A 72,089-nucleotide genomic window follows, 5' to 3' on the forward strand; every position below is an offset into this window, starting at 1 on the left:
ATTACTCATATTTAGCTTGCTACTCAGTAAATTGGTCTGAGATCTTCACACAGAAAAGCACTATGCAAGTCCTCATTCTAATAGATACAGTGGTTCTGATTGTTACTTTAGTTGATTGGTATTGTCTCTTTATCTGCAGCATCGACCAGGAAACGAGCAGAGGATGAAGATGAAATGAAGAAACTGGCTGCCTGGGCTTCATAAGAGCATGGTCTTTTTAAAACTCCAAACATTATAGTGCAGAATGTAAAGAGCTGTACTGCTGTTTTATAATCTCACTGATTTAGTGTGGTTGCATTTCATACAGGCTGGTTTTTTATGACATGTCTTGCTGAGACTGGTGTTACTGCCATATTACGAAACTAGCTTAAAAACCAGCAAACAAAATAATTAAGTAGTTGCCTAAACCTTCAGGCATATATTTTTTTTCAGCCTTGTCAAGAGATTTGTTTTATTATTAGTATCAGTTTTTAATAGGTACTATCTTACCACATCTGTTGGTTTGTAAAACCTGTGTGCCTCACTAATGCTCAAAGCTGGATTCGTTTTTGAAATGCGGAAGCTAAGTAAGTTGTCAGGGCCCTATAACTAGAGGGTTATTTGGTTCAGACTATTTTAATATTAGCAAAACAACTTAATACATGTCCTCACTTGCAAGTTCTTTGAGCCCAGGAATTACTAACAATTCATTTGGACATGAAGATTCAAACAGTCTGCCGGGAGCAACTTACGGTGTCCTAGATATTAAGAGGAAGCTCTTCTGTAGGCTTATTGAAGTGGGATGTGTTACTTGTTTTGTTTTAACTGGCCACAATGTCTGATGCACTTCTCTAAGTCAACTTAAATTGTATTTTAGACTATTTCTGACTAGGTTACAGAATTATAGTGATTGAGGAAAGCAAAACATCTAGGTTCTTACAGATTCTTGCCAAACACTACTGATTTTCATTAACCCTGTCAAAAGTCCAGAAGAGATTTGACCTTCCTGTACTCTTATCCTCTTCCTTGTCTTTCTAGGATGAGTCTTTACTTAGTATGATAATACTCATCCTCACAGAAGGAATTAGCAATACATTTTTAATTATACAATTTCAAAATAATTTTAATTTCTGAGCATCTGGTTCTTTTCTCTTACTCAGCTTGTAAATGGTAATAGTACCAGTGCATTGCATTTGCAGTTGCCTTTTTAAACCCTTAAAAGCTGATTCTGGGTTACTTGTGAAGTTGGTGTGTTACTGTCCAACTGACAGCGTTTTAGCCTGAGGAACACGTGCCACTCTTGAGTGCTAAACTATTACGTATATGGAGAAATTGCTGTTCAAATGCAACCCAAAAATTAAATAGGCTGCTTTGTACTAACAAAGTATTAAACAACTCTTAAGCTCTATGCTAGTAGCCTACTGTCAGTCACAAGGAAATAGTAAAACACTGTGGAGTTCTTCGGGATGTAGGAAGCAGAGTCCTTGATCTAGGCTTCTTGTTTTCAAATGAATTTAAATTTAGTGGTGCCTGAACCACCTGGGGAATAGTGGTGGACTTGGTTTCTGTAGGTCTTCAGCAATAGAAGACTGACCCCTTCTCTTGCAGGCTTTAGCCTGTGATTTGCTGGGTGTTCAGCTTCAATAGGTTTCAGTAGCCTTCAGCTTAGTGGATTTTAGGTTAAGTATAAGCAAATATGTATTTCTAGATGTGGCCTGCTCAGAGCCTCTCAAGTTGAACCCCATGGATAAAACCCAACATGTATAAACCCTGTGGAGAGATTGACTTTTTCAGAACTTTCATTCTCTGTGGAGGAATTGCTTTTGGATTGTATCTGTATGACAGCTGAATCAAGTCTTGCCACTTCAGTTAATTTGCTTGCTGGAAAAAACTGTGTGTATTAATTCTGTCCTAAAATTTGGAGGTACCAAGAAAATCGTCCCTTTTTGTTGAGAGTAGAGAAAGTGTGGAATTATTTTTGTTTTAAATACAAAATAAAACAGAAAAAGAAAGAACAGAATTGCCTTAAATTTAAAAATACATTTTGAACTCTGTAGGAGTAGGAAACCAAATACTAACAAAATGCTACTTGGTTTTAGTGCTTGCTGAAATTCAGCATGAGATGTTAGCTGAAAGCAAGAACATTTAGGAAAATAGAAAATATTCTAAATTATTTCAAACCCATTTGCTAACCCTTCTTGAACACAGGCTTGAATCCTGTGTTCAAAGTGTGTAGTTTATGTAGGTCTCTGAATTGGATACGAAACATATTAGCACAGACTGGGTGCAGGATCATGTGAGGCTGGCAGTGCTTCTGGACACTTCTGGTATTTCTAAATATGAAGCCATGCCTACATAATCCCATGGTTAGTTTGGAAGAGCTGGCTTCCAGGCTCTGTTCTTGGTTGAATTAGTAGTTTAGCAGTGCTTGGCTCTTATGCAGCCCTTGGCATTATTTGGAGTCCTCTATAACCTAATGGATCTCTAAACTTCCAATTTGAAACTAAAGTGACTTTAAGTCTACTTTGGAAAATGTGGGCCTGCTGTTTTTGAATAAGAATTTTCCATGTGAACACCCCTCACTGGAGACAAAAAAATCCTGTAGAGATCTTCTTTGCTAACCAGTGTTTGACTTCCAGCAATGTTTTGGCCAAGTGTTGATTCTGAAGGAGCTTCAGGTGTGTTCAGTTTATTAATCTCAGACCAAGCACTTTCTAACATTTTGTTTTTAAAGGTGAAGAAGTGAAACTCCATGTTCAGGTGAGCTGCTCTGTAGGCTTATGTATAGTGGCTGGTGATCCTGAAAGACAGACTTATGTACCAGTTCATAGGCCAGGATGTGAGGTTGGTGAAATTGTACTCAGAAACACTGTAGTGATGTACAGAAACCAAAATACACCATATGGACCTCCATAACTGCAGTGTTTGTTGCCATATTTTTTTGGGACACCCATTTTCTCCAAGGACAAAGGGGCTGCAGGGATTTAACTCAGCTGAAGGAGTGGCGCTTTCCTGTGTAAATTCAGATAACAGTGGGACAAATGGCTCTTTCTTCTTTGAACATATGCCTTTCTTCACGCCAGGATGGTATTTGTTTAGTATGTAAGCAGTCGAGAGTGAATAATGTCAATGTGTTATTGTAAATGTACCCTATTAACTGGAACATATTTTACAGGAGGACTATGGTAGCAGATGGTGTACTGTAACTGACTTCCTTCTTGTTGCTTATTTATTCTGAGATTGTTTTTTCTCCTAACAGGCTTAGAAATTTTTAACCTGGATAACTTTGAAAAGGGGAAATATATTAATAAAAAGTGAAACTAATTCATATATTTATATATATATATATGTATACACACTGTAAATAAATATTTTGGTGTCATGTTTGTGTTACATGATTTTGTTAAATTTCTTTTCCTATCAAGCAAAATTGTAAGTACTGTCCTTACACTGTCATTAGGATATAGTGCTCCTTCAAAGGATATTTTGAAACATTTTTTGATGTATTAATCTTTCAGCAGCCAGTTAGCATTCAAGAATTCTTTTAAGTTGATTTGCTTTAAAAAACAACCAACAAAAAACCACACCCCAGTGTAAGTTGTGGTGTTTGGGCTGCATTCCTTCACACTTAACCATTGTGTAGCAAGAAATTATTTTAATTTAATATATCAGAAATACCTCCCTCTCCTCCCCTCTGACACAAAGATGTTATCATTGCTTCAGTGATACGTGTTTTTCACTTTCCAGGCCTTGAAAGGAAGCATGATCTGATCTTTTAAAAAGGAAAAAGAAAAAAAAAATATAATAGGCAAGGATGAAGTGAGATAAATACAAAATGCATTTTTTCATTCATCTTATTAAATTTCTTTAAAGTCTGTGTGTGTGTATAGTGTTGCACCTTTTATGTACATGCACATATATTTATATGTATGTATGAAATGCTGGAGAAGAGATTTAGGACCACTGTTCATTATCTGGTAGGGAAAGGCTTCAATTGCTTGGGCAGCTTCTGTTTTCCTCTTTGTAAATCCTAAGGGTTATGTCACAAAATGCCAAAGACCTGCTGTGGTACGAATACTGCTGTCTGTGTCTACAGCTCTGGGGGGTGGAAGAACAGGATGAGAGTGCAGGGGGAATATTTAGAAAATCTCACCATCTTTCATGATGTAGACCTTATATTTTTTTAATTATGTCATTTTTTTAGAAACATAAGGAGAAAAATTTAGTCTCAAAAATTATTTAGCAGCACATTTTAAGAACTACAAGTAGTATAATCTCAGATAGCTCTCATATTTTCTCACATCTGTCCCCATTGCAGAGACTGTGGCAAGATCCACCTTCATAGCACTGTTGATCCAGGTGTATATTGTAGGAAAAGTATAGCTAGTTTATGTGACTTTGATCATAGTTTAAATGGTCTGTTGTGTTATCAGCATGTAATTGCCTGTCACCACTGAACTATACTCTTAGGATCAATATCTGCAGATAAAACTAGATAATATAGTTATGAAATGCTAATATGTGCCTAGAAATTTCTGAACAGCCTGTATACATACCTAAGATGAGTGTGTCTGGCAGGGTCACACGTGCCCCCCTGCTTCCCTCCTCTCCTGCACACTACCCTTGTGTTTTCATGTTTTGCTTGTATGTATGCTAGCTGACTTTTCCTCCTGCAACTAGAAGTCTTCTGATGATTCCCTGGTTGCTATTTGCTACAGTTATTTGTCAAATTCCTTATTACCAAGACAAACTTTGGGCAAATGCCATCTTGGGGAGTGTGGGCTTGACGCTCACCCAGGCCCTTACAGCCTGTGCTGTCTCAGCAGCCACTACTACTCAGGCTGTTTTTGGAGCAGCAGGGCAGTGTAGGTACCCCTCAGCTGGCTTTCAGCAGGGCTGGCATCCAGTTCTCCCTAAGACTGAAGGCAAGCTGAGGATCTGTGATTTGAGCTAAATTTAATCAAATAAGTGTTAGGGTAGTTGTCTGAGCTGCTGGTCTGCTGCCATGGAGCTGGTAAGTGTCAATACCTCTCATTCCCACTGCTGTGACATCAGCATTCACCAAGTCTTATGGGGCAAGGAGTGTTCAGTGGTTTCAAACAGGATTAACATGGACACCCCAACTCTACCCTGAGCTTAGCACTCCTTTCTCAAAAAATTAAACTTACACTTTAGGAGTAATGTGAGTGTTCAGATATGTTTAATTTATGAATATATCCAGATGTCTTAGCTTTACTTTTGTACTCAGCTTTAGTAAGCTGATGAACAAACTAAACTCAGCTGGGACTGTGATGTACAGGCGTGTGTAGGGTTGTTGTATTACCAACTGTCTGTGTGTATATGGGGTTTTGGAGTGCCTGGTGCAGCCGCTTTGCTGCCCAGCAGCAGTGGTGAGCTCCATCAGCAGCAGGACTCTGCAGACCTCCAGGAGGAGCTCTGGATTCAGCATACAGCAAGAAACTCCACAGGATGCAGTTTTCTTACAGGACCTGATTTTAGTCTTACTGCTCGTGCTGGAGGAAAAGGCCCGTCTGGAAGTGCTGTTCAAAAACCAGGGGTGAAACCCTCCCACTCCTCCCACAAATTTCATCTTGTTAAGAGGTAAAATGCTCTTTTAAATACTAACCCACCTTCTCAGCTGCTTCTCTGGCTTCTCTTTTCTTCCCTTCCCCTGTCTATGGCCACCTTGGCACCCAGCTTTGTTCCCTGCTCTGGACTGATGCAGGAGCTCAGAAGCAAATCTTCATGCAGCAGTTTACCAGCACCCTCTCTACACACTCAGGCCAAGGCAAAGAGCTAATACCAAACTCAAAGCTTAAAATCTGTTAAAAATACTAATTTTTAAGAATTTTTCAGTGATTTGTGCCTTGCAGTGACCAGCTGCAAGCTGGATGTCATTGGAACACACTGAGGACACTGAATTGCAAGAGGGGTTTCTCGGTCAAGGCTGTCTCAGATGCTGTGAGGGTTCAGAGCATGTCAGTCATTGTAATGAGATAATGTCAGTGCTACTTTGGGTTAGGTGGGAGCATCTGGGACATGCCTATAGTGAGGTATTGTAGCTGCTGGTTGAGGTTGGCTGTAAATGTTCATATGTAAAACGAATCACTTTGATTTATCGAGGATTTGGATCTTAAACGGTAACTTTACCGAGGAGAGGGTTTATTTGATACAGGAAATTCCATCTGAACAGACACCTTCTTACAGCTGTAACACAGTTTCAGAAGTTCACAGATAAACATAGATTGGAGATACCACCTTTCACTTTCCAGGCTAAAACCTTCAGTTCCCAATGCTTTGCAAGCTGTTAGCAAAATATTTTAGTCAATTTAGTTTACTGAGCTAGGGAAAAAAAATCCTCCTGTGTGAACCAAGTAGTTCTGGAAAAAGTTTGTAACAGCACTGACCTGAGAACAGATCTTATCTGTATTGTAGCAGACAGTTGTGGTTGAACACAAAGGATTTAATTTTATAAAGAAGACAATAAGAGAGAAAAAATGATGGAGGAAAATGATAACAAGTTGAGACACTAATTTATGTAGCCTGAAAATCTGTCTAGAGCACATATTGTGTCTGAATAAACTGAAATCTGAGTCAACAGCTGCTTCACCAGAGCAGAACACAGAAGCCTCTTTGTTAAGACAAGAGATCTTGTCCTGTGACCTTTGGATAATCATGAGTCTTGTGTAACTCATGTCATTTGAAAAGTGAAAGATGTTGGTCTTTCCATAGTTTTTTAGATTCAGATGTGAAACTTGTCTCACAGAGGATGCCAGTAGTGAACTACAGCATGCTGGCAGCAAAAATAGATGAAAGTAATTACTTGCATGCGTTCTGTTTCTCATGCATCTCACAGCAAAGTTAAGCTGAATTTTTGATTGTTTAATGCACTTTCATCATACATTACTTTGCACATTAATTTTGTTGCATTCTTAAATTATTTTTAATTGCCCATTTAGGTAGTAACAACTGAGTCAGATCTGACTGGTGTTCTCTGCAGTTTTCTCTATGAGAAACCATTTTTTGGGCTGCTTTTGTACACCTAAGCAGGAGCAATGTCTCTATAGGCATACAAACACCTCACTGAATCTTAATTTTTTTGCAAAAAATTACACAGAGTGAGACAGTTTTCTCACCTGTTTTTTCCAATGCAAGTTATTATCCCCTTGCCAAATTAAAATGTAAGAGGAAGCTCCTGATGTTTTTGTTAGGTTTACAATTATCCTACAAGCTGTGCTGCAGGACTTCTAAATTCACACTGCACATTCACACACAAAAAATAAACTCAGGGCAAGACTTCTAAGTGTACAAAGCAGTTGCCCTAACAGGGTAGAGCTCTTTTTGCCTCTGTTTGTCTCTGTAACAGGTGTATTTATCCTGTAGAATTAGGGGGAAATGGACACTCCATCACACCCATAACCTGGTTACCAGAAATGCCTAGAAACAAGCCACAGGAAATCTGGGGAGAGACTCTGTTGTTTTGCCACGTTGCAGCTGCTTCCTAAGCTATCTATGGTATCTATCTATCTGTCTATCTATCTATATCTATTTATCTATCTATATCTATCTATCTATCTATATCTATCTATATCTATCTATATCTATCTATCTAATCTATCCTCTCATCTATCATCTCATCTGTCTGTCTGTCTTCCTTTCTATCTTTCTTTCTGTTTTTCAGACAATGCAAGGCAATAATGAGATCTTGAAAGGTCAATGTGCAACCTTCTCATAGTAGGTGCTTGCCAGATGAACAATGCTTGACAAACCTACATTAAGTGCCAAACAAACAACCAAGGAGCATTTCATAGTCATCCTCAGCATCCTAATAAAACAGCTGTGGCAGCTGTGGTTTCTTCAATGAAAAGAATTAATCCACATGGGATTGAGAACACAGTGGCCTGTTTTTCCACCACATGCAAGCATCCTAGTGTGTTCGATTTGAACTGGTAGAAGAACGGAAAGTTATAAATCTAGAAGCAGTGAGTAATTTTTAAGTAAGGACATTTAAACCTACTTGAAATCCAGTTATCTCAAGACCAAGTTCCTGTATTGTACAGGCAGAAGTCTCACTGGATCAGCAAATCATCTAATTTTAACCTGCTGACAAATCAGCAGTAACCCTAGGACTACACCAACTGACTTAGTGTGCAATTAGGGTGAATCATGTAATTGCTTTCTTCCTCAGGTTCCTTGTTTGCACAGCAGAGGGAAATACAAAACCTATCTCTCAGATACAAAGTGGGCACAAACTTTGTTTGGTGAGCACTATGGTGATCCTCAAGTCAATGAAGCGCTGAGTATGAATCAGCAAGCCTTTAGAATCTCAGTGAAGAGCTTAAAAGGGCTAAAAAGGGGAAGGGTCTCCATGAAGATTGTGTTGGAAACCAGGAAAACATAGGTTGGAGCACTGCTTTTGAAGGGTCAGCAAAGGGTTAAGTTGCAGAACCTTGTAACTTCCCTTAAAAGAGATGAGACTTGGCCATTGCTGATCCCAGAATCACATTTATTAGCCCAGTGCTTTAATTAGCCTCTGCTAGAAGGAAGACCCATGCTAAGGGTTTCTGCACTGTGGGGAGTGATCTCTTCTCTGACAGGTGATGGATGTCCCTGTCTCCCAAAGCCAAAGGGTTCAGCTCTGGCTAGCGGTGACTTCTGAGGACTGAAATTATCACTCCAAGTTCAGCACTCCCACATCCACACCTCCTCTTTCTCCAGAGCCATGCTGCTCAGCTTTGCAGTTTACGATATTTACAAGCCATACCAAAATTCCAGCCTGGGCTGGATGCTCTGATACCCTTAATGAGACAGAAAAGACACAAGTCATACAAAGAGAGGCAGGAAAACTGTGAGGATCTGGGTTATACACCAGAGAAATGCACTGAAGACCGTTTTTATCAATGTCTGGTGGATGTTAAAGGTATAAAAGGACAAAGAAGCTTTGCCAGTTGAGTTAGAACATCACTAGATTTCGTAAATTTTGATTTCAGTGTCAGGTGCTGTTCTGTAAGACTTCATGTAAAAAATTCTCTTTCTCTTAAGTAAGAACAGCCTACACATCAGGCTTTCTGATTTATCCAGCTAAGCAGAATTACATTTGAGAACTCAGCCAATTACAGAGCTCCTTCAGCCTTCCTGTTACATTACAGTGAAAAATGCTTGTCTTGGAAACATCCTGCTTGTGCACATCCTGTGCTCTGGGCAGCATCAGTGTAACTCTGCCTGACCCTTGTTAAATAGGATTCTCCAATCCTAGTGTTATCCAGCATCATCATCACTTTGTTTCGATGATGCTGGATAAACCTGAAATTTGGGGCTTTTAAAATATGGCCACTAGAAGAAAAAAGATGCTTTGTATGTGACATGGGGTTATGCTTAGACATGTCTCATGACAGCCTTTTCCTGACTCTAGAACAAACATCACAATGGTTCTGAACTCATCAAGCCAAGGAGAAATTTCAAGAGAAACTTTTTTATTCCAGTGTAACACTCAAGCTGTCCAGCTGGAAAATAATCTGTAAACTGACCAACAGTCACTATTACTCCGAGGATGACATGTTTGTCAGTTTTATCTAATAGAAAATAAGGATATCTATAGATACATTAATCTTTTATTCTTTAGAATAAAGCACGTTTATGCTAAATGTTTAACATTTTCCCTGTTTTTCCCCTCTTCTAAATTCGCATAGTTTCATCAGAAACAAAAGGTAAATAAAATCTTGTCAGATCAAAAAGACTGAATAAAAGCCCTGGGCTCAGTGTTTTGTTTGCAATGCACAACCTGAGAAGGACCAAACACAAAAGGTTGTGCTCTGAGACAAGACTGGGATAAAGGTTAGTGCAGCGAGGCTGGCAAAGAAACACCAGTAGTATGGGAGAAGGCCTTCCTGAATGGGTTACAATTAACACAGAACCCAAAACACAACACAGAAACTAACACGTAGTGGAGAAGCAATTCTTTTCCCCTTTTGAAGGGGAAAAATGCCGAAGTGTAAACTGTGGACAAGGCAATCCCCTCTTTCCCTTCTACCTTCACTGTTCTCTCTCATCTTTCCTCTAAGAGGTTAAGATCCTTTGCATTAACAATGTGTTGCAGATCTTAAAGATGTTGAACAACGAACTCCACTGGTCACAACATTGACTGCTCAGCCAGAGCACAAACTCTTAGAAGAGACATCTTTCAGAGACGGCTGCATTATCAGTTCCTAGATTCCTTATTAGATTCAAACATGGATGTGAGGATACAGTTCAGTTACCCAAGCATCCCTCAAAACAAGTTCTCTATTTTGTAGGAAAAATATGTATCTAGTATGGAGTGTTGGACCTGTGTAATAACCTGAATGTTCTGATCTCTTCCAGAAAGACTTAATTGAAACATAGAAGGGAACGACAGGAAGAAAAGACCCCTAAGACCTGGCATTCCAGAGTGTTTCCTATAGGATTCTTCCTTTCCTTGGTGATTTGTGACCTTGGTCTATTTATTTGTGTTATCTGACATTTCTAGAAAAAAACCCCTGATTGTAGCAGCAACTTCAGAACATAACTTTTTGGAATTCCACACCACTCACCCAACACGTATCAGAGCCTGCCATATCTAGTACAGGGAAAACTCCTCCACAAACAAAACACATGAAATTTCCTACACAAAGTTCTATTCAAAATCTTTTTTTTTTTTCTAGTAGAATAAATGGTGCTCCTTCATAGCTACATTTAAGAAAAGGAATAGAAACCACAGAGAAAAACATCAAATTACTTAGTGTTCTAATGAGCTGCAGAGAGTAAAAACCACGTGGGGCAGACATACCATCTAGAACAGGAGCTTTCCTGGTCCCTTTTCACTTCAACTGTAAGATCCCAACCCATTCCCCTGAAAACAAAGATGCTTACACAAAGAGGAGAGCACAAAAGCTCATTGGAAAGTGCACCATGGAAGCTACTCTTTCCTACCACTGTCAGGTGCTGTTTGGTGAATTCTCTCTCCTCCCTGACCTTGTTCAATTGGGACTATTGTACTCACTGCTAATGTTGTGTTGAGTGTTCTACACCCAACTAAAGGTTGTTGGTGGGAAAGGTATGGAGTGGGAGTTTATAGGGACTCATTCTTGATTCAGTACTAGTCAGCATTTTAATTGATTTAGCAGTACACAAATCAAAAGCAGAGAATTGGTGTGGGCAGACTGCATGTTCTTTGGAGGATAAAAAATCCTGCAGGATTAAAAGATGTAGTATTCAGGAAAAGCAAACCCTCAGTAAGATTAAACTATGCACTATGTATTACAATCGAAAACTAAGGGGAAAAACCCTGTTGTAAATCAGTGGCTGAACTATTAAGACCATCACCTAAAGCAGAAAAAACAATGTGTTACTGGTTGTTATTCTTGTAACTAGCTCACTCTGCTGCAATTCCAGTCTGAATATTCCTCTGTGTTTTCAGCAGGGCACAGAACTCCACTGTCAATTCTTACAAATAAAATATCGGAAACTTGGCTTCTCCTGTGCTAAAATTGTAGCAGTGAATGAAAAAAGAAGGAAACACATGGAAAATAGTTCCAGAATGGATGCAAGTCCACCAGAAAAAAAATTCAGTACGGGACTGACTTGCAGTAAACCTTGATCAAGATATTCAAGGCCACAATGGGCTGTCGCCCTCAAATTCTGCATGTGCTTTAGGGAGGATAACCATTCATTAACCAGTAACACAGCTGAAGTGATACCACACTGCTGCTGAACAAATTCACCTTCTCCAGCTCAGTTTAGCTAAAACAAAGCCCCCCTGAACAAAAATGTCTATTCATAGTATACTAAATACTTTGGGTTAGCAAAATATCTTTTAAATCTTGAAGTTTTCATTCATTTGCCCTCTCATGACTAAACTGCAAATTATATTAATGCTTTGTTTAGTGTCTAGATTTGCAGATTTACCTACTGTACTCTGGAAATCCTAGGCATGTATGACCCAAGCACCTTTTCAATATTTTCAGAATCTTTATAGTTGTAAAGCTAACAAGATTTTAATAGACAAAGTTTAATCTTTTCAAATAGGTAAGTGACATCTGACACAAGATTTCATGTATTTTCAATAGTGTGCCAAAACTTTATTGAGTTCACTCAGCATCTGAGGATTTCTGTAGGATATTAAAAAACAAAACAAAACAAAAAGAAAACCAGTTCCCTTTTTACTTTTACCTTCAACAGAAGTACAGTAAGGTTTCTGGTGTCACAGCATTCTCATTCATTTTCATGCAGACAATTTTTGGTACAAATAAGACTCAGACCAAGGCTGAGTAAGTGCAGAAATTCTCCAAGGTAAGAAATGTCTCATTCTAGCAGTATTTTATCCTTTTACTAGACAAGGCATTAAATGTTTGTTTTTCTTCTACAATGCAAAAAGAAGACAGGTGTTTTGTCCATAGTTTTATTTCACTAGGAAGGTTTATACAGTTCTGCATCAAGGTCATTGTATGCATAGCCTGAAGTACAAAGCTCCCTTTGAAAACTCCAGCACAAAGACACTGCATATTGACAACATTAAACAACGATGTGGGTGGAATAGGGCAAAAAAATTAAAACTAAACAGCATTCTTCTTATTGGAAAAGCATAATAAAACAAGGCACTTTCAGTAAATAAGTGAAGAACAGAAAAATGCTGTATCAAAGATCCCACAGAACTGACCCAGAGCACTGTAACAAAATTCTGCAGTAATGAACAAGTAAAATACAAAAAGGCACTACATAATCCTCTCCCTGCAACTCCCATTTCTCAACCAATTAGCCAACTGAACTTGGCACAATGGAGTCGTAATTATAAAGTGCATCTCCTGTTTTAATACATTTTGAAAAATAGGCTATACAACATAGGTACCAACATCCCCATGTGTACAATATATTGAAACAAAAATACACTGCAACTAGATTCAATCTAGTTATGAACTGTGCAGGAAAAAATATGGCTTCTTTACAAGTCTTTCAATAACCTCCATATAATCTGGAACATTTTTAAACGAACATGAATGCATTAGCAAGGTGGTAAGAGGTAGTGTTCTGAGTAAAAGGCAAACTTACAGATCTTTTTGTTACACGGGTATATAACAAAGGTATCCCAGATTTTCAAAGCAGCATTACTGAACAAAAACTATTACAGCATGCTATCTTGGGATGAAAATACACAGTGTTTTGGGGGTCTCAGATCAGTTCTTTCAGCAAAAATGACCATTTGACAATATCCAACTATGATCCCATTTTGTAACTCCTTTTCTCTTGGTACTGGAAGTTTTCCTATTGCATTGCATAAAATTTCCAGAGAAACTTTCTTCAACTTTAGAATTTAAAACCAACACATTCTCCATTCCTAAACACAAATGAGTCCATTTTTACTTCAGCAAGCGTTATTTTATGGCTATAAGAAAATACAAATACCAAACAGATGAACACATCAAATGTGTCACAACAGTGGCAATATATGACATATGAGTTAGATGTGTTCCATGATTTAATGTGAAACTTTTGTCATTCTACTAAGAAAGTCAGCCAAATTCTGTATGTACACTATCTAAACTTTAGCTGATTTTAGCCCTTATTAGACTTCAATATATTAAATATGTAAGGGCTAGATAAAAACTGAAATCAAAGCAGCACTGGGTATATTTCTTACATTAAAAATTTGTAAGGATTTATGTAAACATTCAGTATGTGCATTCTTGCTCTTTGCTGTAAATTCTTCACAGCTACTCTAAGATCCTACCCACAGATACACCCTTAACATGAACCTGTCCCAGGTAGCAGCTGCTGCTGGTCAGCTATTCTTCATCCGCGGTATAGGCTACTTCAGCAACTTCAATTTCTGGAGCAGAATTTCCAGCCAAAGAGCCACTCCAGCATGGCTCATGGTTCTCTTTGTCTGAGCTGCAAAGACAGATCAATAAGTGGAAACTGGTATGATTTTCTGTAGCCATTTTATGCAGACAATCCACAAAACATTGACAAAGCTTTTTTAACTTATTGCATATTCCAGATCTAAAATTGTCTATCCTGAGGGCCTTTATACAGCAGAGAGTTGCAGTAAAATGCTGAATTTCTCAGCTGTGCAGAATTAATGCTTGACCAAACATTTAAAAAAACATACTTTAAGAATAACTAAAATACAAGTAAAATAATAGTATTTACCAGCTGTCCTCACACAGGGTACCCTGGTCTGCTTCTACTGCAGAAGATTCCACCTCACCACTGCACTCACTTTCTTCTCCTGATATCTGACGATTCACTTTTCCTAAAGATAAATCCCTACAACAGATAAGAACAGAGTACCACCAATCCATACAGCAAACATTTGTCACTGAAGAACTCTTGTTTCATATTAACCATGGCAGCTTCTGCAAAAAGATTGAAAGTAACCTTTCAATCTCACTCTTGCATGCCCCATTTCTCTTATTGGTACAGAGATGGCAGGGCTTGCACTGGATAGCTATTTAAACAGTTTATTTGTTCCAGCTGCTTATTCCTAAACTGAATTCAGTCCTCTAAAATCTCTGGGCCACCAAGATGATTAGAGGGATAGAGCACCTTTCCTATGAGGAATTGGGATTGCTCAGCCTGGAGAAGAGAAGGCTTTGGGGTGACCTAATTGCAGCTTTCCAGTACCTGAAGGGAACCTAAAAGAAAGATGCAGAGAGACTTTTTACAAGAGCCTCTTGTAACAGGAAATGTTCCCCCAAGGGAGAATGGCTTCAAACTGAAAGAGGTTAGGTTTAGATTGACTATTAGGGAAAAAAATCTTTATTGTGATGATGCTGAGGCACTGGAACACGTTGTCTGGAGAAGCTGTGGATGCCACATCCCTGGAAGTGTTCAAGGCCAGGTTGGATTGAGCTCTGAGCAACCTGGTCTAGTGAGAGGTTTCCTTGTTCATGGCAGGCCTTTCAACCCAGGCCATTTTATCATTCTCTGGTTGAGAACGACAATTTAGTAGCTTCACAAAATTCAAGTCCCAGAGGAATGTGTATGACAAAGTAAAAAACTACATTCAGACTAAGCCACACACATCTTGCCTAAATGGCAGAAGGATTATAACCGAAATATAGTCAGAAGGAAGAGAGTAGGATGACAAAAATATTTTTCAATAGTTTCTCAAGTTCCTCACTGTAACTTTCCAAAACCACACATTAAGTTTCAAAGCAATGCATTTTTCCATTAGTGATAAAGACAATTTTTTCTTAATGACAACACAGGATAATGGTCCAGCTAGCTTGGCTACAAATGGGAATATGGTCATGTAGATTGACTAAAGAAATCTTTTTTTCCAAACCATTTCTCTATGTAGAAAACATACATCAATTTAGCATTGAAAGCTGTGACTTGAATTGGAAACAAAAGCTTGTCATCCATTTTGTGTTTAAAGTGATACTACTGTACTTCTTTCCCTTTTAAGATTGCTCCAACTACTGTTGTTCTTATTTTATTTTAATGCATGCATTTTATGTAAAGCCTTAACAGCACTCTGTAACATGACTACCAGCCTATATTTGAACCAAATCAGCAATAATACAATAGTAATATTAATAATCCTCCTGCAAGTCTCAGGACTTGTCCAACTGTCCCCTTCTGCCTCACATCCATTGTAGGTACCTTTAGAGCATGTAGGCATAAGATGCTTAATTCTTGCTGGGCCACCAAATAAAAATTCTACTTCAACAAGGCCGAAGACACATTTCTTTTGTGTTCATTTCCCATCAGACAAACTGAAGTTCTTAAACAACATCACAAGTATACTTGGTAATTTTTACAGCTAAAAGTCACAAAAGTTACTTTTCATCAAGACTTCAGACACTATGTAGCTGACTTGCACTAATTTTATATGTCTGGGACACTAGCAGCCTGTTTGAATATTAAAAAAATCATCTGTCTTCAGGGAAAACACTAAAATATCAAGTCCCTTTTTTGCTATTCATGCCTTTTTATTTTCAGTTACACAGAATTTCCTATCATGATGTTTTAGCAAAATGCAAGTTATTTAACTTTTCCTGACTATTTCACTATTTAAGCCAGCAGCATGTCCTAACTTTCTCATCAAACAGGGGAAACATCTTCTAAATACAATTACTTGCCTTCAGGAGTAAGAAACAAACTGAATATAGTATTCTGATCAGAATTTTCAGTCAGCCACAATAATTCCATTAAAAGCCTTTCCCAAAGGTAGCTCACTAGAACATTTTAAAGTGTGATTTGTTAGTCAAACTGGATATGCTACAGTCAGCAACCCATTCAGTATTAAAATAAAATTTAAGTTTTCTTTTCTTTTTTTTTATATTTCTTCACTGTCCCTGGTCTGACACACTCAGAGGGGATATTTTTTCATCTAATCTCATGTAAGGAAGAGATTCTTTACTGTGAGGGTGGGAGGCACTGGAACAGGTTGCCCAGAGAAGTGAATGCTCCATCCCTGTAAGTGTTGAAGGCCCGCTTGGATGGGGCCTTGAGCTACCTGATCTAGAAGAAACTGGATGGTCTTTAAGGTTCCTAAATAATTCTATGATTCTATGAAGTTCTAATGATACCACAGGAATTCACTCTTTTTTCTAAGGAAATGCTGCCATACTGACCCAGCAGCTCTAATGGGACACTGGATAGCACAACATCAATTCCTCAGCTCCTGCCACAGAATTTAGCAGACAGGTACCATTTTCCCTTGGGTTTAAGTGGACAATCTCCCATGCTATTTAAATGGTACCTGCAGCATCTCATTCCAAGCAATTCAGAACAGAATTAAACAAATTATTACAGATACAGAACTGCTTGATCCCTATGCTCTGTTCAAAGCTTTGAGTAGACAGAATTTTGTAACACAAAGCAATTTTCCCACTCATCTCTAGCAGGGCATTTCACATTTTCAACATTTCAAAAGCAGAACAGAATCTTGCTCTATCTTAACAGGACTTAAAGGATTAGGAACCAATCACAGTTACTTTAGAGTGAAAAGATAGGACAGGTTTCTCAGTCATTTGTACTAAATAGCTTTTAGCCAGCATATGAGAAAGAGCTTACTGAAAATATTGCTTTGTATGTGGTTATGTAGGGAAAATGGTTTCCAAGATACAACTAAAGCTGTTGCTCCTAACTAGACAGAGAAAATGCTTTCATGGAGATAACCTCCTAAAACCCTTAAAATTTCTACATACCTAATTCTTCTTTCAACAGCATCGATATGAAGTTGCTTTTCAGTTAATAATTTCTTCAGTGATTCAACCTCCCTTTGTTTTTCAAGCAATTCTTTTTGTAGGCGATAATTTGTTTCCTCCAGAGTTTCACAGAAAGCCTAAAAGACAAATTTAAGAACATCTTCAATTTAACTTCAGTGCACTGCCTTTACTGACTTTTCTCTTAGAAATATCAATCTGTAACAGTGTTTTAGCTGCTTGTCTTCAGATTGATTACTATAAAAAACTATGTAAATTTAAAACAAAATTATTATCTTAATAATGCTGCACTTCTGTACCGTAATTAGCCTAATTGCGGTGCAGCCCTAGTACAGTAATTATCCTAATTGTGGACTCTTAGTACAGTAATTATCTTAATAATGCTGCATTGAATGATGAATTTATTATGCTAAACTGCAATGCAAATACATTTAATCACATCTCTCACAAGAGAGACACTAGAAAAGTAGTTCATGATTTTGAACCTTTTTGCCTATATGGAACATAAACTGAATTCCCTGGTCCCTTTTCTCCTCACAGAAGTTTTGTTTCCACATGACTTGAAAATCAGTTTCAAAGTATGTATGATGTGAGGAATATCTGGATTAAGTAGGTACACTTTCCTTACCCAGGATAAGGACAAAACTGTACAGTTCTGAACCAAACACCTGTTACAAATATGAAATCATGACAATCAGAACACCAGTACAAAATATTTTGAAGAAGTTTAACAGGATGCTGTGAACATTAACTACTCAGCCATGACAAACAGGCTGTGCTCCTCTGCTAAGCAGGACATGTATGTATCACACATCCTGATGGATCTGTCAGTGAGCAATCACTAAACCTAACGTGAAGAGTCTGTGTCTAATGCAATATCCACCAAATGCAGGAAGTGACAGAAGCATTGGCACAGAGCCTCTTCATCTATTACTGGAAAGCACAAGTCTTCCAGCAGCAATGTGCAGTTCTGATTTAATAATTTACATGTTCTCTATAAATAAGAGCCCCATGTGGGAGACTGTCTTGCTTAATATTACCTGCAACTAACTGCTAATTCAGAGTCCACTGAATATAAACATTTTATATGAGCTCAGTTAAGAACAATGCTGTTAAGACACTGTTTTTCCTAAAGTTTTAAAACATGCTATAAACATTAAGAATATACTATGCTTTGCTTTAACTGAAGCAGATTCATGGTCTTTAAAATGTTAAGTTCTCCTGTAATTATACAATACAAACAAATGAAGAGTTTTCAATTCAGTAAACCTATTTTTTCCATGGAATTTAAATTTATTTTATTGACTCATATAGCAAACATATCTTTGTTGACAGGCACTTGAAGACCAGTCATGAGTTAAGCCATAGCTTTGTTCATGTCTGCTAGAGCTAAGAGCAGGTGTCATGCAATTCATTCTTGACACAGCATTTGTAGTGATTGCTTTAGCTATCACTCTAGTTAAGCAGTCATCCCATTTCAGCCAAGGCAATTAAGTAACTTTTTCTGCTCTTTGTAAAAACATTCAAGGTTGCAGATACCCTAACTGAAAATTGAACAATATTTCCTTAAGAACATAATTAAGTTTATTATTTCTACCTTTAGATATAGGCACATGGAAATTTCCCTACACACAAAATAGATAAAAATCCTGCACAAGTGTTAAAAACTGTTTCATTGTTCTGTATGAGAGTTTTTGGAAAAACTCATCTCTATCTGAAATTGGGGTATGAGCTGCCCAAGCAAACACAGGCACGGTTCACAACTTAGAAAACATCAATATATTCTGAAGGATGCTGTAATAGCAGAAAAGTGAACCAAAGCTGAGAAAGAGAACAGCCTGTAATGAGCTATATTGTTCTTTAGACAGCTGAACACCTGGAGTCTGGAACAGTTTTAATACCCAGGTTGGACTAACTTTCCCTGTAATTGTGAAAGGACAACCGCGAGACAGCATTGCTTCCTTCTTCAGATCATGAAACAGAGATGGCTGGGAAAAGACCTGTGGAACAACTACCAAGGATATGACAAAAGAAAAAAGGATTTAGTGAATATTTTGCCTACTTTTCTGTGATTAAATTTCTAGGCCTAATCAGATTCTAACGGAGCAGGTACCTTTATCTCTCCCTAAAAAAAGATAAATGTTTTAGCAAGTCCTTGGAATAACAGAATAGATGCAAACCAAATAGAAGATACCTATATTTTCCATTATCACATAAACAGAATTTTTTTTTCTGCCATGCTTTGGATGGTAATAGAAAGGCAAAACAGAAGTAAATTTTGAGATATCTTTAAAATGAACTACAGGAATGAGTGCACAAACCTTGGTGCTTTTCCTGTATAAGGCAGTTCAGGGAAAGAAAAAAAAAGCAACAAACAGTAAGGGATGGATATAAATGCTTTTAGTATGCAGGAGTCTAGGCTCCTACCAATCAGAAGCAAGACAAAAAGCATGATCACAACCATGGATTTCAGGGTGAGCAGACTCTTCAGAAACCTGCTTGGAAGAAAGAATCCATGGGAAAACACCTTGAAGCAAAGAGCAGTCTAGGAGTGCTAGTAGATATTTAAGGATCACCACCTGCAGGGTCAGTAAGTACAGTTAAACAAGTAGAAAATCAAGCAAAAGTGGCAGGTGGGTCAGTATCTCCTGAGCTCAGACATAAAAAGCAATTCTGCTAGGGGTGAAAGCATGGAGAGATGACACAGGAGGAAAGTAAGACTGCTGGCTAATCTTACAGGGACAGGTTTATGAAAGTGAAGCACAATCTAGAGCTGAATCTGGCAAGGCATGTGAAAAGAAACAAAAAAAGGATTCTACAAGTACATCATCTACAAAAGAAAGGTGGGAAACCATGGACTTTCTGTGTTGATTGGAAAGATCAGCCTTGAGTAATTCCTTCCCTGTAATCAGAAGGAAGATCAAGACAAACTCACCTGCAGTGGGGGAAGACCAGACCAGGGAGCACTTAAACAAACTGGACATACTAATGTCCACGGGACCTGAGAGGTTGCACCTTTTAACTGTGCTGGTGGTCAGCCACTGGAGCAGGCTGGACAGAGAGGCTGTGAAGTCCTCTGCAGAACATTAAAAACCTGACTGGACATGGTCCTGAGCTACCTGCAGTAGCTGACCTTACTTGAGCCAGAAGGGTTGGAATAGACTATCTCAAGAAGTCCCTTCCAACCTCAGTCACTCTATAAATAAGGTGTGGTATCACCTGGACAATTTTATGACAGCTGTCTCAACAACTTCACAGAAATGGGTAATAGCTAAAACTACAACAGCACAGCTGTTTTAATGATTTGGTTAAATTCAAGTGGAAGAATAATTTCATCACAGCATGCATGACTGAAATTCCAATGAAGAAGGCACTAAAATTTTTTAAATTATCTGAATAAGTAATTATGGTAATTAAAAAAAATTTTCATCAGCTTAAATATCAGTGATGAAAAGGGCTTGTACAGAAATCAAATATGAGTTTTTGCCACAAAAAACATACCAAATGTTTCACATGCACACAGTGATGTAACAAGAGCCAAGGCACTCCTACGTATATGCAAAACAAACTGGCAAATATCAATTTAGTTGAACAAGCATCATTTAACATTCATAATTTCTGCAAGACTAAAAATGTACATACAATTCTAAAACACAGAATTATTTATTCTATAAAGCAAGAAAACTAAGTTTATCTGCTGTAGACAACCTTGATACATTTCTGCATGTCAGGAGAACTTCCAATAAAATGGGCTGCAGCACACAGTATTATTTGTTCACTGCGCTCATATGCATGTTGAAAGGCTGCTGGTTTACAACATTGCTTGACACTACTTCGTTTTCTACAAGAACACTATTTTTGGTGGTGAGAGTTAATCATGTAACTGTATTCATTACATGAGAACACTCCCACGACAAGAGTGTTGGAAGTAGGTGATCTTTAAGGCTCCTTCCAACCCAAACCATTCCATCATTCTGTGATTTTATAGCAAGAAATACTTCCCTGCAAGACCTGAACTCTAAGGTATAAGCATTGTAACAATGTGCTGAATGTAAACTTGTAAAATCTCTTCTTATGTTCAGCAGGTGCCTTATATAAGTAGTTGTTTTACTAAAAAACTTCATCCACGGCTCATAAAAGGCAAAGAAGAAGATATATTCTGGGACAGGGATAAGTACAGCAAAGACGATCAGTGTGCATCAAGTATCAGACTACTATAAGACTACTACTACTAGAAACACATCCTTTTGTGATTTTTGTCTAAGACCAGAAACAGAAGTGTTTCATTCTGTATCATGACACAGATCTTACAATATTCCAAGAACACCTGCCTTTTGCATTCTGTTTCTGTCACACTACTTAGCACTTACCCTGCTCTCTTCTAGACTGTCAAAAGGACCCGGAGGATCATCCAGACAAAGGAATTCTCTCACTGCAAGGCTTTACCAAATAAAAGAAAATTAATTACTCAAAGTACAAAACCAGCAACAACACTTAAAAATTATTCCAAAATGGAGGCATTTAAGTGACACAAAAATTTACATCCTCAAATTTATTCCCTAGTATTCAAAACAATTAATGAATAAATAGTTAACAAACTATTAAGTCTCAGTTGTATGTGTTGACCAGGGACAGTATTTAGAATATGAATTATGAAGATAAGTAAGCAATTTCAGAACAAAGTTTTACATGATTTTTTTAAAATTTTCATACAATTTATTGCTACATGATAACTGGCAAGTATTGAAGAGGTTTGAAAAATTCTCCTGGAGAAAAGTAAGTATTATAAGTATTATATGATGGAGGAAAAGTATGCTGTTAAAATCCATTTGCAAATCCCTTCAGGTAGTATCAGGGGATTTAAGCATGAGTACTGAAACGTATTAACCTGTCTCCATTTTGCTAGGATCATACTCCATTAACATATACACATTATATAATTTTTTATATTTACAGTATGTATTTTTATATAAATAGTAAGTTATAATATAGTAGAAGACAATGTGCCATGGAGCTACTACATAGCCATCTCTGAAACACATTACAAATTAATGCATTCCATTTGGATTTGTGTAACAGTTGCCATCCCCCTTTGTGCATTGTTTTGCAAAAGCCAGAAGAAGGAAGTAGGTGTAATCCTGTGGTTTACTACAGCGTATTTCAAGCATTTGTCTCATTCTACCTTCCAAATTTAGATTACTTTTCATACAACTACAAAACATCTCCAAACAGGTCTCTCTTCAGCCACCTTTTTAAGACCTTCCTGCTCAGTTACATTAATTTTCTTCAAATAACCTCAAATCAGAACATTATATTCACAATTAATTAGCACACAGTAACTTAGGAGCAATGCTGTGCTTGAACTCACTACTGTAAATCTTTAAATCATCTCCTACTGCAGTGAGTGCACAAAAATGAAAAATGTGACACCCAACTTAATTTCCTGTCTCTTCCTCCCACCTGGGTCCTATGGAAAGGTGAGGGCAAAAGGCAGTAATTTTCTGTTTTCCACTCTTTCTCTGCATCTGAGGTTTTCACAAAGTGAAAGATTTCACAAAGGTTTTCTTTCACAAGAAAGGAAAACTTTCACCCAGCTACCATCCTAACCAACCAGGTGTGGCAAGAAAAATGAGGAGAAATTACTTCAAATACTAACCATTCATTATACTATCACTTTTAGTTTTAAAAAGACTCTAAAGAACATTCATCTAAAATACACTGAACATTTACTTGTTGTTTCTTTACCTGAAATAGGCACCTGATGGCATGAACATTTATTTGCAGCCTAGCTTTGCACTTAAGAGTCTGCTCTGACCCTGCTCTTGTCTCCATGTGTTATAACTCTTTCATTTCATGAATAGAAGATTCTGCCTTCAAAGTACCACAGGGATCTTTTCTGTCCTGTGACAGAGCTTGCTGTACACGTGTGCTGGCTGATACCTCTCTCCAGGGAGGAGCAGTGCCAGCATTAGGGAGGGCAGCAAGGACCAGAGCAGCACACGGGATCCCTGACTCCAAGCTGACCGAGTTCCTCCCTTCCAAGCTTCTTATACAGGGTGGAGGCAGGACAGCTCTGTCATCTATATAAAGCCAGATGATGCCACTGTTTAGCAGGTTAAACTTCTTTCTCCCACCTCATGAGTTACATGAAAATTTCCTGAACATGATTTAACTCTGTGGGTGGATTTCAATTCAATCTTTCACTGAATCTTCAATATAACGTAAAAAGTGAGAAGTCTATAAAACACAAACTCTAAATTTAGCCACCTGCATATATTATCCTCCATTTTATCTTTAAAGACTTTGTGAATCTAGTTTTATTAAAAAATAGGTATACCAAAAGAGGTCTCCTATCCCTGAAGGGCAAATTTCCCTCTGTCGATACAGTATATAAAGAGAAATAAAACAGATTTCTCTGCAAAGAGAAAAGCCTTTTTTGTTTAGGTCTGACCCAAACTGTTTGACTTATTTGCAAAACTGGAGAAAAATGGTGAGCTTTAAAGTAGAAAACAGGGTGAAAAGCTTACCACTGCTTATGTGTAGTACAAATATTAATTCCCATTAAGAGTAAATTTGTTCTCTGAAAAGTGGGTAAACATATTAGATGGATCAAATCTCACTCATTTTAAACACTTCTTGAGGGATTTAGACCTTTCATAGACCCAAACATTAGAACCATATCAGTAGGTTATAAAGTTTATTAAAAAATTTTGTCTTCATGCAGAGTCCTACACGGACAAAAATTCTACAAACCACATTTCAGTTAACCATCTCTTCATTAGCCAAAATACAATCTGGTTCCACAAACATTTTATATTAATTCAGTTTTATAGCTGATATCCAGTGCAGTCTAAAAGTTACAGTTTGGTGTTTTTTGCCTTGAACTATAACAAACACTATTTTGTCCAATATGGTCCATCACCAAGATAAAAACACACCAGCTGAAATGCTGATCTAGCTTCAACAATATGAAGCATAAAGACTTCAGATCTATTTAAGCAAGTCCACTTCATTCACCAGTATGTCTCCAGCAGCATAACAGAAGTTACATTTAGAGACTATTAGAGATTGATTCCTTCTCTTTTTGGCACACCTATATTGCATAATTAATTATGAAGAAGTTTTTAAACTCCTCAGCTGCATACCTCACCCATATAATCATACTTAATAGCCACTGACACAGAAACTCATAAGTTGAGCCCCATTTCTTTTTGAAACCATTTAAGCTTTGTCTCTTGACATCTCATAACAAAGCTTTGCCACTCGGCATGACATACTCCAGGATGACTATGAATCATCAAAATATTAACGTTCTTTACTTGCCTTCCTTCTCCCCTTTGATGATTTCACACACCCTGCTCATCTCATCCGAGACAACAGACTAAAGATAACTTTTCTTGCAGGGAAGTTCTTCTGCAGCTTCATCTCTTCTTGCTTGCTTTCTCTGTACCTCTATCAGAAACCTCATTTGAAACTGAATGCTGTCTTTTAGCACTTAACTATGCAGAAGTACCATTCAGATTCCCAGAGCAGTAATTTCTTTCTCCCCTTTTAAGTTCCTCTAATGATTTTGATGAAACTTTTTGACTGTTGCTGAGTACTGAACTGGTTCAGAAAACTAGTGGTATCAATATAAATAGTTAATTTTCCAGGTTGCAAAAACCAGCTGAGTTCATAAACCTGTATGACTGTACTTACTGTCATTTTCTACTTCAAGACAGGAAAATTGATGTTAGTCACTCAGTACCTCAGGATCCTTCTGGAGTAGTTTGTGATCTCATTGTTCATTCCACTCTCCAGATAATTTCAAGATTTCAAGATGTTCTGAACATCAGTGTCTGCAACTATGATCTAACATTCCATTGGTACCACCCTAAATTTCCATTGATCTTTTTTCCCTTATCTTTTAACCATTTTATACAAGCCCTATCATAACAACCTGTCTCTACAAGAGACATATCATTTTTATTTACATGCTTACCACTTTTTTTTTTACTACAAGCAGTACCAAATTCAGACTGACGTACAAATACCTATTGACCAGACTCAACAGTCAAATGCCTTATAAAAACATGTAAAATGTAGTAATAGCCCTTCTACTAAAAAGTAAAGTAGGAATGAGCACTATACAGTCTCATTCTCCCACACCACAGCTTGGTAATTTAAAAATTTTCTTCCTTTAAAAGTCTGAAGGGAATTAATTTTTGCTTTAGAACATTTCTTACTCTTTATTTTGAATGAAGTTTCAGATGTTGACAGGCTCTCAGACAAATTCCTCAAAGAATCTCTAGTACAGCAACCTTAACTTTTTTATTTCTTGTGCTGGCAAAAGTTTGAAAACTAACTGCAGTACCTCTAGCAAGTTGCTTACTTAAATTCTCTTCTGATCAGTAATACAATTATTTTACATTTCATTTGTCAGAATTACACCCTATTAGTTTTCCTGCTTTGGAAGAATCTCCCGCTTTTGTACAAAAAGATACCACTGAAAGAAATCTTTGCACTTTGCCACTTAAACACATGATTTATTTTAAACTGTTAAGGCTTTCTTGATTTGTGGTTTACATTTACTTATGTACAGGAATCTGTAAAGGTACTCATTACTTTCATGTCATGTCAATAAAAAACTGTACTTTAATACACATTTTAAGAAATAATTGCATAATAGTGTAGGTACTCCATTATGTAAGCCTAACACACCTAGTATAAATTAACAATACTATCAATTCTGCATTAAACACAGAAAAGTAATGTTTTAGGAATAAAAATGGGATTATTCTAACATTTTAAATATTACAGCTTTTAATTATCCCTGTACAATTCAAAATATTGCAATTCCACTTTTTTATGTTAAGATGGGACTAATTTAAAAGGACACTGAATAATTCATGTAGTGACCAAATGCACGACATGAATGTTACTGAAATCCCTCACCACACTGCCCAAGATACACTGCTGGAGCTAGGAGTTCTATAAGAGGAGTATGGACAGGAAAAAGCCACAAATGCACAAGCAAAAGTTCATTGCATACCAGTTAGCAATGTCTTTGTGAGCTACTAGGTTCTGGAGGAATGCCTGCAGCCCCAGCTGTCGATCTTCCAAGAAGTCAGGATTGTAATTATCCTTGAACCAGCGCTTTGGCGGAAGGGCCAAACGAAAGCCCGGAAACATATCTTTGAGCTGAAATTGAAATTAATGACAAAGAAATTAAAAATTAAAAAAAATACTAATTTTGCCACAGGCATTCACTTTATACAGATTTATGAGATATTTCTGACTTCTGCTAAGTTCAACCACAAGATGAGTCTCAACCAGAAGTACAGTCCAAATTACAACTTAAATTGTGGACACAGTTCTGTTACTTGCTGTGCTGTCTTATGCAATAGAGTGCTTTGCATTTTTCCTCAAATAGGAATGAAACCCTTTGATTTTTTATTTAGTGTCCGCGTCTTCTATTGAAGGCCTTTGAGTCTGTAAACATGAGAAAACTGTAAATAAAATGTATAAGATAAACAATTTCAGTGGTAATTCTTCTAAAGTACTCAGGGATAATAAGTACTAGATATACATATATATATAATAAAACTCCATTACAGATCTACGACTCTGCAACTTGTCTTTCTTGGGGGGGCTAGAAGAATAAATCACAGCACATGCATGAGATACTTCTTGTAAAAAGTAGTTCTTCCTACACCCAGAATAAAAAAGAGTTCAATATGCAAGTATGGTTCAAACCCTTGTAACATGCAAAATTCTATTTCTGAGTTATTTAAATAGCAACAATAGTTGACCAGAAATACTCAGATTTTTTTCTTTGAATTCAGAAATGAAACATACAAGTGAATGAAAGCGTAAAATTAATTATAGACCAGTTAGCCTTATATAGCCAGTTACCTGGTAAGGTAACAGAGCAGTTTACACTGAGTGCCATCATGCAGCACATACAGGATGGCCAGGGTATCAGACCCAGCCAGAATGGGTTTAGGAGGGGTAGGTCATGTTTGACCAACCTGATCTCCATTTATGACCAGGTGACCCACCTGGTGGATGTGGGAAAGGCTGTGGATGTTGTCTATTTGGACTTCAGCAAGGCCCTTGACACTGTCTCCCATAGAACACTCCTGGAAAAGCTGTCAGCCCTCGGCTTGGACAGGAGCACTCTGTGCTGGGTTAGGAACTGGCTGGATAGCCGGGCACAGAGAGTGATGGTGACTGGTGCTGCATCCAGCTGGGGGCCAGTCACCAGTGGTGTCCCTCAGGGGTCTGTGCTGGGGCCAGCTCTGTCCAATATTTTTATTGATGACATGGATGAGGGTATTGAGTCTTTCATTAGTAAATTTGCAGACAACACTAAGCTGGGAGAGTGTGTTGATCTGTTGGAAGGGAGGAGGGCTCTGCAGAGAGACCTGGAGTGGCTGGGTGGATTGGCAGAGTCCAATAGGATGAAGTTTAATAAGTTCAAGTGCTGAGTCCTGCACTTTGGCCACAAAAACCCCCTGCAACATTATAGGCTGGGGATGGTGTGGCTGGACATTGCCCAGGCAGAAAGGGACCTGGGGGTACTGGTGACAGCTGGCTGAACACGAGCCAGGAGTGTGCCCTGGTGGCCAAGAAGGCCAATGGCCCCTGGCCTGGATCAGGAATGGTGTGGCCAGCAGGAGCAGGGAGGTCATTCTTCCCCTGTGCTCGGCACTGGTGAGGCCACACCTGGAGTGCTGTGTCCAGTCCTGGGCCCTCAGGTTGGGAAGGATGTTGGGACTCTTGAGCTCATCCAGAGGAGGCAACAAGGCTGGTGAGGGGCTTGGAACACAAACCCTGTGAGGAACAGCTGAGGGAGCTGGGGTTGTTCAGCCTGGAGAAAAGGAGACTCAGAGGTGACCTTACCATCCTCTACAACTTCCTGAGAGGTCACTGTGGTCAGGTGGGGGTCGGTGTCTTTCTCCAGGCAGCAGCTGACAGAGGAAGAGGACACTGTCTTAAGCTGTGCCAAGGGAAATATAGGTTGGATATCAGGGAAAAGTTTTTTACAAAAAGAGTGATAAAGCACTGGAATGGTCTGCTCAGGGAGATGGTGGAGTCACCATCCCTGGATACGCTTAAAGAAAGATTGGATGTGGCACTTGGTGCCATGGCTTAGTTGAGGTGCTAATTAGGGCATGCATTGGGCTTGATCTTGGAGGTCTCTTCCAACCTAGTGGTTCTGTGATTATACAACAATGAACCTCTCCAAGGGTGCCAATTATTTTTCTAATATGCATGATAATAAAAAACTTTACCACTTTGATAAAAAAACATTTTTCAAAGTTATGCTTGACAAAGAAAAATCTGGGAGAGGATTTAAAACCACCATGAAAAAGCAAATACGCTTTATAAAATCTGGTATCTCAGTTGCCACAAGAATGATTTCACCTTTTTTTCTGAATACAGGATCTAGCCAATTTCTATCAGAGATGTTCTGCATACATCGATTATATTAATAAGAATGTTGCAATGACAGGAAATTCTAATGCACAGCTCTTTCACCAGATTAAGTTTTAGAAAAGTTAGAACAGATACTGCATTTCAAAGAGAATTTCTCTACACACTTTAAAGGAAGAACCACATTAATGGATAACCTTTGCTTATGTAAGTATTGCTTCACAGCATGAGGTGCTTTTTAAACATCACAAATACTGTTTATTCGAATAGCCCATGATAAATACTGGTTCCTTATTTACAGAATGGCTTATTATCAAAGCCTTGCTCTTCATTTCTGAATTTAAATATTAAGTATGTTTTCCTCTTACTGAATTTCATCTTGATATTAGACTTGTCTTTATATCTTTATCTTTGGTTCTCCAAAATTCTTTCATCTCTTACCAAGTTATGATTAATAACACACACACACACAGATATATATATATATATATATAAGAATGTATCTGAATAGAACAGAACCCATAGAATATAACAACATGAGTTCCTCTTAATTGTACAGAAGATTGCAGATAACTACCACTGGGAAAGCTTTTCAACCACACAGATGTCTGCTTAATGGTACTTTTACTTGTCTGGTCACATGGATCATGTAATTTAATTCTAAGGAGAGAGCACACCTACTCACAGATTACTCCTTTTGTGGATGAAGAGTGTAAGAGCCAGCTGCTGTCAGTGGACTAATTCTCACCAGCACAGTCCTGGGCATTCTTTCTTGAACACTTCTCTGACACAGCAGGAAAACCTCTGGGTCAGACAACTTATTCTGGCCATCATTGCTTGATTGGGTCCAGCACCTTTCCTACTCCTTCCTACATCACCACGTGACATATTACACATGTCACATGAGTCACAGTCTTGGGGAAAAATGGTAAACTTCTTGGTTCTTAAGACTGGACACTTCATTGCATGTTTTCAAACTATTATTACGTCATTATTTTGTAATTCTCTAGTATTTCCTGAATGGTAGTATGTTTAAGCTCCTAGAGCTGACAATTCTGTATTATAAAAAATATAATGTCTTACAGACCAAAAAGTAAACAGTTTAGATATATACTGAAAGATGAAAAATCTTCATACTGTGACACAAATTTTAAAAAATAGAGATTTTTCTTTAAGCAGAAATACTTATACCTAGAAAGAATGGTAAAAGCCAAATATTTATGCCAAACATTTAATGGCAAAGATTAAGGGCTTCACGTGTAAAATTGAAATATTTATTCTAATAGATATTTTGGCATCTTAATTTTTCAAACTACTAACAACCACACTAAAAGCCAGTGGAGGTAAGACAATCCTTGATTTATACCTGACATAGCTGAATCAAAATGTAAAGTGCTGTATTGACCTGACTTCCAAAACCTGAGTTGAAATACCAAGATCATCAACTCAAAAGAAGTCAGGCTTTTGCCAATATCAAGACATTCCCTAATTTAAGATAGTCTGTATTTAAGACAGGAAATTCTTTAGAATTAAATCTTTAAACTAATTGACATTTAGCAATTTAGTTTCAAAATGGTGTTTCAAAGGTAGCCTAGAAAATATTCAAATAGGTCAAACCAAGAACCTTGATAAATTTTTAAGTTTGTTTTTAAAATTTCAGCTGAATTGAGCTCTTAGTTGTTAGGCACATAATTCCAAAGTGATAATCTATACAAAAAAATCCCTTTCTATGGATAAAGAAAGGATGTGTTGGTAAGGTCCATGTTGAAATATGAAAGAGCATACTAGCAGAAACTGTGCTGGACTATCAATGAAAGATTATTCTTAGGAGTGAACAGTGGAAAAAAGAAAAGTGAAACTGTTTCTCTACTTTTGATAGCCAAACACTATTTACCAAACACAAAAACCTGTGCTTTCCAGATAAGCATTTTTTTCCTCTCAAGTATTCTAAAAATATTAAGTTGTTGACCCAGAATCCCTATTCATCTGGTGTTTCCTCCATCTTCAAAAGTATTTCACTACTAAATTTGAATATACTGAAAACAATTAAAGACTGACCTACATACAAAGAACATATTTATGTCCATGAATCTTCAGTTTTATGATGAACAAAAGTAGAGTTTGTTACACAGAAAAAAACTAAATAACTACTGGATCATTCCTGCAAGAGAATACAAGCCCCTAGTTCTATTTCCATGCAGGGGATAAATATTCAAGAGTTAATTACTTTATCATAGAAACTAGGAATAAATATAAAGTTTGAAGCACACCAACAGCTTCAGGTAAAGTTGTTACATCTTCTTTACATCAGTGGTAGCTGTTTTATGTATCTTAGAAAAAATGAGGAATAATTTTTACAGTCATTAATACAGTATGTGTTTCATATGCATTAAAATCTGAAAAAAATAGATGTGGCAAAAATATAAGACATGAAAGAGGTGAGGTAAGATGGCTGAGAATTTACCAGTTTATAATTCCCACCTTGTCATTAAGCCTGGAGAAATCTGTGTACCGTCTGAATACCACCCAACTTTCCTCTGGACTTCTTTTCACCAGTATTTTGTATACCTGTGTGAAAAGACAGAAATATCAGAAAAATGTGCAAAACCTCACACTGCACTGTCTGGAAGGCTGAAATGATTCTCTACTTCCTACTGAAACAAAACTCATGGATTAAAAAAAAAAAATCTTAATTACAGTAGAAGAAGTGCAGATAACAATTACCAGTACAAAGAGTTTAATTGAATTTCAGAATTCAAGGAAGGCATTCCTATAATTCCTAAATACATATAATTATTTGTCTGTAAGAAAGAATGTACTGCCCAGCAGAACAAAAGGCTTGGCTAACAAAAAAGTAAGGGAAGTGTTTTTCAGTGATCTCCTTTAACCTTTGCTAAATTGTAGTTTTACTCATTGATACTGGAGGCCTCTCTGTATTTAAGATGACTGTTAACAATCAGGTACTGAGTGTGATACTGTTTCAAAATGTCTCATCTGACTCGCTTCACAAGGAGAAATGATGCAGAATAAAATTACATCCTCCTTTGCATTTGTCTTGAACATTAGGTTTTGTCTTTCCAAGCGAAATATGACTTCACTAGAAAACTGCATCAGAATGATTATACCAGCACTGTATAATGGAAGTAATGGATACCTCAAATCAGATTTAGCGAGACAACAGCGAAGAAGTACCATACCCTATTTAAAAGCAAATGGATAAAGAAACAAAACAATGATGATAATACTACAATTACTTTTTAGGAGGATTAATATTCCAACACAATGAATCTAACAACACAACTTCAATAGAAAACATTAAACAGTTTCAAATGTCATAACCTTACTCTCTCAATGTAAAGAAAGTCAGGTTCTGCAATTGTACTGAGTTACTTTTTCCCAGTCTGTATGTTAAAAATATAATACGAGAAAGAAAAAGGTATTTTTAGAATCATAATGAGAAAAACTTCCTCATTTAACCAAATTCTATTTAAACCATTTTCTAATCTGTAATATAGTAAAATCTTTTTCTGTACTTCATGCTGTCATAGCAAGTTGTCCTAGCTGATAAGAGTATTTTTCTTACTGCAGTCTCAACATGTGATAACCTCAGTGCTAGCTAAGTTCTGTACAGGTCTGAGACTGTTTCTAGCAATTTTGTATTCCATAATATATTAAGTTCCAGATAGTTACAGAAACTACAGATAACTATGGTGTGAATCAAAAGCAATTTTTTAGCAATTACTTCTCTTATCTATGTTTTAAACACAATTTCACTTTGAAGGCATCACCTGTGGAAGTCATGGATTGTGATAGAGGAAAAAGCTATTACCTTATAAAATTCAAGCTGCAGGACATGCTTAAAAAACAGCACTAAAATATAATTTTTCTGCCTTAAAGATTGTCAAGACTCTTTGTTAGTACACATCAAAACACAGAACAAGAAACTTTGGAATATGTGTGTGAATTTACTTGCTAATCAGTATTCTCTTCCTGTATACTGTTCTGAGTTCTGCAAAAGCATTTTTTAAAGATGTATATAAGAAAAAAGGGAATAATTTCCAAGTGAACATTAGATAACTTAAAAAGAAAGTTAACCAATTACAGGGAACTTAACTGTAATAGGGAGTGCAATCACTGATTACCAGCCTCAAAATCATAGGCAACCTGAAACAAATATGTTTTGTTTTCCTGTCAAAGTTTAAAAAAAAAAGATGGTTGAGTGTTTTTTGACTTTTCTTTAAAGTTTGTAATTAATGAATAAGGTCTAAAATATTACAAAAACACCTCTCAGTTCCTTCATACAAGATCTTGCACAAAAAATCACAAATTAATTCAACAAATTAATTTTATTCCACTCAATCATGAATTGCTTCATTCTATAAATTAAAAAATCATCATCGATGAAAATACACCCATATGGGGTAACATTCTCTGGCTGATTCAGGATATCATTATCATTTCCACGTGGCTTAAAACAAACAAAAAAATAAATAAAAAAAGCAGCTAATTGAGCTAATTGAACATTCCAAGACTGCAAATTCACTTAGGACTAAATGTTTACTAGGCGAGGTTTTCAGCCTAGGTTTTCTCTCCCATAAAAGCTTCAGCAACATGTAGTCTAACCTGCACTAACATCTAACTCCCAAAGTCTGGACATCATTCAGCTTAATCAGATTCTTATTTTTGGAAACTATGAGATGCTACCAACAGTAAAAAAAAAAAAAAATTAGCAATTGAGTCTTCTCTCTTTTACAAGTGGTTTTGATTTCCACTGTCTTCCATCTGACTGATTTAGCACTGCAAAAGCAACTCAAATTCCTAGGACTAATTACTTGCTGGCTTTAATGCAGAACAGCAAAATGCATGCAGAACGTCCAACTGAAAACAAACAGTTAATTGTGTGGTTTCAGAAACCAACAGGGTTACAGAGGTGAAATCAGGAAGAGCAAAAATGTATCCAAGCATTTTACAGTGGAAGAATGTTTCACTTGTACTGTGACCTGGCCTTCCACATACAATAAGGAGACAAAGTTGTCATTGTCAATAGAGAAGAACACCTTACAGGCACACTGGAGTAAGTCTTGGCAATGCCTTCAAGAAAGAAACAGGGAAGCACGTCCGAAGAAGGGCAACAAGCTGGTGAAAGGTCTAAAGGGTAAGTCATGTGAGGAGTGGCTGAGGGATATTTATCCTGGAGAAAACGAGGCTCAGGAGAGACCTTATGGCTCCCTAAAACCACCTGAAAGGAAGCTGTAGCCAAGTGGGGGTCAGTCTCTTCTCCCAGGGGACCAGTGACAGGGCAAGAGGACATGGCCCTAAGCTGTGCCAGGGGAGGCTGAACATCAGGAAGAATTCCTTCATAGAAAGGATGGTTAAACACTGTAATGAGCTAACCAGGGAGGTGGTGGAGTCACTGTCCCTGGATGTGCTCAAAAAATGACTGGATGTGGCACTTTGTGCCATAATCTGGTCGTCAAGGCGGCGATCAAAGGCTGGACTCAATCTGAAAGGTCTTTTCCAACCTAAATGATTCTGTGGTGTTTTCAGACTAATCCTTGTACATTTAACAATATCAACTGTTATTTTAGTTTTGAAGGTTATTATTTAAAACTTTTTTTAATCTGCCTGTTACAAACAACTCCGCTCTTCTCTAATGCTAACATGCACGAAGATGTTAGAAACTGAGAATCTCAGGAAAAGACAGGGTATCATTCTCAAATAATTAAAAGGCATCATTATTAAACTTTTTATTAAAAGATCTTGATTTCATTAGTATTTTAACTGTCATAAAGATTCTGCACTTCTCTAATCTAAAAGAAAACAGGAGAAAAAATGTTTGTCTGCTATTTCCTTCTCCTTACCTATTTCTGATTAATATTTCTGTTGTTCATCTTAAGTAATACAATTAATAATCAGAAACAAACAGCTTCCATCAGTCCCACAAGCACTGCTGTATTATCTCAAAGAAGTATTTCAACCACACCCACAAAAACAAATGTAGAAGTACATCGATATATTTATGGCATGCAAAAAAAATGAACTGCCAGCTAACAGTGCACTTTGAGAAAAATCAATACAAAACAGTTAGGCTGCTCTTCTGGCAGAAGATATGGCATAAGCAACTTCCCAGACTGTTTGCAGAACAGATTTTCCCTCACTAGAAACTGAGCTGGGCAAGAAGTTGAAACCTACATATTTGCACTTTAACAGAAATGTTGTAAGTTAATTATAACTGCAAAGGGCTAAAATCAAAGTTTCTTACCATTCATGTCAAACAAAAGACTACATTTTATTTTAGAAGTTTAACTACACAGAACTTACACAAGTTCAACTTCACAAGGAAGTGTAACTGCAAGGAGTTCTTGACTTTTCCAGCAGAAATTGATACATAAAACAGAATTCCTTCTATTCCACATGCACAATTACAGGAAAGACAGCTTTCTAGTCCCAGTTTTCCCACCTGTGTAACAGGAATGGTATTTTCCTGTCAGGAAGTACTTTGAAGCTAAACTGGTAACATCCCTGAACTGCAGGATTAATTCCTGAAAGACAATGCAAAGCACATTCAATTGTTGTCTTGTCATTACAGGATCAACTATACCATGCCCAGAACTTACAGTGAATTTTGCCCTTTCCTCCATCACCTCATAGCCCAGAATGGTAGGTGTGGATGGTCGATCTTCCCAGCTCCTGGAATCTTCATTCTGTTCTATTTCTTCTACAGGCTGAGTACAGTATTCTATGGATGTATCCAGACCTGTAAATTTAGTCCTAACAAGTGGACTGCTACATGCAGATGATGTGGAACCAGTCTGGTCAGGCACGCTCATCTTTTTAAAACTATCAACTGTAGAGTCCTCCAGCTGTCCTTTTGAGGAGCTTGAACTTGTTGAGATGCTCCCAAAGGAAGAACTTCTTTGGTTTCTGTTTGTAAAGCTGGATGATGAACTTCCAATAGGAATAGGAACAGGAACATATGGTGTTGCCATCCTTCATGAAAAAAAAGCCCTCAGTTTTTGGTCCAGTAATTTAAGCTTCATTTGTTGTATAAACCATGTTTCCTTTTGTTTTCAGGAACAGTACCTGCAATTAAGGACAGAAAATATTGCTGTCATTTTTAAGTCAAAGCAACATTAACAGCTTTGAAAAAAAAAAAATGTATTAGCTCTGAGATGATAGATTGCAGTATTGATGGTAAAACATTTTCACAAAGAATTTGGCTTCATATAAAATGGTGCTTTTAGGTTGTATCTCAACCATCTGACACACAGCTTTACAAGAGTTCTGTCTTCCACAGCTATTAAAATTAAAATAGCATGGGTAAGCAAGATTACAAAAGAGAAAAATCCTTTTGTCCTTTAAGACTTAAGCGTTATTTGGCCTTATCCAAAGAGTCAGCAATTTTTTGGCATATAAGAAGTAGCTTCAGTGACTGTTTCATCAAAAGGTTTTCTCAGAATTGGTTCTGTAAGACATCCACTGTAGACTATGCAAGCCAAACACACAGACAGCAATATACATGACATTAATCAAAAGACATGACAGTAAACAACTTAGGTGAAAACGTATTTGCATATTACACATTCACTGAAGTATAATGGATCTGTTTTCAATGCAAAATATTTTTTCAAAACAACTCTGTTGTATATAATGCTGCAGACATTTGTCACAATGTTAAATGGGCACATTTTCTGGAGTCTGAATTGAAGCAATTAAGTTTTACAAGCATACACATCAAAAGCAGGGTTATTATAGCAGGTAGTTTTCCATTCCAGAAGATTAAAATAGAAAAAGAAAGTGCACAGAAAAAAAAGATAAATAAACAATTTAGTATTTTTTCTTCCACAAAACCATTTCAAATGAGTCTTGAAATATATACAAGCCTTTTGTGTGCATACATTTCTGGGAAAAAAGCAAAATAAAATTAAGACAGCACTATCAAACTGTCAAAAAGCACCTTCTCCTCATTTTAACAAAGCTCCCAAAGAAGAGCTCTTACAAGACGCAAATTAAATGCCACCTCTTTGGATTAACAGGATTTGAGGCATGATCCATTTCACCCAGGAATAAACCAATCAACCAGGAGGCTGCAGGAAGCTGTGAAATGGGAAACCGCCAACCTGATTCACATCAGACAATCAATCATCTACTGCAGCAAAACCAAATGAGATTCCTAATTGCGAATGTGAAGTGATGCATTCCCTCTCTTGCTCAAAATTAATCCTAGAGCACAGGAATAAAGAAATAAATTTTAAATGAACCAGCACGAACAAGACTGAAAAATTCTCTTCAACAAATTCCTTGAGTGAAGGAAAACACAAACTCAGTCATCCTTTCAGCTACATCAGGAAGTTTTCACACACTCTCTGTCAGAAAGCTCAGTTAACTTGACCAGGAGAACAATTTCAAACTGGCAGTCATTTCTTGGAACATCTCTGCTTCACTGTGGAATGAAGCTGGACACTCAGCAGCATCTGAGGGCGCTGAAATGTCACTATCATAACCCCTGCTGATTCACTCAGCTGGTCAGGGATGGGATTTGAAGTATACAGCAGCTTCTGTTGCAACATAGTCCTGTACTCGGTTGTGTGAGCGAAGCCACGTGTCAGACATCTGACCTGCTTCAGCCTCACTTAATGTGAGAGAAGCAAGTCATACCTGTCTCTGAGACAAGATGTTCTCCTGGAGCTATACCAGATCTAAATGCCTTTTTTCACCTGCATCTCAGTAAGAAAATCTATTTTCTACCTCGAACAATAAGCTCTGCAATAACTTTTCCTTAATGCAAGGCATGAAGCATTGTCTGATAAATTTTCTCTAGCAATATTCTCTGAAAAAATAAGTATCTAAATGAAATTTTAAAAATGGTAACTCCTTTTTCACTTGCCACTTCAGTGGCTCTTCCATGTTACCAGCACAAGAAATTGAGAACATCCCTTAAACAATGTCCAATCAAGCTATGTTCTTGGGAGGTGTAGGATTAAATTCCTGTAAAGAGAAGAACCTAAGTGAGTCCAGAGTGCAAAAAATCAAACAATCTGTATGTAAAAAGTGTTTATCCTCTGTTGCATGACTGTGAATCTGGAGTGGAAAATAAACCCACATCTCAGGGACTATGTGTTTAAGCTAACCTAGGAGTTTATGAAATTTTAAGATGCAAAAAAGGCTTGTGCTTTTCATCACCTTCTGAAAAGAACCAAACCAAACCTAAAACCCCACAATGACACTTTCACCAGTTACAATACTTGTGAACGGTCATTCCTAGAAAAACTTCTTCGTTTAAAGTCAAATGCCAGTCAAGAACTTACTATCGTGAGCCTGTTTACTTACGACATACTACTCTTAACTGTGCACGAATTTCTGAGCAGCTGCACCTATTGGGCAAGCAAGAGAGCTCAACACAGACCACCCTGAGGATAAAGGCCTTGGTGTTGAGAGGCCAACACTTGCACTGTACATGCTTCAGCAGCTTTCATTTCAGACCAGCTCTAATTCGGTACCACTGCCTGGATACTTATTAGCAGCTGGACTACACTAAGCCTGCTCCCAGGGTACATTTTCTGGTTCAGTTTCTTTTGTACTCTCCAAGGCCACCCCAAATTGTGAGTCAGTGAGTATTAAAGGTGATGATGACACTGTTTTCTTCTGAAGGACATTCTTGACTCAATCTGACACAGTAAACATGCCCACAGACAAATAAGAGGGACTGTGTCACACAGAGATTCCTCCAACTTTGAGGAGTAGCAGGAAAGTATTCTCTGGGTAACAGAAATTTCAGGTCAAGTGAGCAAATGATACATGGCTTCACTTAACTTGAATATTTTTGTTGTAAAAAAAGTTGAAATAAATATACAAAATATTACATTACCAGACTCTCAAACACAAATATATTCCTAAATACATATGTAAATCCATCTTCAGCTGTAGAAGTATCACAATTTCCTAGTACATAAACTATTTACATGCTATGAGTTACAAAAGGGTTCAAAATCACATCAAACTGCACTTTATGAAAACTACCGAATATTAGCAAAAAATACAATGCCCCAACGAAGGTTACAACCCCAGGAATCCAGCCTTATCTATGAATATAGTTTACTGCTAATTCATGCAATAAAAGGAACTGAGAACAATTTCGTTAAAAAAAAAAAAATCCTTTTAGACAAACCATGTAACTCCCTACTTACCTCGGCAAATCAAGGAGGGTCTGTGTGCTCAGTTTGCTCCTACCCCAGCTGCACAGAACCAGCAGAATTACTGCAGCACACCAACTTTAAGAGCAAACCGCTCATGACACCTATGAGATACCCCAGAGACTGCACTTTCTTGTCTAGCGATTTACTTGACTTTCTGCAAGAGTTTGCTTCCTGTTCGGAACTTGTATTTTGTTTCGTTTAATTCCCAGCTGTGAGTTAAGAACGAAAAGACAAGGAAGAGAATTGCTGGAAGCGCTGAACTGCAAGATCTGAAACAGGATAGGACAGTCCCGGGAACCCGGCTGTCACATGCTACAAGAGCAGCATGACACCAACTTATCCTGGTGTTTACAGCAGCCACCTCCCTTTTTGCGGGTGAAGCAAATAGGCTGTAATAAAACCACTTAAAAAGGGCTTGCCTGCAGCTTGCAGCTATCGCAGTTCCAAACCTTTTTCAGCTAATGGCTTGCATATTCAGTGAGAAACATGTAAGCCACACGATTCAAGGATAATAGATTAGAAACAAAACAATCCGTACTTAACAGTTGTAATTGGATTTAGAAGACTTTTAGCTATGCAATACTATTTGTGATCTGGTTACATATATTGTGCCTCTGTCTGGACAACACAGGTGATATTTAGGGTTTAAGTGCTATTAAGAAATGTCAGCTGAAGTACAAGTGGAATATATAAAGAAACAACTCCCAGACTTGGCTTTAGTGATTTTTTAAATAATAATTTTGTGCCGACTTCAGCCAAGTTACCTAACATTTTTTACTTGCTTATGAACTCAAAATGCGGGGGTGGAGGGGGGGTCTGTTTATCACACCTCACACACACAGGAGTAATTCCTGCCCCAGAATCTGTTACTAGAAACTAGAAGCAAATGCAGGGACCTTACTACCAAAACCTGCACGTCAGGGAGCGCGCTACTTCTGACTACGACCCGAGGGTTCTGAAACCGAGAACCGAACCAGACCGGCCGGCACCGCTGGGGCAGCGCCCAGCCCGGCCCGGCCGCCGAGGGGCCGCGCTCAGGGAGCGCCGCCACCGCTTTACGTAACTCCAAGGGCGGCCCCGAGCCCGTGACACCGGCGAGGCCCGGGGAACCCTCCCGGTTCCTCCGCACAGCTGTGGGAACCGGCCGAGAGAACACCTGAAGGCGCGGTGAGGCCCCGCCTCGGGGAACGGGGAGTTCCGTACCCGCCGTCCCGCCCGAGCGGGACCGGACCCCGCGGTGCCACCGCCCGCGGCCGCCTCCCCACAGGTGCGCGGGAGCTGCGACAGCTGTGCGGAGGCGGCGGGGGCCGTTCTCGTCCGGCAGGGGACGGGCAGCGGCGAGATTCCACCGGCGCGGTCCTGCCCGCACAGGCTGCCCACTGCCTCACTCTCTTCCTGCCTGCCCCACGACTCCCGGCGCTGGCGCTCCCGCCGCCGATGCCCGCCCGCACAGCGGCCCCACACAGCAGCCCCGCTCACCTGCTCCCGCCGCGCGCCCCACTCCGCCGCGCCACCGCCGGGCCCGCCCCGCACGGGGGGCGGAGCAGGGGGCGGGGCCGGCCGGGAGGGGCGGGGCCGCGCAGGGACTACAAAGACCGGCGTACCCTGCCCACCGCCCCCAGCCTTGCTTTCCGGTGCGTCGGGCGCGGTGTGTTTTGGGACTTGTAGTTCTACGGTGTCGCGGTGGGGTCCTGCGGGGTGGGGCTGCCCCCTGAGGGTGGCTGCGCCGCCGTGCTGGGAATGAAGGCGCAGGAGGGGGGCTGGTGGTCTTCGCTTTCCGGGTTCCGGGGCATAAGAAAGCCTGCGGGTTCTTAACGTGGTTTCACCTAGCCCTGCTATGAAGCCCTGCTGTACCGCGAGGTGTCTGCGCAGCGGGAGCACACGGATCAAAGTGATCTGGGAATTCCTGGGTCATGGGGGTGGGAATAAATTACTATCTCGCCATCTCATAGTGACTTAGGGTACATTAAGTAGCAGTGTGTTACTCTGGAGAAGATGAGCATATCACAATTGTTGTTAAAAAGTACACTTTATGCATTTTATGTTATTTATATGTAATTTATAAAAGCAATGCCCCCTCTCTGAAATACCTTCTTTGTTCATGGCTCTGGAAAACACTGCACCTCTTGTTTGTGCTGCACAGCTCCCCTGCTTACCATATAAACTCGGCACTTTTTGCAGGGGACACAAATAGCGTAGCAAAACTGCTGTGAAGTGACCCGGGCTGTGGCTGCGAACAGGCCTGTGGCATTGCCCATGTCATTAAATACTGCCCTGGGGGCTAATGTTACCACCGGAGTGGAATTCTTTCTTTGGGATTCTGTTCTTAGGTGATTAGAGAATTTTTTTTCTGTGCCTGTTTTTTTTTTTTCCCTGTTGTTAAGTAGCTTCAGCACCACATTGAACTATCTGGAATTAATTTTGAATTTAGTTTTTTTTCTGGATGCTAGTCTTTCAATAAGTAGTCTCAGATTTTGCAGGGTAGCTTGTATTCATCATTAGTAGAATTAGTACATTCAAAAAGCATTTGTGAATGACTACTTCAGAAGCCATGCAATGGGAACTTTTTTGGATCCAATTCTATGTTAAATATGTAGTACTGGGAAGAGATAATGCACTAGATTTTAAAATGCTATATTAAATCTGAGGAAACTGATTAAATTACATTTTGAAAATTGCACTGCCAAACCAGATATACTGAGTATATAATTATTATGAACTTTAAACTTTGTCTAATTCAGGATGAAAATATTCCTTAATGTAGAGCACCAGAAAAGAAGGAAAAAACCAGTTAGAAGCAAGAGAATTCTAATTTCCAGTTGTTCAGAGCACTTTTTTATAGCAGTTGATAATATTTCATCATTACAATAATGTATTGCATATTCTATGTTTCAATTTATTTAACTGTAAATAGTTACTTATGAAGTTTCCTACCTATACGAATGAAGCTCCTTTTTAAAAAAGGGTTGTTTTTTTTTCACATCTAAAATAATTTTAAAGTTCAAAATGCACATTTTTCAGTTTGCTGGTCTGCTTTTTAACAGTTTGTGACTTTATTTATTTATATATTAAATTTTTACCAGCCCCCAGGTGATAGTGAGGTCAGTTTTTATAAAGGCACTGTCGGTCGAACAGGAGTCCTCTTCCATGCCCTTTGAAGAGAACAGATTCTATTTTGTCACCTTGAGCAGGTACAGGAACAAGGCGTGAAGTTGAATTTCTTTGGTCGTTTGGACATTCCAAGGAAGTCTGGGGGATTTTTTTGGCTGCTGAGGAATGTGGGCTCATTGCCTTCGTGTCTCAAGGTTCCATCCGCTCGCAAAATCATCAGGAATGACTGTTAGTTCACTGACAGGAGAGAAGCTATGCAAGGTTACGGTGAATTAAAATTGGGTGTGTGATCTTCCTGCTTTTCTCTTCGTAGTAGCTGTTCCCTGTGTGCTCTGTCCGTGGCAATCCGCCTTGGAGAAACGCGAGCAGCCGAAGCAAAGCCGCTCTAAGCAGAAAGGGCTGTGACTCGCATCGCAGGCGAGATGAGCCACCCTGTGGCAATACCCTGCAATTTGCCTTTATTGAGGGCGAAAGGACGGCAAAACTAGTTGCTGAATGTGTAAAACAGTAGAAAGTATTTGTTGTCTTTTTTTTTTTTAAATGTATATTGGTACCAGATGTGTTCTGCCTCCGTTTTCTAGTTATTTAGTTTTCCAGAGGACTGGTGTATATATATTATAGGCATGGTCAAAATCTGTGCAGCCGCTGTGATCCTGTGTGCCAAAACCATGGGTTTTGCTAATGCTGGCTGGCTCACTAGCTTGATTTAACCTTGTTTAGGGACTAGGGGTTGCAGAATCAGGAAAGCCTATTAATGTAAGAGAACCTTATGCAACCTCTGTGAACTTCCCAGCACTTTCTCTGCTGGGAGGGGGAATGCAGGAACTGCTAATTGTGTAACACTAGTAGTTCAGCAATGCCACCTTCTGTTGTAAAAGAATAAAACCCAAGAAAATAATCCTATAGGTGAGAACACTGGGATAATCCTATTGAATTAAATGTAGCTTCTTTTGTTTTAGTTGAGTCAGTGTGATATAATTTCAAAGTCCCACCTACCCCCATGATCCTGTGAAACACAGAGGGTAGACTTTCAATCAGTTTATGGGATTTAGGTACTCAAATCTAATTGCATTTCAATTGGATGTAGGCACTTAAATTCCATTGTAGTTTAGAATGCATGCATTCAATCCTGTTATATTCCAATGGGATTTGGACCTTTCTCTCTCAGGAGACTAGGAAATCTATGACTTGGAGGACATCTGTTTTATGACAAAACAGCCAATTTTCTTTCTCAGCTGTAGACTTCAGTGTTAGAAGTTATGGAGCTTCTTCTAAAGGAAGTTCTTTAATTCCTTCCAAATTCTAAAACTGTACAACTTCAGAAATGTTATTTCAGCTGACAGCTGGATATTTTGAATGTAGACTTTAGTATCAAAACTGGGAATTTTGTACTTGAAGGAATTTCATGTGGGCATGCAGATCCTAAATTGTGATCCTTGGAATACTTTCAGTGGTTGCCCTGTCATTCTAATGTCTCCACTTCAGAGGGGGTATATCAATATGTGTGGGTGTTGTATTTTAATACTTCCTGTGCCTGTGTGATGTCAGCACATGTTCAGAAGGACCTTGATTTTTTTAAAAGCTAAAAAAACATGACCTTTTTCATATATCCTTTGAGAGCTTCTGTTCTTGGGAGCTGTAATAGCCTATTTCAGATATCCAGAAAGGACTTGGGGGAGAGGTATAAAATAGGATTTAGATTCCATTGTGGTCTGGTTCTTTGCAGGTTTGGTCTGACTCTCTGTGATGCACTTCTCTGTGGCTATGTTCAAGTTTCCTTTGAAATCATTGTAGGTCACCTTGCCTGTGCAGTGTAGGCTCATGGAAGCCTGCAGTCCTTGTTCAGAGTTTAAAGTAGCATGTAGAAGACTAGGCTTTCCCAAAGTCCATTTTTTTTATTAGCTGTAGATCTTTATGCTTTCTAGCTCAGGTTTTGAATTTCAGACTTGATCCCTCACCATGACTTCATGTGGTGGAGACTGATTACCTCTACGGCACCTAACTGATTACTTATCCCAGCCTGCTAACACTGGTATAGTATCTTCTCATGCTTGTCATTAACCATACTCATAATATCCTGTTATACCTGAATTGGTTCCAGTGTGGTATGATGCTAATGGTCCATTAGTGGAATAAAGGTAGACTTATAGGCTTTTTGTGGAATAACAGGTTCACATGAGTGGTTCAGCTGTTGTCTATTATTCTGGGCAATTCACTGAGTTATGAATGAGACTCAACAGTTTTCTGTTCGGGTATGTCTGTTGTGCTTCTCTCTTAGATGGGAGTCCTCAAGTAAGAAAGCAGAAGCCTCTAAGAAGTTAAAAAATTTCTGCTGGCCAGAGGCTAAGTCTGCTTTGAATTATAAGAAATATTTCTCTCAGGAGTTGCATCTGGGTAGAGAAAGTCATGGATATTATGGCCAGAATTTTCAGATGAATGAACTATAAATGTTAACTTTACAATAATTTGAATTATAACATTTGCTTCTGTTCAGTAGCAGTTATGCTAGAAATGCCTAGAAAACTGTGTCCTTCCTTCTTATCCTTATCATTAGCATTTCTGGTCCCTGTCCTGGCTGGGTATATCTTGCTTCAGCTTTAAAATACACAAATAGTTATGGTCACCAACTGCTAATAATAATGTGTCATTAATAAATAGAATCATACAATCATCAGTCTTAGAAGAGACCTTCAAGATGGTCCAGTCCTACAGTCCACCTAACACTAAACTGGATCACCCAGCACCAGATCCAGACACTTCTTGAGCACCTCCAGGGACAGTGACTCTTCTTCCTCCCTGGGTAGCCTACTCCACTGCCTGACTACTTTAACAGCAAAAGAATTTTTTTCAAGTATCTAATCTGACTGAATCTCTCAGTTTAAGGCTGTTCCCTCTGTTCCTTTCACTGCAGGTGTGGTAGAGGAGACTGGCCCCCACCTCACCACAGCTTCCTTTCAGGGAGTTGTAGAGTGATGAAGTGCCCCTTGAGCCTTCCTGAGACTGAACAATCCCAGCTCCCTCAGTTGCTTCTTGTAAGACTCCTTTTCTAGACCCTTCATGAGCTTTGCTGCCCTTTGCTAGACATGCTCCAGCAACTCAATGTCTTTTTTGAAGTGAGTGGCCCAGAACTGGACACAGCACTTGAGATGCAGCCTCACCAATGCTAAGTACAAGCAGACACTCATCTGTGAATGAAAAGCCAGGAAAGCTGGAATTGTTCAGCCTGGAGAAGAGCAGGTTCAAGGATGCCTTGCCCATGTGCAGAAATACCTGACGGGAGTGTGGAAAGGAGTTGAAGCCAGGCTTTTGTCAGGTGTTCCCAGTGACAGGAAAAGAGTCAGAGGGCACAAATGGAAATAGAGAAAATTCCATGTGAACATAAGAAAGCACATTTTTCTTGTGAGAGTGATCAAACACTGGTAGAGATTGTCCAGAGAAGTAGTTGCTTGATGATATTTAAAAGCTGACTGGACACAGCCCTGAGCTACTTGCTCTAGCTGACCCTTCTTTTAAGCAGGGGCTGGACTAAATGTTTTTGAGAGGTTCCTTGCATCAGCAACCCTTCTGTGATTTTGTGAGCTTAAAGACCCTCCATCCTGCTGTTGCTGAAGAGCAAGAATGTACCAGCACCATTTCTATTTCTGTTTTCTTAAAAGCATCTACTCTTCAAAGAGTATGGGAGAAAAAATTGTTCTCATTTGCTGTTGTGTGATGAAATGAAATTCAGCTTGTGGCAAGTTGACAGGTAATCTTTGAATGTACTTTCTGATACTTTTTTTTTTCTGAATAAGTTACTTTTTTTCTTGCCTGTAATCATAGTGAAAAGAACATTGTAAGGAAAACCCAGGGAGCAGAGAATAAGGAATTATTGTTAATTTAGTATGTGATGTGTTTTCAATCTAAATAAAAGTATTATACAGGAATTACAGATTGAGGAGTCATATTCATATACAATGAGTTCTTTACATGGCTATGAAGCTTCAAGTTTAAAAGTAGTTGGTTTCCTCTTAGCTAAAAGTAGTGATTTTAAATGATCTTTGTTTTACACCATTGAACCCTTTGCTTTCTTTCGCTGCAGGGAAGAGGTGGTTCTTTCCCAGTAATAGCCTTTTGGATGCAATGGTACCCTGGGTTTTCATGCAACGTGACAAAGCTTCTGGTCCTTTGATACAGCTTTTCTTTAAGATTTTATTTTTCTTTCCTAATGCTCTACAGCTTACTGTTTTGTATGGTATAGTGTATTTTAGTATTGATTTGTGAGAATCTGGAAAGTATTTCTTTGTCTGTGGGGTAAGAAGAAGAAGAAACTTGGCCTTGTTAAAACATGAATGGACACACAAATGGGACAGACTGTTAATTGTTTCTACTGTTTCTCTGTGGCCTTGAACAAATCACTTAAATTTCACTTTATTGTCGATTCACAGGTTTTGTTATAGGCTCATTCAGCAAGCTAACGAAGTTGCAGTGAATATAATCTTCTAAATCACTATTACTTGTGCAACTCTGTGTTCTGAATTAAAGAGATGCTTGTCTTTCCTGCACGACACAGCTCTGTTACAATGCGTTCCTGTTGCCCAAAATCACTAATACAGCCCTACAAAGGACAGCGTTCATTGACTGTATCCTGTGCACAAAGGATATAAGTTTCATTGTTTTTTTAACAATAACATAGAAACCTTTCCGTTTATTTCCGAAGTTCAAATAGCTGCAGTGGTGTGAAACAGCTTTGTCTAGGAGAAACATGTGTCGCATTGATATGGAAATTAGCACACCCTGTGCTTCAGTAGGTGCCAGGGTGGCAATGTTCAGTACTGCCACACTTAAGTAAGCTTCTGCATTGTGCTCAGGTTCTGTTCAGCCAGCCAAAATTCTAGCAGCTTTTCCTTCTGTGTTAGAAGTAGGGTTTGAAATATTACTGCTGTACCTGACATCCACATGATAGAATCACACTCATTTTTTTTTTTTTTTTTTGTGAAGTAGCAATATGGAGTTAGTTTTAGATGAATATTATACAATAGTGTACTTAATTTATGGTAAAAAACCCCTGCAGATAATTTGGACTCCTGGCTTTGAGAAGAACAAAATTACTTCTTCAGGACTTTGTTTTCTATTGTTTTCTGTTTATTTAGTCTTTTGGTATCTTTCAATTTCTAATTTTCTTTATTAATTGCAATTAAAAGATATGTTGCACACTAACATGTTAATTAAGCATTAACATTTGCAGGCTATTCTAGGGCTGGAGGCTACTGTTTAGTGGTTATTGTTCTTGCTATCTTGCAGAGCCCACAGGTGTGCTAAACATTTGCTGCGACATAGAAAAATGTTGTTATTTTCTGGATGGATTTGTAACTTTATTTGTAACTGAACAGGAAGAAACAAGTGATGATAAAAAACATTTCAGACAAATTGATAGGAGAGAGCAAGGGTTATCACAGGAAGATCAATCACTTACCTGAGGCCTTGACTTAGAATTTATTATCAGACAGTATTTACAATGAATGATTACATGGAGCGGACTTTTCTTTAGGAGAGATGAGATCTATAGGGAATGCCTTAGCAGATCCCAGCTGTGTCAAATCTCACTGAAGAAGCATGGTAGGAAACCTTCAGTCACAGAAACAGTGAGGGAAGGCTGCCTCACTTTTCTACACTACTTTTCTTGCTGTCGTCTGGACATGATTGCAGGATCTGGAATGCTGATACCTTCCTTCTGAACTGCCCACATGCCTAATTTCTCAGTGAATGTAAGGGTATGGGAGGGAAGCAGAAGTTGGGGTGGTCCCAGTGTGCTGGTAGGATATGGCCATGTCTCACACCAAGTCTGGGGAGAAGAGTCATGGGTACCACTGTTCAGAGGCAGCAGTGGTAATTTCATCTAGAAACATAGACACAGCTGCTTACTGGTATATTGCAACATTTCTCAAAACTCAATTGTAATTGAAGGGGAAAATTAAAAAATTGTATGAGTGAATAATATCCTTTATGTGCTCATGAGGAAGGCAGTCATTAGGATGCCTTTTGAATGAAAACATTGCTGTGTCTGGATGTAATGGGAATGGCAGGTATTGCAAGTGTAGGGTGAGGTGGCAAAAAACAAGGGTGAATGTAAGAAAGGTAAGCAATGTTAGATGGAGATTTGCTGCCAGAACTGTCACAGGTGTTTCAAAGGAGACATCATATGTGGTGGAACTCAGCTAGTATTAGAATGGTCAGGTTTTAGTCAAAAATCAATGTTGCCTTTCACCAGTACAGGCATTAATACCCGCATCGCCACAAATGAATACTAATGGCATAATTGAAAAAAAAAAAAAAACCCTCTTATTTTTGATGGTGTTACTTTATTAAGTGTTCCTAAATGGTCTCATGTTATTCTGACTCACTGTATGATAGTGAAGTTTCAGCATGAAGATCTTGGCTTATTAGGTCCACAACTGACATTGCAAATTATTTTAATCTTTTAATAAAGATATGGAAAAAAGGAAGAAAAATAGTTGGAAAATTTGAGGTATAATTTAAGTGGGATTTTAAAAAAATACATTTAAAAATAAAATCTGTAAAGATATGTAATACAATAAAGTAAGGAATATTAGTTTAACTGGCATCCCCTAATTGTTTTCCTTTGTATATAAAAATGTTTTAGAAGGGAATTCTTTCAGTTAAACTATATTATAGGTGGTATTATAGACTTTATCAAATGTCTTCTTTTGGAAAAAGAAAATGCTTGGAATGAATCCAAGTTATTGTTTTCCTTAAGTTTGTGCTTTGGTACCATTTTTCTGGGAACGAAACAAGACAAAGAGACATAAAAGGGAAGAGAACAACAAAAGCTGATGTTGCACTTTTTGTTGTTGATGCTGATTTTTATCTTTCAGCTTCATTAATTAGAATTACAGATACATTATACCATTGCTGCATCCAGCCCAGGCTAACGTGCATCAACCATCTTTCAGGGAATGGGTTGACAATGAAATAAGAAGAGGTTCTATCTTGATTGGCTGAAACAGATTTCCACCATAAAGAAAAAGTGAAATAGGAAAGAACAAAAATAAACCAGAGCAAGAAAAAAAAAAAAAGAAAAAATTACATATAGAACCCAAATCCTGTGTTCTGGATGGTGTTGCAGATTAATCTAAAGAGCAGTGAACAATTCTGGGACAAAGGGAGCTGGCCTTTTCTTATTCTGTACAATGTAGAATACAGGATTTTACACCACGAGGCTCCTTGCCTGCTATGAAATGGAGCTTTCTTGGTGTGAAATGAATTGTGAGCTGCAATTTGAATGCAGCAATCTGACGATTGTGCAAGAGAGATGGCTGAGAGGAAGCATAAATGATAACCTTACTATTTCTTTCTGACATGTAGATCATGCTGTACATTAGATGATGAATATATTTCTGTCCTTTGATATCCTGTGCTCTCATAACAAATTACTGTACATCAAAGAAATGAGCTCTGAGTCAAAATGATAGTAAAAGTGATGAGCTAGAAAATAATGTAAAGACCTAGTACCTATGAAATTACTGCAAATGTCTGAAGAAATGGGGCAAAGGAAATTGCTCACAAAGTTGTTCAAATAACTTAAGTTGCTCTCTGAAAAATAAATAATCTGGGAGATGACCATTAAAAATGAAATGTGATTAGAAGCTGAAGTTTTTGAAGCACTGTATCTGATACTGCATTACAAGCCATCTTTCCTTAACCTTCTTCCCTGATGAAAGTTTTAGAAAGATTGTAGTGGGGGCAAATAGAGGGCAAAAGGGTTGCCAATATCATAAAGCATCTTCCTTATCTAAATCATTAGTCCTTTTCCAGCCACGTCAATTGTGGTTTCAAGTTGTCATTGCCAGGAGATTATTCAGTGGTCCATTTGGTATGAATTGATTGTTTTGGTCTCATTCCTGTTAGATATTTACATTAAAAAAAGAAAAAAAAAAATTGCCTGGAGTGATAGCACCCAATTGATACCGAGGAAGAAACAGTGGTTGAGGATTCATTGCAGAGAGAAAATTGTAGTTAGTGTGACACAGTCCTTTTAGGAGAAAGTTAAGTAAATTAAATTTGTTCTTTTTGCTGACCAGATTCTTGTGCCATCTCATCTGTCATATCAGTGGGGTGTCTTTCCTACCCACTCAGGAACAAGGCTTCTTCTTACCTTTGTTTAGCCATCTAACTTATGTTCAAAGTGGATATCCCCAGTAGCCCATACTAAAAAAAAGCATTTTCAGAGGACTTTGGTTTTCTGAGATAACCTTTTTTTGAGAGTCCTTTTAGATCATTTTGCATAGGTTTCCATGTTCATAAATGTTGGACTCCAGTTCACCTATGGCTGGATGTTTTGTTTGTATGGCCAGAGAGGAAATGCATGCAAGAACTCTCAAATAAAATGACATATGGGTTAAACTTTTCCATGAGAGCTACAAGATTAAGAGCAGAGATGAACAGAAGATGTGTTATGTATTCTGGGGGATACTTTTCCTGTTAAAAAAAAGCAAAAGAGGAGAATGTGACATTTTAGTGAATGTTAAATATTCATGCTGAAAACGTTAGTGATGAAACTCACTCTGAAGGCAGAAAGCAGTGCTTCCTGTTACTTAAGAGCATGGACTTTCCATGACTTCTTGCAGTGAAAGCTTGTCTATAATAAGTTTTTCTTTCAGGGGCCTCAAATTAGTTATTGACGTCTCTGTTTCAGATTTGGAGTCAATAAAATGGGAAAAACATTACTTTCTAACTTCCTCAAAAAATGTTACTTGAGAATTCAGTGTTGAATTACAGATCAACAGTGGTAGGTATGTACTGTATGTGTTCAAAGGCCCAGACTAGCACCTAGATCTCTTCAAGTGGGTGTTACAGGCATATCTAGCTATCACATTTCTATCAGGCAACAAGTGCAACTTAGAAATTCTTCAGCTGCTGATTTTGAGCCCTCCTTTGTGCTTTCTTTCTGGTCTTAATTTTTCTCTTTTTTTTCATTTTCAGAGGGAAAATACAGAGGAGAAAGGTGTTCTTGGTTATATATTTGGATGTTATGGGAAATTAAAAAACAAATTATTGCCACATTTCATTAAAGATCCATGTATCTGGACCAGATGTTTGTTCTAGAGCCAGTGCTGCTAATGAGGAAAGAGCTAACTAATCATAGCGTGATTGATTTCTGGGTGAAGGTCCATCTTTGGCTCTACCCCTAGCAGCTGTATGTAGTTTCTGTATTGCAGAGAATTTACATTTGCTGTATTGAAAAGAATATTATGTAGACTGTCCATCACCAGGACTTAAGGAAAAAAATATCCTGGTGAAGGACAACCAACAGGTCAGCTCTCTTTCTTTAGGACCACATCCATCCTTATTTATTAAATGTACCTAGACAAGTGAGTTTCTTTTGATTATACTTATTTTACTGCTTCTATTGCCTTGAAGTGTGAGTTGTGATTGCTTAGGTAAATGCACTGAAACACTGTCTGTTCCCACTCTGGCTTCCTGAAATAGCTCATTATGCTTTTCAGTGAGATACTGTTCTGCAATTTGCAGCATCAGTCTCAATTGTGTGAATCTCTACACATATCTCAGCAACCTCTTCAGCAGTGATGGGTATGGATACCATTTCCTTCTGCTTTCCAACAGTGAAAGAATAATGCTCTCACAAAGCTGTGTGAAATTAGAAGACTATCTTTTTCTGTGCTAACTCCCTATTGTCATGTGTGATTTGAAGTCAGTGTGGTTAAAGGAAAGGATGAGGCATCCCAGCTTTCTGGGTGGTCTGAAAAAATGTGTTATCTCCCCTAAGGTTTTCCACAGTGTACTTGAGCTTTCCTTTAAGTCTCATGTCTGAATTTGAGAATCCCAGTAAAGGAAAGAAAGATTCAGGGAGTCTCTGAATACCAGTTTTAAAAGCTATAAATAGGACTAATGGAATCTCAGTGGGTGTCCCTAAAAGATAATGTAGTGGTAGGTGCTGAATAGAGAATGCTTTGTGATTTGCTGATGAATGCTGGGATATTTTCTTACATGTAGGATCAACCACACCAAGAGCAGATCAATAATTCAAGCACTTCTGGGTGACAAAACTGCTGTCTTCCTGTAGCTGAGTTAGTGCTGAAAGGTGCAACAAGCTTGCTTGTATATTTTCAATAGGATTTTTAAAATAAAAATTTATTATCTATTCTATAAAGTAATTTAAAAAGGGACAGTGTGTAATAAATTGTCCATAATTTATCTTCAAAAAGGGTTTCTAATGAAAGATTAATGCTAACTGAATTTAATAACACTGGGAAAAAATTGTCAATTTTCCAAAATTTTTAGATCTTGTTCATAATTATTCTACTTTAACACTCTGGATTTCTATCTCACCTGCAGTATCTCCACTTTTTTAAATAAAATTACTTTTTCCTAAATACCAGAAACAACTTCCATTATGAACTGTAAGTGGTTATAGGCAAAATTTAAAATCTTGACTAACTGGTCCCACCTACAGAGCAAACTTTTCGTTTTTGCTTCAAAAAATGTGATCATATTATCACATATCAACTGTTAGCAATGTATAGTGCTCTTTTTAATCTCTTTCTCCACATTGGCCTATCTTAGCATTTTCCTGATCAACAGAAAAAAACTTTTAGATTTTAGAGAGTTTGGGGTTTTATTTTTGCTGCTAGTCTTATTCAAATTTATCCCCATTTAATTGCATATGCTATTTGCTTGCTTAGTTTAAAACTCTTTTGTTCTTGATTGCATTTGCTATCGTCTTTGTCTATGCTTTCAGTGAAGTATAATCTGAAAAATTTGCCATTTCTCTTTTTGTCTGCTTTCTTTTCTGTTTCTTTTCTAACCCTTAAAACTAAAGCAAAGCAAAATTTACCTGATCTTTAGTTAGTTTAACATCCCAAAAAGAAAAAGGACATTGTTAAATAAATGAGTTTGTAGTGGTTCTGAGAAAACTGTCTTCTGTTTTTACTTAATTTGCTTCAATATGTTTTTTAACAATTATTTCTATTGGGAAAAAACCAAAAACTTTGCTTATTGCAAAGTAAATACACCGACAAATATAAGTTTGCATTTGATACAATTAAATACCCTATACTTTTTACCCTCCATGCAAACAGAGTATGCTTTCAAGGATTATGACAGTAAAAACTTGCCACCAGTCAAGTACATGAAATTGAGTGGTTTACTTTTTAAAAGTCTTTAAAGATTTCTCTAGACACTTCTGTACATGTTTCTGTAGGCTGAACAGACTTCTACCCTCAGAAAGTCTCTGTAATGGACTGAGACATCAGGGCTTTTTAGCACTGATAAAATAACACCCTGTCAAATGCTTGATGATGGAGGGAAGGTAGGTTGATCACTCAGCTGACTGACCAAGTCACAGTCTTAACATTGCAGGGTAGAGGAAAAATGTTGCTTTTGTTAATGCTTTCTCTCACCTTAAGGTGTCAAGAAGTCAGGTGATGTGAAGCCAATCTTTTTAGGAGATAAGTTTTTTGGCCCAAAGCCACTTTTACATTTCTGCCTTTAACTTAGTTCATACTTAATTCTTTTAACCTAATCTTGTCTATCATTGGTAGAACATGGGCTAATTTCCTTCAGAGTGAGTTCTCTCAGGTTGTGCTTACTTTTTGTCAATGACAAAAATATTTTATGCTGAGTTTTGAGCTACGCTTCTTTGGGCCCCAGTCATGTCTCAATAGATGCTTATGATAGACTTTTATAAAGTTTGTAATAGAAAGCACTAGGAAAAGCTCCTGTGGTCTCAGTGACTTCCACTGGTGGTCTAAGGGTTGCAGTTGCTGCTGTTGTAGGGCATTTCCCTTCTTTCTCTGCAACGATCTACATCTGGACATTTGAACCTCTGATAAAGGAGTGGAGCAGTGGCTGTTGGGTTCCTTTTATTCCTGTTATTTAGCCATGCACACCCATTAGTCACTTGTCTGCTGTGCACAGGAACACCACCTGTGTCCATCGTTCACAGCTCTGTACCTTGCTAAAGACTGTGCAGTATGCATGCACAGCGCTGGTTTTGATCTTTTGACATTTGCATTTGCACCCATTTCAAGGTCCTTTTATACTGCCAGAGCAGTGCAAACAGGCAGTGGTGGCATGTATCTACAGATTAAGCCCCCTTTCAATAGGAAGGGTTTGGTTCTGTCACCCTGGCTCATTTCAGGTAATACCTTGCTCTAAAAGTGCTTGTTGGTTCAGTGTATCTGTTTATGTGACAAAATCAGGTTGTCTGCTTGAGCCTGATGTTAGGGTATTAACTCTCGGGTATGGAAGAAGAGCTGTCATAAAAGAAATGTTTGATTCTGGGAGAGAAAGAACAAGTCAGTAGGATAATGTACCTTGAGGAATACAAGCAGTAATTATACTTCATTATTTGTTAATATTCCCTGTCTGTAATCCAGAGCTGTGTTGCCAAAATTGGTTGCAAAACTCAGGATTAACTCTAGTGGGTTCCTGGCATCCAGGTAAACCAGATGGCTTAACCAACGTGAACTGAGTGTGATTTGTAGCAGGCAAATAGAAGGTAATTTGGTCAAACTGCCTTCTATAATATTTTGAAGGATGTTCCCCATAGAAGGAAACATTGCTTTGAAATATATTTGTTTAGAAGAAATTGCATCCACAGGGCTCATATTACCTCTGAAAACTCAAGACTTAAAAGTTTGAGTGGAATCTCTGTGTATAAGAGACTCTACACTTATGAGCTACATTTTCCCAGCATGCATAATTTTAAATATTGAGTGATGGCAATTACTAAGGGCATTTGAAGAGTGAGACATTGAGGAGTGTTGTCATATTATATTAGTTATGGGTAATAGCTGCTGACTTTGAAACAGTGATGTGAAAATTAGACCACTTCAGAAGCTCAATTTGGAAGCTGGGAGAGTCATGCAAGGTGACAGATCTGTACCAATGTAGGAGATGTCTTGGAGGCAGATAACTGCTGCTTCATGCATAAGTAGTCAGAGTCCCAATATTTTTTCTATGCAAATCAATGTCAAAATTCAGGTTAACCTGATTAGGATCATCTCCTTGCAGGAGAGGATTTTCTGTTGCTACATCACAGATAAGAGTTGTAATTGAATTTTAGATGGAGAAAAGTTATGAATTCCATCATTTACATAATATGTTGAATCTAGCAGCCCTAGGAATGTTCTTAATATCAGTTATTGTCTGTAGAGAACAATTCTTGTTCAGAGAAACAAATGAGAAAGGTGCTCTTCTGTGAATTCAGGAAGGCAGTTTGAATTGGTATGCATGGTTTGCATTTGTGCTGATCCTGCATTATGCATTTCTCATAGATCTATCACTAACTCACCTTACATTTGGTGAGACTACTTTGAACATTCCAGGAAACTGCTTGCTCATCTTTGGTAGTTTGCCTAAAACAGTGTGATCTCCATAGCTAATGATGCTTAAGGTTTTTTGTTGCATCTCATCCCTCATCTGCATGGGGTCACCTTTGCCATTTTTGAAGAGACTCCCACAAAAGAAGGGTGTTTAGGAGATGCTGACAGAATTCTGCAATATGTCTCAGGAAGGAAGGAAGGTTCCCTCTAATCTGTGCTATAAGTAATAAAATGTGGCACGGCAAATAATTTTTCTTCTCTGCAAAAGTTCAAATAAACTGTAAGGGAGATATTATGAACTCATCCAGCACATAAAAACCCTCAGGTTCTCATTCACTCACATAGCGACAATAAAGAATTTAATTTGTGTCTTGCATATTTATCATTTTTGATAATATGTATTGCTTTCTGTTATCATTTTAAATGATTTTCTGGTAAACCTCTCACATCTTCCAAGGAAGATACTTATTATACCAGGAGAAGAATTCTTTTGCTATCATAGTATAATCTGTATTTTAGAATGGAATCAACTGTTTTCACAAAGAACTCTTTTTAACATCTGGTTATCTAGATTAGGAGTGTTGTACATGGACTATGTAGTGGCTTTGTGAGCACAATGAAGTACGTCAGTGCTAAGGTTTGCATAAGCTGTGTCTAGTTAGGAAGAAGTGTATGTTGCAGTGAGGCTGCCTTAGTAGGTTGTTTTGCTCAATATAGAGCACTCAGTGGTCTTGGCAAATTCATAATTTCAGTTACTTCCCCTGATTTGTCTCACTTTGTTGCCTCATTCCAGCTTTGCAAACAGTGAGACTCCTATTTGAAGAATGGATCTAGTGTTATCACCAAAATTAGTCCTTAGCTGATAAATCCAAACATTACTACAATTTTTTTGACCACTGAAAATGATAGAAATGCTTTTCTGGATGTGCTTTTTCAAAGTAATTTCTTTGCTTCTTTGTTCCAGTGACAGTTTTTCCTTTTGTAAAATCTGATTTTCTGCAAGTGGTCTGACAGAAAAATACCTGGACTGCTGTTTAGATTATTGCATACATTATTTTAGGATTAAAATGGAAATGTTGTGCTTTAGTGTGCTACTGAGTATTTACAGTGAAATGCATCCTTGGCTATTAGCCTTTTTTAAGAATGTAAAAGGAAGGGAAAGCAGAAAAATGAACAAATTTTGAATGTATGAATTGTTATGTCTTGTATATAGCTCCATTCTCTAAGTAGTAAGGGTCATGCTGATTGTAAGTACACAAGAACTGTGCAATTTTCAGTACTTAAAGTAAGTACAAAAGTAAGTTTGATTTTGTATCTTTAGACAGCTCTGGCCTCTATTTCTTTATATTTCAAGCAAAGTATAATATACCTAAAACTGAGAAATAAAAATGGAGCATAATATGCACTGAAGCTACGGCCATTATATGATGGTAGGTGTTGGTTATGACAAGATTGATTGTATTATTACCTGGCCTACTTTTTTGTGTAATTTCTGGGGAGAATTTTTTCTTTTGAAAGCAAACAGCTTTTCTCCTAGGAAGTGCTTCTGGTATATTTATCTTTCTCTTTTGATAACTCTAGAGTAGAGGGGTTAAACAGCAGTAAATCTTTAGTGTATACTGTGTATTGCATATTTAATTAGGTCTGTTCCCTGATAGAGAAGTAAGAACCTTAACATTGCCAGCTCTGCAGTCTAAAGCTATTTATTGCATTTTTTTCCATCAGTGAATGCAACAATAGTGCAATGAAGCTTCTTGTCTGGAATGAAGTTGTTGATTTTTGCCACCATTTGAGAAACTTGAAAACAATAGGAAACTGTTGAATTTGGTGCACTTGCACGTACTTGGAGAAAGTACTTTTAAATAGGACAGCACTGTATCATTTTAAAGCACTGAAGAGTAAGTAATACAGAATCAACCAAGAGGATAATCTCTGACATTTACAAATATTTATAATGGCATTAGTTCCAAATAAGTTAGCTGGAGCAATTTGAACCTGTAGACCTGAACAAATAAATAAACATGGCTTGCCATCAGCTTTTTCAGAAATGTACCCATATTGCTGTGGAGCTTTATGCATCCAAATAAGTAAGGAAATCTACCAGATTTCTCTGGGGCTCCCTTCAGACAAGACAGTCTGCTTTATTAGGAAGCATTTCACGAACAGGTAGAAATGTTTTGTCTCATAATTTCTGGGCTTTTTGGAATTTGTACTGCAGTGTTTTAGAGCTGGTCTAAAACTAACAGGTTTGCTAAAGACTTGGAGACAGGGCTTAAAGTTGAAATTAGTTTTAAGTAATTTCCACCAGATTGACAGGTCTGGTGGTACTTTCCCTTGCTTGCCCATGAAAGGACTTTGTTTATGCAACTCAGTACAATGGTTAGAATGTATTGCCAGTGTGGGCCAGACTTGCACTTGATCCCAGACAGACTTTGCCAAACTCACTGAACCCAAGCCAGTGCTGAAGCTATTTTCCACAAGCTCTGAGGAGTGCAGGAGAATACCAGTTGAGCTGTGTAACTTAGTCAGATCAGAGTGTTCACTCAGGAAGGAGAGTTAAGCATGGGTGTGTCTGCTTTTGCTTAGCACCTGTCCCCTGCCAGAAGGCCAATGGCATCCTGGTCTGTATCAGGAATAGTGTGGCCAGCAGGACTGGAGAAGTGATTCTTCCACTATACTCAGCACTGGTGAGCTCACACCTTCAGTCCTGTGTCCAGTTCTGGGCCCCTAAATTTAGCGAGAATGTTGAGGTGCTGTGGCATGTCCTGAGAAGGATGATGAAGGATCTGGAATACAAGTCCTGTGAGAAGTGGCTGAGGGAGCTGCAGGTCCACAGCCTGGAGGAAAGGAAGCTCAGGGGAGACCTTATCACTCTCTACGACTGTGTGAAAGCAGGTTGTAACCACATAACCATGTGGGCAACTACCAAGAGGACAAGAGGACGTAGTCTTAAGCTACACCAGGGGAAGTTTAGATTGGACATTAGGAAAAGGTTTTTCACAGAAGGTGTGGTTGGCTATTGGAATAGGCTGCTCAGGGAGATGGTGGAGTCATCATCTCTGGAGGTGTTCAAGAAAAGACTCGATGTGGCTCTTAGTGCCATTCTCTAGTTGACTTGGTGGTGTTAGGTCACTTAGGTTGGACTTGGACAGTCAAATGTCTTTTCTAACCCAGGTGATTCTGTGTGAATCAGCAGTCTGAGGGCCAAAGGAGTTAGAAGACTAATAAGCAGACATTGCAACAAGTCATGCTCAGAGACTCAAGTGTGCGGACTGGGGCTGGCCACTAGCAGAGACCCTTCATAGGACAATTGGCATCAGGATCCCAAGTACGAAGCACATAGCAGTGCTTCTATAACCTCTAGCCCTCTGAAATCAACTCTAAAACATAAATATTTGCCCTGAGAACCATCTAAGATTTAAATTAACCTGATGCGGTGTTCAAAACAAAAAGCTTTATTTAAAAGTAGGGAATTTAGAGAGGCACAACTAAGAGTTAAATTTGTCTTGTGAAGCCTTTATTTCTGGTAGTAATGTTTAAGATGGGAAAAAACCCAGCTTGACTTCCTATTCCCCAGAGTGAATTTGTGAGGCTAAGATTTAGAAAAAAAACGTAATTTTTCTGGTATATTGAGATATTTAACCTGCAAATCTGTAAAAGAAGACAATTCTCACAATGATTTGGTTGCATTTATTTAGAGGAAGACCACATTCAGAAACTAGAAACAGTGCTAAATGCCAATTGTAAGATCCATGCTTTAGAGCTGATTTCCTGCTACCATCTGTTCTGTAACAGAAAGGCAGTCTCAGTTTCTAGGTCAGAAACAAGGCTCTGGTAGTAACTTTGTACTTGAAGGATGTCATGTGCTTTAAACCAATTCAGTCCTGTGGTGCTGTGCAGTAGGAGGTCATCTGAGAAGTTTAAGATAACCCAGGACAATTTAAATTGCACAGTTTTAGCAAGTGTCTGTTAGTTTTAAGCACTAGAACAATTTGGCTGAGGACTATGTGTAGATTGATTCTTCAAAGCTTAGTGCACATCTCAGTAGGACCTGGAGGCTTGCTGGAAATGGTTTTATGTTTATTCCTTTTCAAGACTTCTTTATAGAAGTTTCTAACTGGGTGATACTTTCTAGTTTATACCAAACTTTTGTGAAATTTAGAGTACAGGATGATCATCCATCCTGTCTGTAACTGCAATGACAGACTCATGGAATATAGATCTGTTGTCCCATTCTCTATATTACTGCTTTAATGAATAGAAGCTTTTTGTAAAAGATGTCACACAAGTAGTCTTCTGAGTTAACAGCGTACTATATATTCAAAATTTTTACAGTCAAGTTTTCATAGGTACCTGAAAGGGCAAATTATTCCATTGCTACAGTGTGTGATATAATAGTTTTGTGTGTATGGGGTTTTGTGGGAGCTGAAAGACTTGTTTTTTATTACCAATTTTCTGAAATTACTCTTCTGACCTGTTTTTTTTTTTTTGTCCTGTTTTTGTTCTTTTTTCCAAATGAAGATCATATATTCCTCATGGGAAAAAGAAAGATACTAGCTGTTAAGCATTTTCATTTTCTGGAGTACTGCTTTATCAGTTTAGTTTGGGTTGTTTAAAAGAAACCCAGGAGATCAATATTTAAAAATATCACCACTTTGGAAATTAATTTTGAGTATTCTAAGTAAGGGTAGAAATGTCTTGAAGTTGGCAGAGGAAAAGCCATCAGCATTGAACAAGGATCATTCCTAATGTGAAGTCTTCCTTCCTCTCTCTACTGGCAGCCTGGGGAATGGACCATCCCCAGTGTGTGCTGGAATTCACTTGCATTGGGACATTTCATCTGAGAATATAGGAAATCCATATGACAGCCTGGTCCTAAGTGCCAGTCTGGTATTGAAATTATCACCCATCTTCTACAAGAGTCAGGGAACACTGCAAGTCAACATCTTTTACACAAGAAGCAAGGGAAACTGAGATTACAGCCCCTGTTCCTGGGCAGTGGCATGTGCTTTGCATGGCTGGACTGCCAGATAAGCACAGGCGTGCTTCCCAGGGAATGGACTTTGCTGACTCCTGTTTCCCTTCATCTGTGGAATGAGTGGATTCTTGGAAGCCCCACTGCCTGTCACGACCTGTTGGGGTTCCCAGGATGATGCCCTGCAGACTGGCCCGTTATCCTGATACAGGGTAGTGGGCCTGTATTCTTTCCATCCGTGCCAGTGTCAGTAAATCACTTGTAACTTTTTCATGGACTGGAGTCCTTATGCTTGTGTATCTTGTCTTGTCTTGCTCTTGATCTTCACTTTCAGGTTCAGTGGTGGCCTCCCAGTGCATTTAACAGCCTGTAATGTTGATAGGTGGATTTAGTACCTAATCATATGTTATGCTAGAAGGTAACTGCTTGGATTGCACTCTTTGACATTCAGTGCATTTTCTGGAACTTTCTGAGTAATTTTTTGTCTTTTTTTTTCCCCTGTTAACCTTTGAATGCTAGTAATTGAATCCTGTCTTTATTCAGAGAAACATGGTCAGTGGCTCAGCAAGGCTGCACGTAGCACAAACACTTGTGAGTTTACCTTGCTGTAATGGAAGCTGAGGACAGAATCCAAATGGAGAGATTAGAGCTAATCCTTGGAAGTAAAATGAAGTTCACAAATTGTTTATTTGACAATTTAGTTTATTTGTCTAGCTGCTGCCATCCTATGTAGTCCACCTGTTCCGTCTTGATAAAGTGATCATTAATCGTTCAGAAACATGCCTCAGTTTTTTCTGTGCTGGTGCACACAACTAATGCATGTCATTAATGCAATCCAGAGGGAGAAGTTTGGAAGATGAGAGGATAATTTACTCACCATGTGCATTTAGTCCTTGGCTTCCTTGCTGAGATACCCTGCTGGTCTGGAGTCTGTTTTCATATATAAACTTGCCCTACCTGTGATAACCAGAAATGTAGTGAGTTTAATTCAAGGATAGGATAGTAAAAATTCTGGTTTCAGTCTCTGGAAATCAGAAAGCTCTGTTCTGTGTTAATCTGCAGACAGATGCCTAGTTCTGGCATTGCTACCTCAGTAAGAGTTGAGAGCTACATTAAGAAAGACTGTGAGATAATTACAGTCACTAAAATATGAATAGACTTTAATTTATATTAGAGAAACCAAACACTTTTACAGCAAGTAGATAATAGTAATCCACATGCTCAATAAACATTATCCAATAATATAAGTGGAAAAAAGCTTAAAAAATCAGTCGATGTACAGTGCTTGCATCATATTAGTGTACTGTGGTCTGTGCTAACACGTAAGCAATAGCAGTCCATAGGGAATTGGAGTTTATTTCAGTGAAACATTTAGGATGAAGGGAAAAGTCCTTCTCCTTCCTCATTGGAGATGCTGTCCAGAGGATGAGGCTCACCTAGGACTGCATGGCTGCCCTTACTCACTGGCCTCTGGGGAGATTTTCTCCCCTTCTCTGCATTTTCCTATCTCTTTTTTCTGCCTTTCTCTGCTTTTGTTTTAGTTTTTCTGCTCAAGATTACTTTATTAGAGTCGATGTGTGTCATCAGCAGTGGATCCTGCTAATAAATCTTTGTGCACATTACCCTGACTCAGCATCCTTTGTGCAACAGGGAAATTGATCATCAAGGCTGAAGGAAAAAGCTGTAAAAGAAAGTGAAAGGTGGTTATTCAAACAAGTGAAAGCTGAAGACAAAAGGGGTCAAGGTGCAGGACTTTAGGCCAGACATAGTGCTGCTGTGGATATGCTGGTGTGGCTGTGCTGATCTCTGCTATCAAAGCGCTCTTGCTGAGGGTACAGTTTGTAACAGGAAAATTATGGAATGCTTTCAGCATTCTCTGCAAAATTGTAGTTTTTCTGGAATAAATGCATCTGGACAAGGACTCTTAGTGCCAGCATATGTTTGCAGGGAACCAGAGTGTGTCTGTGCATGTTGTAGAAAGCAGGATGCGTGCACAGGCACAGGCTTGCATCCTCAGCAGGGTCCAGTGTGTTTCCTCTGGCAAAATGGGATGCAGAATGTGTCAAAAATCTTCTTCAGCCCCTGAGTCTCTCTGGCCTTTCTAATTTGCTTAAGTGTCTGTTAAATTGTTTCTCTTCCTTCCTGCTACAGAGAGTTATGGGCATTGTGTTATCCTAGAATTGTTAAGGTTGGGAAAGACCTCCAAGAGCATCAAATCAAATTAATCAAAGCATCTAATCAAATTACCACATTCAGTGAGGCGATTGCAGTCAGTGAGCGCTCCCGAGGCTGTGCTAGCCCAAAGGCTGGCTCATGTGCAGGTGCTGCAGGCTGAGACCCCACTGTGGAATGGGCTGGGCATTGCATCACACCAGCAATCCCTGCCTCTGCCTGCAGCTCCCAGCAGAGCTCCTAGCACCCATCAGAAGCCCATCTGCAGATCTGTAGCCAGGATGCTCTGTAAAATGACCTATTTCTACATTTGCCACTCTTTTTGCTTAGAAAAGCAGGCTTAACTTGATCCTTTTTGTTTTCTCTTGTGTGTACACTTAATTGTATATTCCATGGGAAAATATAACTAGGTGACATTCACAAAGAGATACAATCTCTTTATAATAACAAATATAGTGCTATTTTTTTTAGTCATAAGTATTTGATAGGAAACAGCAGGTGTTATATTTTATCTTGGAGCAGATAACATTCAAGGAAGAAGAAAAAATCTCTCCTTTTCCCATGGGTGTGGGACTGATAAATTATTCCAATGATAGATAAGGGTAGAACTCACCAAGGTAACAAAGCTTTGGGAAAGAAAATCACGTAATAGTAATAATGGCAATAATAAAAGACGAATGTATGCTTTCACTGGTAAAGCCTTGTTTCTATGCAGAGCTCCAAATCTCTGCATGTTATTCATTCTAAAAGAAAGTTTTTTATTGCCCTTAAATTAAAAGAAGCAACAAAACCAATCTACTGTACAAATGGAGTGGATTTGAGGCTTTGACTGACAGTAGATGTCACAAAGTCTTTCATTTTTACTCGCTTTTCTACATTCATGCGTGGCACAAAATTGAAATCCCAGTATATAAGAAGAATTTGTAACTGCAGCTGTCTTTGCTTCTGTCAAATAAGGAGAATAAATATCCGAATCATTCTAAGACCCAAGAGTTATTCTTGGGGAGGAAGTTGAAATAAGAGAATAAGAGCCACATGCCTCTCCCAAACAATGTTGTTTCCATTGGCTTGCCCTTGATCATGAAGAATATTCCTTCAGCATGTTTCTCCCACTGCCCTTATTATCTAGTAAATACATCATATACCCAATGAGTTGTTGAGATTCATTCAAGGCTCCTGGTCTATTTCACAACATCTCTAAGAATGTTCTCAGAGTTCCTGGCTTAAGAACAGCATCACAGTTTCCACCCCATTTCTTGGTCACTCTGAACCTTCCTATTTTTTCATTTGATGCTCTTCAGTCCATTCTTGGTGACTTCCTGGCTGCTCTTGTATGCGTCTGCTCTGCCTGAAGCTGTGTGCCAGGTCTGGGTCTGCCGTGCAATCTGCGTCCTGTGCCTGGGTTCTGCTGTGTTGCTGGGGCTGCTCTCATGGGCTGGAGGATGGGGAGAAAAATCCATGTGGAGAATTTTGCCAGTGAAATCCACACCTAGACTCTAGCCAAGACAAAATTTACCAGATGGTCTGGGTGTTGGCTAGAGTCTGTCATTGGAATAATTCTGTCAAGAATGGTAAAAAAAAAAAAATACCACTGATTTTTATGGACTAGCATCATAAAGTCACCTCAGGACAACTAGATAATGGGCTCTGTGTACAGACTTATACTATGTAAAAAGTTTTGTCTTGTTCACCCAATTAATCAATATGAGAAAAAAAATGAAAGAAAGTTGTTTGCAATGAAATATGAGAGAATTAACTCACAAAATGGGTCCACATTCTTATATATTCATGCAGTCTCTTTCCCCTATCTTTTTTCAATATCCATCTGAATTGGTGATGAATTCCTTCTGTGTATTCTTCACTCCTTACCTACCTCAGGTCTATTTAGATAACTACCTGACTGTGGTGCTGTGCAATTGATTTTAAATTAATGCTGGAGAGTAGAATAGTTGCTTATGGTACAAGATAGTAAACGTAAGCAACTCTGAGGTCTGCTCAACAGTGTTTTAGAGGTCACTGTTTAATCAGACCTTGAGGAATTAGGAACAAACAGGTGCAAGTCAATGGAACTGCTTATGCAGAGCTAAGTGTGGTATAGTGAGCTATGAGCTGGGTTTACAAAGCTTCTGAGTGTATGGAACACCATCTGAAATCAGCCTTTCTTGTTGGTCTTGGTTGAATGTAGGGAAAACATTAACTATTTTGAAATTTACTAGAAAATAATGAATGCAAAGGTGAAAATCTGCTATAATGGAACAGAAACTACTAAGGTATTTAGGACACTAAAAGAACTTCATGGTAAATAAAAGTCTGAATCTCTGCTATCCTTGGCCAGAAACAAAGACTTAAACATAGTTATCTCTCTTTTCTGAGGTCAACACAACAAAATTTGCCATTTGGCTCTTCCCTAATGTCATTCTTCATCTGTTCTCTGACATGGCAACTAAATTTAAGACATACTTCCAACACAAAAGTATGAATGGTTCATTCTGGAAATCTTTTCATGTAATGAAATTTTGTTAGAAATTACATTAAGCTTAACATTTTTTTTCACCTAGCTTGCTAGTACATCCCCTTACCTGAGTAAGGCCTCCGACCTGTGTCTTCAAAGCAATGACTTTTGTGTTAGGCATCTACTGACTCTTTGGAGGTAAAAATGAGGGATAACTTGTGATTTTAAAAGTTTTAAGTTTTAATATGGATGTCAACATACATGTTTAAACTTGATGATGTATTATTTAGGAGCTCATTGTAACTTCACCAATTGTTTACAAAAAACTCCATTGTATCTACCCTGGAGAAAATGATGCCTCTGTGCTAATGTCTATATGTTAAAGACAAGGATGAACTTAATTTGAGTTTAGCTTATTAGCAAAAAACTCAGGATCTACTCTCATTCTTGGACTGATGGATTGTAAATAGGCTCAGCACTGAATCAGGGATTTTGTGTTGTGTTGCCATTCATTATGTAGACTGAAGTAAAAAGAAAGGGCTTGAAGGTCTGACTTGGTTGGCAGGCAGCAAGAGAGAAATCCTGAGCTTGCAACTCTGCCATTCAGTTTAAAAATGTTGAATGCATCTGAAGAAATGGAACATTATTCCTGCCTGTTTTAATTCTCTCTAAAACTTTTGTAGTCTGACTTTTTCCAACAGAATGTGAAGGTTTCTCCTCTTTGGGCGTGGAAGATACCTATTGTTCCCAGCTGGCTTTGAGCTACCTAAGCTGCAACTCAGTTAACAAGACTCAATTTTGCCGGTTGTATAATTTGAACTGGTCAAGCAGGTGAGAAGAGAAATTAAAGTAACTGCGCCAGAATTACATTTTTGTGGCAAAATTTGACATAAGGAAAAATGTCCTTTTATGGGTTTTAAGGGGAAGATATATTTTACAAATGCAAAGGATTTTTTGTTGAACCATTCTTATCTATTTTTCTTGAAGTGAGGTGAGGGAGACAAGTTTTGAAGCTGACATTTCAAAATCAAAAACCTGACTAACAGGTTGCAAGGAATAAAAAATAATGAAAGTATTTCTGTGGACTAATTTGTGTACTTGGAAGGTTTTGTCAGTTATTTCCTTTGATGTGGTTCTCTGTTTACCTGAGATACTACATGGAGAAGAGTGTTTCACTTTCTTGACACACAGTAGTACAGATGTTTAATATCATAATTCAAAAAATTTAAAATAGTAATATTTTAATAATATTTGAAGACTCTAATGATGATTTTGAATTCTTACAGTCTTGGTCTGTTGATAGCATTTTTCTCTGATCAGTGGTCCAAATATAAAATGGGTATGTTACAGTAAAACATTTACATTGGCTTTCACATTTTTTCAGTGATGGAGGCATGCTTTTAAGTGTTGGAGTACTGCATTTCACCTTATTGCCTACTCTTCCATCTATTTGTATGCTAAAATTACTCTTCCAATAGGTAAAATGTTTTGATGTTAAAATTATTAAATTTGCTAACAGTAAGACTAGTGCTAGTACCAGGTCTGCCACAGATATTTTGACTGATCCAGAGCCTCCTTCCCTGTCTGTTAAAAGGAGGGAGTGTAAATAGTTCATCCCTTCTCCCATTCTTCTTCTAGAAGAAACTTATTTTCCAGAGTGTTTAAACATAACTTAGATGCCACTATGTCAGAAGTTTAAGTACATGTTTCCAGCTTTGCTTAAACAAGCATATATGCCATTAAATCCTTTCCTGAACCAGGGTCATGGATTGAAGGTTATTTAAGCTTAGAAGCACTTTGAGAATGTGCCTGTGCTTCTAAACTATATAGGGGCATCTGCAAGGAAAGAGTGTTCAGAAGGCTTGAATGGTACAAATGGTTGTGTTTAGTACAAGGCCTCTTGGATAATCACCACACAGCGAGAACATCTTGTTTAGTCTTGGGCTCTCTTCAGAGAAAGGACTCCTCTTCATATCTGCACAAACTGTTTCACACATCGGTGTCACTCTTCAGGCTGTTCCTGGTGCTCTGGACTTACATCCATTCTGCTACCACAGTGTGTCTGGAGTTTGGGCTGAGGTTTCTATTTATCACACTGAATGATTAATTTATGGTCTGTTTCTTTGATTTCATCACGGTTCTGCCAGGGTTGCATGTGAAACTACTCTGCAATCCTATTAAGCTGGGAATGACTTTGTCCTGCTGTCTGCAAAGGAGGAGTATCTACTGTCAGAAACTACTGAGAAATTGAGACAGTGAGTTCTTCCCTGTATCTGTCTTGCTAAACTCATGGTAAGCCGAACAGCCCAGCTGGGAGTCAGGTCTGGTCTGGTCTCTTTGCCAGTCAATGCTGGCTGTGAACATGGTATAAAGAACAACCTGAGATGCAGTCCTGGCCAACATGGGCTTTATTGGCAATCAGTGTGAAAGGAGTATACTTGCTTCTTTGCAGAAGTGGGCTGCTTATGATTGGGGTTGGTGGAACTGTAATTTTACTTTCTTAATCCCATGCTTGAACAGTAATTTAAAACCTTTTCTTTCTTCCCTGGGGAGAAGGTCATCTGCTTGGTTTAACATTCAGTGGTGTTTACACTATGCCTGGATGGCTCACATAATTTCATTTTGAAGTCTGGAACTAATTTTTCATTTTGAATCCCTTTTCTACTCCCAGTACTCAGAAGGGAGCTGGAGATTGTTTTAGCTGTGTCATCACCTATAGGCAGTTGCATTATGTTTAGTTTTAACCAAGTTGTGTATAAACAAAATGTTTGCTCTTAGGCATTTCTCCTGAACATTGAGGAGCTAGGATTCATATTATTCTGTAGGAAATATGAATTGATAAACACATGTTTTTCCTCAATACGTGATTAGTAGGAACCATGTGAGGGTAGTAAGGATTAGAACTATCCAAACAGTAAAAAAATTAAAAATAAAAATCAGCTAATATTTTAGTTATAAATGGAACAGTCCATAACAAACTTTATATTCCTTCTCAAAAAGTCTTACTTGTATTTTAAAAAAATCCAAGTTACAACTGGTGCAGTGTTTCCTTCAGGGACTGTGTATGTTGAGTCTGATTTGGACCAAATCTCTGTGTGGAGCAAGGCATCCTTCTGGAGGACAGTAAACACAACTATGTTTATCTTTCTCATGGGGAATCAACCCCTCACCCCAAACTGCTTAGAAAGGTACTTATATTTCCTTTTACTTCTTTTTAGTTACATAATTTTTATGCCATGTTCCTTGATGTTTATTTTCCAGTATAAACTGTGTGATTGATACTGTGGGATGACTAAAAATTAAAGTATGATGCAACTAACTCTAATTGCACTTTCATTTCTAGCTCAAGCTGTTGTCTCCTTATGTCCCATGAGATCAAGAGCTGTCGTCAACTCTGAAGCCAATTTCCATCAGACATTTTAAACAAGACAGAGTAATGTGTGCAAATCTGTAAATTAAAACAAAAAAAAATAATAGTTCCTCTCAGAGTTGGAATTAATTTATTGTTTTTTTTCCCCAGTCTCATGTACCATGGTGAAAGTGTTTCATTCTAGATGTGTGGGTATGTGAAAGGGTATGTTGTCCCTTTAGACAACTTGGTTCAGTTTTGAGTGCAGATGAAAGCATTTCTGACATTTATTTCCCAGACTGTATTAGCAGACAGGGCTACTCTATTCAGAGACTGAGTTTTGTTCGTGCTGAGAGTCAGAGCATGCTGATACACCTCAAAACGTTTTCTTACAGGTTCTGAATAAACTGTACTTCGTTTTCATTGACACAGCGTATCAGGCTTCAGCAAGGTGAGTTTTGTTAAAGACCTATGCATATTCAGTAGTGGATGTCAGTGAGTGGTCTGGTATATTTATTGTGATGGTGAAAATGGAAGCTTTCAGAATGTGTTGTGATGCTCAGAAACCCATGGAACAATGCTGGTTCTTTTTCATATCATACCGAATCATCTTTAGAATACAGAATTCAAAGGTAGGTAGTTTTATTGAATAGATATAACTTCAGTGAACCATCAAAAGCCCACATCTACCTCTAGCAAATTTTGTTGTTGTTCCTAATGGACAAAGGATCAAATCATTCTGCTCTGTGGAAAAGGAAAAAAGGAGGATTTTTCAGCTGCCATTATTGGTGGTGGGGCAATATGAAGCTTGAAGATGAGTGTTTTATGAGTTTGCTTTATCTTCTAAACTAGATATTCCAGGAAATATTGTGTTCCTGTCACTCCCCATCACTGTTTTTAGTGACCCTACCTTTACTGTTTTTGTAAAGGTGATGCTGAGGGTCTTTTTCTTCTGAGAGCTCCCTTTACTTGGGAGATTATGAGAAGGAGGAATTTACAACTCATTCCTGCACACCATGAACATAATTGTGGAAGTAGAGCATTTGGCCTTACATGATGTAGATGTATTAAGCTGCTCCTTGCTCTCAGAAACTGAGAAAAAAATATGTATCGAAGTTAAGTTCCGTGTAATTTTGGTATCTGCTCATGAATACCCTGAGAATGTCATGGTTTAACCCCAGACAGCAATAAATCCCCACACAGGCTCTGGGCTCACTCACTCCTGGTGGGGTGGCAGAGGGAATCAAAAGTGTGCAAGTGAGAAAATCTGTGGGTTGAGATAAAGTCAGTGTAACAGGTTAAGCAAAAGCTGTGCACCCAAGAAAGGCGAACCAAGGAATTAATTCACTTCTTCCCATAGGCAGGCAGGTGTTCAGTCATCCAGGAAAGCAGGGCTCCATGGCACTAGTGGTGACTTGGGAGGACAAGCACCACAACTCTGAATATCCCCCCCTACTTCCTTCTTGCCCCCAGCTTTTTATGCTGAGCATGGTGTCATAGAGTATCAGATATCCCTTTGATCAGTTGGAGTCAGCTGTCATTGCTATTTCCCCTCCCAACTCCTCATGCACACCCAGCCTGCTCACTGCTGGGGCAGTGGGAGAACATAAAAAGCCTTGGTATTGATCAGCAATAACAAAAAACATCCCTGAATTACCAACACTGTTAACATAACCCCACACTGTGAAGGAATTTAACTCTACCCCAGCCAAAACCAGCAAAAAAAGTCTTTGCACTTTTGGTGTATTGTGAGCCAGAAGCCTTCTTTCCCAAAAAACATGCAGGCTAAACCCAAAAAAAGAGAGATTATGTGTGAGAAAGACATACCGCATATATATCATCACTGTGCACTGAATTCACTGACTGTCAGATGAGGCTCTAGGTAATTTTACTATTTATACCAGTTTTTGGAAGAAATTAAGCTGTGCAGGGTGGGATTGGTTCTGATGATTCTGAGCCTGTGCCTCAGCTATCCTAGCGTGGAACTCTTCCCAGATGCGGCTCTGTCTTGGCTGGAGATCGCCAAGGGACTGTCCTCTCCAAACCTCTTCACTGAAACATAGACCAAAAAGGACAGATTTTGCATAATACCTGGTTGCAATATGTGATTGAAATTTTTAGCATTCAAAATGTTTTAAGGAATAGAAAGAGACACTTGTTTTCCAACTCTATTTTATAAGCTTATCTAAGCCTATAAGCACTGGGAGCAGTTTGACCTTGGAGTCATGGAGGTTCCTGAATATAGAAAGATCTTTTTCTTGTGTTTTAGTAGATTGTCTCTAGCCCTGTAGTTCAGGGCTTGTCCTTGTACTGGTCTCCTCCCTTATCTTCCCTTAGCCTGAACTATGCTCCAGAAAATAAATTTTCATGTGGGGAAAATGTGTTTCCAATCCTTTAGTTGCAGAGGTACCTTTAAAAGTATGAGTGAGTTAAATCTGTGTGAGCTCCCAGGCATTCTGGCTAACTCTAAAATGAAGATATAACCAAGCTGTCTTTGAACTGTGTAGAGCCTGTATAACAAGGACAGTGTGCTGAATTAAAGTAGCTAATTAGCTGTGATGAAAAGCTGATTCACAGGGCTGGGTCAAGGCAGCTGCCTTGCTCCTGGACTGCCTTGTTCCAAGGAGCCTCGGGGCTCACTCTGCAGCACTGCACCACGCTGAGCAGGCACACCTCCAGCAGTGAAAGGATGTACAGCTGTAAGCTACCATTGCTAATCTTATTGAGGGGCTGTCAGAGACTGCATCCTGGCTCCTGGTCAGGCTGTGACCCTGGAGTGCACAAGGCTGCTCCCTCCTTTCATCTCATTGCTCTGATTTCTGCAGAAAGGAAAACCAAGCAAAGTCCAGGAGGATCCGAGATCAGCAATCAAAATCCGGGAGTATGCCCTGTTTTTTTCTTGGTAATTAGGGACAGCCTCAGGCAGTCAGGGTGGGAGTCATCTCACTTATCTGAAGGTGTTGGAGGGTTAGCTATTAGTTCTGGACTTGTTGGTCACCTCAGAAGGAGAGAGGCAGGTACTTCCAGTGAATGCTTTATCTTTCCTGGAACAGAAGAGATGAATCAAGCTCTGGAGGTGTCTTTCTCCACTGACTGCAGAGAAGCTCTCAGTGGTAACACTGAACTTGATGCTGGTCTTTGTGACAGCTGGATTTGGTGAGGTGCATCTTTTGGTATTTGAAGTGTCACCTCAGCCATGTGCTGGAACATTTGATGTTCAGGGTATTGTAAAAGAGGAGGCATATTCCTAGTCTGAAGAACCTAGTATAAATAACGGCTTGTTTATTGAAGTGATGAGAAGGTGATATGTGGGAATAAATCATCTGAGACCATTTAAGAAAAAAACTCAAAAATCCTACAAAGCCTAGGAGTTCAGACAAATCAGTCTATGAATCTAACTGAAGCAATTGCACAACTAACTAAAATTATTTTCTTATTAGATCAAGTCAGCAAGGCACATATTATGAGTAGTATTGTAAGGAGTGTGCTGCTTTATTTTTGTTGGTTTGACTCTTATTCTAGACATAGATAAACCAAATGCCTTTCTATTTAATTTCCAGTAGATAGCAGCAGTTCACAGAGTATTTTCTTCTTTTTTTCTTTTTTTTCTTTCCCAGTGAAGGTGCATGTGATTCAATGAGATCCTCAAAATGTTTCCTTTCCACTCAGGAAGTTCAGTAGCATTTTAATACCTGCAATCTGTGCTGGTTTTGTCACCACAGCTAATTTCTGAGGAGTATTGTAGAAGTATTGAATTTATCTTGAGACTGAGTCAGTTAGAAACACTAGGAAGTTGTTTGAAAGTGAGTCATTATCATTCTTGTGTCACACTGTACATTTATGCCACCAAACTTCTAATTATACTTAATATACTTTGAATAATTTCTTTAGTCTTGCCATTTGTA

At 38.4% G+C, this 72,089-nt stretch overlaps 2 protein-coding genes and 1 long non-coding RNA gene across 6 annotated transcripts in view; 2 read left to right on the forward strand and 1 right to left on the reverse strand.

The window, feature by feature from the left end:
- CHMP4C (charged multivesicular body protein 4C) overlaps positions 1–3,368 on the forward strand; it is a 16,176-nt gene extending 12,808 nt beyond the window's left edge. The window contains exon 5 of the mRNA XM_015620134.2: positions 140–3,368. Within this exon, the coding sequence (XP_015475620.1) occupies positions 140–204 (65 nt within the window). The 3' untranslated portion in view covers positions 205–3,368. The remainder of the gene's footprint in view (positions 1–139) is intronic.
- Positions 3,369–12,043: 8,675 nt separating this feature from the next.
- Positions 12,044–40,335, reverse strand: SNX16 (sorting nexin 16). 4 transcript variants are annotated; one of them, XM_015619413.2, is made up of 8 exons: positions 40,262–40,335; positions 35,204–35,669; positions 31,068–31,154; positions 26,200–26,348; positions 21,539–21,608; positions 17,151–17,287; positions 14,143–14,259; positions 12,044–13,881 (listed from the first exon to the last, which is right to left on the reverse strand). In XM_015619413.2, the coding sequence occupies exons 2-8, from the start codon at positions 35,573–35,575 to the stop codon at positions 13,776–13,778; spliced, it is 1,038 nt and encodes a 345-aa protein (XP_015474899.1). In that variant the 5' UTR covers positions 35,576–35,669; positions 40,262–40,335; the 3' UTR covers positions 12,044–13,775. The 4 variants fall into 4 exon arrangements, with proteins under 4 accessions (XP_015474899.1, XP_015474900.1, XP_033368204.1 ...); XM_015619414.3 differs by lacking the exon at positions 40,262–40,335 and adding an exon at positions 38,774–39,723; XM_033512312.1 differs by lacking the exon at positions 40,262–40,335 and adding an exon at positions 38,774–39,727 and having other exon boundaries at positions 13,801–13,895.
- Positions 40,336–40,368: 33 nt separating this feature from the next.
- LOC117243963 lies at positions 40,369–49,828 on the forward strand. Its single transcript, XR_004496151.1, has 2 exons — positions 40,369–41,112; positions 41,866–49,828. It is a non-coding gene; the product is annotated as an uncharacterized LOC117243963 (long non-coding RNA).
- Positions 49,829–72,089: the final 22,261 nt, after the last annotated feature.

Source organism: Parus major, chromosome 2, assembly GCF_001522545.3.
Source record: "Parus major isolate Abel chromosome 2, Parus_major1.1, whole genome shotgun sequence".
Classification (NCBI taxonomy): domain Eukaryota; kingdom Metazoa; phylum Chordata; class Aves; order Passeriformes; family Paridae; genus Parus; species Parus major.

Bases quoted from the DNA above. Each gene is read 5' to 3' on its own strand.
- SNX16 (XM_015619413.2), bottom strand. From the start codon at position 35,575: ATGGCAACACCATATGTTCCTGTTCCTATTCCTATTGGAAGTTCATCA. The intron at 17,288-21,538 runs GTAAGTGCTAAG...TTTGTCTTTTAG, and splicing joins ACAGTCTAGAAGAGAGCAGG to GCTTTCTGTGAAACTCTGGA. The intron at 14,260-17,150 runs GTATGTAGAAAT...TATCTGTTGTAG, and splicing joins GCTGTTGAAAGAAGAATTAG to GGATTTATCTTTAGGAAAAG.